At 53.2% G+C, this 68,482-nt stretch overlaps 4 protein-coding genes across 5 annotated transcripts; all 4 read left to right on the plus strand.

The window, feature by feature from the left end:
- Nucleotides 1–12,044: 12,044 nt before the first annotated feature.
- On the plus strand, nt 12,045–25,798 carry YJU2B (YJU2 splicing factor homolog B). Its single transcript, XM_054563580.1, has 10 exons — nt 12,045–12,119; nt 15,135–15,179; nt 17,202–17,255; nt 18,570–18,652; nt 19,965–20,020; nt 21,400–21,460; nt 22,312–22,454; nt 22,549–22,721; nt 24,861–24,999; nt 25,123–25,798. The coding sequence occupies exons 2-10, from the start codon at nt 15,177–15,179 to the stop codon at nt 25,596–25,598; spliced, it is 1,188 nt and encodes a 395-aa protein (XP_054419555.1). The 5' UTR covers nt 12,045–12,119; nt 15,135–15,176; the 3' UTR covers nt 25,599–25,798.
- Nucleotides 25,799–26,808: 1,010 nt separating this feature from the next.
- Nucleotides 26,809–32,710, plus strand: MRI1 (methylthioribose-1-phosphate isomerase 1). 2 transcript variants are annotated; one of them, XM_054563579.1, is made up of 6 exons: nt 26,809–27,014; nt 27,092–27,330; nt 28,123–28,298; nt 29,534–29,710; nt 29,787–30,011; nt 31,664–32,710. In XM_054563579.1, the coding sequence occupies exons 1-6, from the start codon at nt 26,880–26,882 to the stop codon at nt 31,789–31,791; spliced, it is 1,080 nt and encodes a 359-aa protein (XP_054419554.1). In that variant the 5' UTR covers nt 26,809–26,879; the 3' UTR covers nt 31,792–32,710. The 2 variants fall into 2 exon arrangements, with proteins under 2 accessions (XP_054419554.1, XP_054419553.1); XM_054563578.1 differs by having other exon boundaries at nt 26,809–27,330.
- A 343-nt stretch (nt 32,711–33,053) lies between these two features.
- CUNH19orf53 (chromosome unknown C19orf53 homolog) lies at nt 33,054–36,886 on the plus strand. Its single transcript, XM_054563581.1, has 3 exons — nt 33,054–33,195; nt 33,273–33,328; nt 35,470–36,886. Exons 1-3 carry the CDS (start codon nt 33,099–33,101, stop codon nt 35,581–35,583), a joined length of 267 nt encoding a protein of 88 aa, XP_054419556.1. The 5' UTR covers nt 33,054–33,098; the 3' UTR covers nt 35,584–36,886.
- Nucleotides 36,887–41,226: 4,340 nt separating this feature from the next.
- Nucleotides 41,227–57,889, plus strand: ZSWIM4 (zinc finger SWIM-type containing 4). Its single transcript, XM_054563544.1, has 15 exons — nt 41,227–41,330; nt 41,543–41,717; nt 43,702–43,903; nt 45,446–45,802; nt 47,490–47,638; nt 47,730–47,880; nt 48,983–49,161; nt 49,744–50,083; nt 50,706–50,843; nt 51,128–51,382; nt 51,996–52,131; nt 53,173–53,327; nt 54,556–54,719; nt 56,173–56,254; nt 56,665–57,889. Exons 1-15 carry the CDS (start codon nt 41,227–41,229, stop codon nt 57,522–57,524), a joined length of 3,447 nt encoding a protein of 1,148 aa, XP_054419519.1. The 3' UTR covers nt 57,525–57,889.
- Nucleotides 57,890–68,482: the final 10,593 nt, after the last annotated feature.

Here is a 68,482-nt window from a genome sequence, read left to right on the forward strand (position 1 = left end):
ACATTTCAACATTTTTCCACTTTTCCCTTTGGCTGTTTATTTTTGTGCAGCTTCCTGGAATTAGAAGCATATTGTGAAGTAAAAAGTAAGATATTTTTACTATAGCTAAGGGTCAGGAGGGAACCCACAGGTTTTGAGCACTGTGCTAAAAGTTTCACACATATTTCCTCACCACACCTTCTGAAAACTGGGTATGTAAGCCATTTTGCAGTTTAGAAAAACAGACGCTGGTGGCGATACAACTTAGTTGAAGGCCTACAGTCAGTAAGTGTCACAGGCAAGATTGGAAGTCATGCTTCCCCACTATGCAATACTGCTTATCAAATATAACAGGACCTTTCAACCCAAAACGAAACACAGCACTACTATTGTGGGCCCTGAGAAGGAATGTATCTGCCAAGAAGGGTTCCTCATGATTAACTGGGCACCATTTCATAACCAGAGCCTAGCAGCCATTGCCAGGAGGCCTCTCACACGCACCGCATTTTGGGAGAAAGATACACACCGAACCTCCGACCGCCTGCATTATGCTCCTGCTGGCTGAGTCAACCTGCATAAAGGAGTTTCTAATATTGTATTTCAACCAATGGGCTGAAACCTGATCCATTTAACCTAACTGCAAAGCTGTATTATTTGCATTGATGCTGACCAATCAGAGCTGCTCCATAATGACCAATCAGAGTGCACTAAGCTGATTTCCTGCCCCCTCCCCCAAGGCAGTATTATTTGGACCAATCAGATTGTGCAAGTTTGGATTTATTATTTGCATACAAACAGGCCAATCAGGATGCAGAGAGGGGACTTTCTCTATAAAAAGCAGCCTCCTCTTTGTCTCCAGAGAACTTTGAGTTTTGGGAGGGTTTTTTTATGTTTTATTTATTGATTTTTTGAGAGAGGGGAAAGGATGGAGAAAGAAAGGGAAAGAAACATCTGTTGGTTGCCTCTGGCCTCCCCCAACTGGAGACCTGTCCTGCAACCCAAGAACATGCCCTGAGGGGGAATCAAACCAGCAACATTTTGGTTCACAGGTGGGCACTCAATCCACTGAATGACACCAGCCAGGGCTTTTTCTTCTTTTTACACAGAGGCTGTGTTTGCCCATTTTGTAAACTTAATAAAGTTCTCCTTTTACCACACCCGACTGGAAACTCCTGTTGGCATTAAATTTGTAGCAGTGACCATTTGTTTACACCATGTAACTGCTGTGTTTATTCAAAAAAATTCAGTGACCTAGTTCTTACCCTCAAGGAGCTTACACCCTCTAACCATCCCAGAATCCACTCTTCCTTTATTCCTTTTAGTAATGCAACCTCTGAATTTTATTTGGACACATGGCCCCCAGCTAGAAACTACATTTCCCAGGAACGCTGGCGACCAGATAGGACTACGTTTAAGCCAATGGGATTCAAGCAAACATGAGGGCACTTTGGAAGTCTCTTCCTTAAACACAAACCCACTTGCCCTAGCCTTCCTCCATCCCCTTTCTGCTGGCTGGAACTTGAATTTGGAGGCAACCAAGCTCCTACTGTGTATCTGAGGACAACCCATGGAAGAGCAACACGATGGAAGGAATCTAGGTTTCTGGATGACCTAATGGAGCACAAAAAGAGAGGTGATATCCAACCATGACCTTCTTTGCACCATGATTAAATTTAACTAAACACTTGGGTCCATGACACACTGTAAAAGCTCATTGTAAGCGTTCCGTGAAACCCCAAACCAGGCAACTGGTTACTGTAAAACTATGATGGGCAGAAAGGTAGCTGCACAAACAGAAACTTCATGCAAATAGAAAAAGGCACCCACTCTGATAAGATAAGATAGAAGGTGCGCTGTGCTCCAGTTTGGGGAACAGAGCCTACGCTGGATTTCAGCCCCATTCCCATGCCCTCGGCTAGGCACAACCTGCAGTCAGTCCTACACAATGGTTTATATCTAAATGCAAAAAGAAAGTGGGGGGCAAATCTTGTATCTAAATGAATTTTATATAAAGTGAATCGTTTTTGTGGCGCTGAGTAAGTTTTCTATTTAAAGAAATTCCGCTGTGAACTCCTTTGTAGAGTGGATTTAGTCACCACTGAGTCATCTGTGCAAAATTAAGTTCTTAATTTGCCCTAAGAAAGATCTGGCCGGAGACGTCAGATAAATTATAGATACTGTTAATAAATTAAAGGGAAATCAAAAGCAAAAGAGGAAAGGAAAAAATGACGTGGACGTGAACCGAACTGACATCTGGAGATCTTTAAAGCGGTCTCCACCAGCACCTAGTCGTGGCCTGCCGGTGGTAGCATAGCATATGCTCTGAGGGATAAGAAATCAGCTTCTGTCCAATTGACAAGTGAACGAAAGAAAGGACAAACAGAACAACTCTGGATAAGCTTCCGCGAGTCGAGGTGAATAGCTCAAACAAGTGAAGCCGCCGCTACGGGCGCGTCGCCCTGGTAACCGCGCCGGCGTCTGGGTGGTACCTCTGCCGCGCGGCCAGTCTCCCACAGGCCCGTGCGCGCCTTTACGCATGCGTGTCAGTTCTGGCGTCCTGGAGCTGAGTTGTCTGCTACCTTGAGTACTTAGGCACCTATCTTGGAAGCTTCGGGTTGCCGAGCGGGAGAGTGAGATCGGAGGGGCCCAGGAGGGATAAGAAGCTCGTCTGAGCGCCCTTTTGGTGCTGAGCGCTTGTTGGGGAACTTTGGAGAAGTCCCCTGACTTGCAGCCCACTTTTTCAAAGCTGTGAGACTGATCCGGTTCCATGACCTCCCATTCTCAGTACCCCCATTTGTAGAATGAGAGCTCATAGCCCCTACCTCAGAGACCGGAAAAGATTAAGAAAACTGGGAGCAGTGTGGACTCTGTGGTGAGCGCTTAGGAGGCCTTCGTGGTGGGAATGGTGGGGGCCAGGGGACCCCCTCAACAGCCTAAGAGGTGGTTATTATCATCCTCCGCATTTTACAGGAAAGGAAACTAAAGCCCAGAAAAGTGAAGTGACCCACCCAAGGGGCCCGGCTAGTGCCTGGCAGACAAGGAGAGGAAGGTGCCCACCCTGCGTGACCCACACTAGATAATCTGGGCATGGGGTGAGACTTGCACTTTGGCAAGAACGAGTGGGTTGTGTTTAAATGTGGGCGGGGGGGCGGGATAAAATTAAATAAATAAATAAATGTTGGGAGCGGGGAGAAGTAAACGCAAGAAATAACAACCCAGAATGTCCCAACACCATCAGGACTAGAGGCAAACCAAACTATTGCAATGAAGTGAGTCACACGAATTTTTTGATTTCCCAGTGCATATAAAAGTTATGTTTGCATTATTCTGTAGTTTATCAAGTGTGCTATAGCATTATGACTAAAAATGTACCTACCTTAGTTTTAAAATACTTCATTGCTAAAAATGCTAACCATCATCTGAGCCTTCAGTGACTCTTTTGCTGGTGTGGGGAATTGTCTCAATATTGATGGCTGCTGACTAATCACAGGTCACCAAAACAAGTATAATAGTAATGGAAAAGTTTGAAATATTGCAAGAATTACCAAAATGTGACAGACCAAGTGAGCAAACGCTGTTAAAAAATAGCGCCAGTACGCTTACTTACTGCCGAGTGGCCACAGACCTTCAATTTGTGAAAAACTCAGTATCCACAAAGCACAAGAAAGTGAAGCACAATGAAATGTATGCCTATATAAACAGGATGGGGAAAGTTTTTGATTTAGGAGCCCAGAGACTTTGACTTTTTTATCCTCTCTCAGGGACATTTTTTCATTGCTTTTTAGAGAGAGAGGAAGGGTGAGAGAAACATCCATTGGTTGTCTCCCATACGTGACCAGATGGGTTCAAACCCACAACCTAGTTATGTGCCCTGACAAAGAATTGAACCCTCAGCCTTTCGGTTACCAGGTGACATACCAACCAACTGAGCCACATGGACCAAGTGAATTCTTTTTTGAAACAGTTCCTTTGCTGGCAAATTCTTTACCCACTTGGCATTTTCCCCATGGTCAAGACAGCCCGCTGGCTTCCAGTCTGAGCTCCCATTTTGATTTCTGCCTCTGGCGCAGGGTGTCTCAGCCTGGGTGTTACTGGTGTGGGACCAGACCATTCTCTGTGGTATGGGGCTGTCGTGCCCCGTAAGATGTTTATATTTAGCAGCATATCCCACCCCTACTCGCTAGGTGCCAAAAACATCTTCATCCCAGTTGTCACCACTAAAAATGTCTCCAGACATTGCCAAATGTCCCCTAGGGGGCAAGATGTTCCCCCCAACCCCTGCCAAGTGGAGAACCACTGACCTCTGGTCAAAAATTAAAGATAAATAAACCTGTTAGTTTTCACTAAATAGACTTGGAATTCTTTAACTATTGTCCTATGCCAGAAAGTATATACTATATTAATTCTCTGACTGTGGAGATTCTTAAAATAGGCCGATTTTCTGGGAACCAGTTGACCCAGTTGAATTATGCGAAACACAATAGGTGATCGTAATGGACAGATCAACTGAGAGAAAAAAGCATTGGCCAGGAATCAGGAGATCTGGGTTTTGTCCCCAGTTCTGCCATTATGAGCTCTATGGCCTTATCACTTAAGCTCTCTGGACTCATTTTCTCCTCTGTCCAATGAGGATCTTTTGATTTCTTAAGGACCTGGAAATGCTCAGTTCCTGACAAGATCCCTCCAGACCTTTGCCCACCCCCACACCAAAGTTATTTAAGCTGCCCAGGCTCCCTCCCAGTGCCCCTTCCACTTCACCTCCAAGTGTCTTTTGTTACTTCTCTTAGCCTCCCCGCTCATTCCCACATCTTTCAGAATCAGTTCTTCCAGCCTGTGGTTACCACTCAAACAAACTCATTATTATTCCTGATTTTAACAAGTAAATTATGGTGGTGTTTAACACAGCCATGACAGGGGCCTGTTTGTGGGAATTATGGTGTTTAAGCACAAGACATCCTGGTGCTGTCATGAGGAAAAATTAAAAAAAAAAAATTAAACTGGCCTTTTAAAATGCTTCATGATATGGTGCTTAAATTATAGGAGTGTCCCAAGCATCCACATCAATTAGTCTTACCTGGCTAGTGTTCATATCAAAAAACCATAGAGCATCACCCTGGCTGGTGTGGCTCACTAGATTGAGCGCTGGCCTGCAAAACAAAAGGTTGTCGGTTTGATTCCCACTCAAGGCACATGTCTGGGTTGCAGGCCAGGTCAGTGTTTCTCTCCCTTCTTTCCTCTCTCTCTAAAAATAAATAAAATCTTACAACAAAACAAAATATAGAACATCCCTTTAATTAACCACCTTCAGCACCCACCTGCCTTTCCATGTACTTTGCAGTTGTCAGATTAGGGTAATGTCAGAAGATCCCATGTGCTATCAGGAATTTGGATCCTGCTCATAAAAAATGGGCTGCCCAGGATGATCCGACCGGAACCCACTATAATGCAATCTCAGGAGAGCAAAGACTGCCTGTTTTGTTTACTGCTGCATCTCTAGTGTGTACAACAATGCTAGACACCTTATAGCACTCAACCAATAAGTGTGGAATGAGTGAATGAACAAGGGGTACCTGGCATATGTGGGCAAGAAATTAAGTCAATCTAAGTATTTTCCTTGACGTTTAAGATTATACTTCAGTGTTCTAGAAAGTATTGGTGTATTAGATCTTTTCATCTCTTTTCCCACTTTCCCTCATTTTGCACCTAGTTCTGTTGGTTGCCTTCCTCAGTCTTCTCATCTGGGTCCACTCTGAGCGAGCAGCACTTTTCTGGAGGAGTCCTCAAGGACAAGAGGAGGAATTTATTACTTTGGGTCCATGTTCGGGTAGGGGTGGAACAGTTCTGTGGTCCCTAAACCTGATTCCTGTGCACCCTGTCCCCACTATGTTGCATCGCGGCCTTATTCCAGAAGCTTGTTTCACATGCTTGTGGTTTGCTGTTTGGAAAATCACCTTAATACAAGTGAGCCAGAACAGCTGGACGCAATGAGAAATGTCACTTGGTATCGGAACTTCGCGAGTGAACTTCGTGTGAAGCTTTCTGTTCCTGGTGAGTCCCAGTTCTGCTTCTTAGCATCTCCGTGTTTTTATTAGACTCCATCTCAAAAGCAACTAAAGAAGGGACTTTCTCTTCAAAATTGTCTGTAGGCCCTGGCCAGGTGGCCAGTTGGTTGGAGCATCGTCTCATACACCTAAAGTTTGCAGGTTTCATTCCCCATCAGGGCATGTACCTAGGTTGCAAGTTTGATCCCAAGTTAGGGTGCCTAAGGGAGAAAAATAATTGAAGTTTTTCTCTGTCTCTCTCTCTATAAAAAAGTAACAAACATATCCTGGGGTGAGGATTTAAATAAAAAACATTTTAAAAAATTGTCAATAGTATTCATTTCTTTTGGTCAGCACCCTCCTTAAGGAGAAGAACAATCTGTAGTAAAAATCAGTATTTGGTCCAGGGGAACCAAGAGTCAGGGGTTCCTCTCCATTTCTTTCCTATTTCAATTGTCTGTATATAACCCAACTCTGAAACTTTTTAAAAAATATTTTAATTTGCCCGAATCATGATCTTAAGGGTGATACTCTAGATACAATTCTTTTCTTTGGTGTCATTTCTCCGATAAGCAGTGTTTACTAGCATGTGTTGGTGTAGTGACTCATACTTGGTGTCCTATATGCAGTAGACCAAAAGTTAAAAGTTCTGATCTCATTTCAGCTTTGATAAACATCAGTTTATACAGTGGAAAGAAAAAGCTTATTTTCTAAGCTAAAGACTTCTGATTCAACAATCACAGAATCCAGACTAAATACTAGTTATGCTGAGTGTCTTCCCAGTGTTACCCCAGAACTCCTGTGCCACTCTGAGCTTTAAGTGTCATCACCTCCATCTCTGGGTGATGAAACTGAGCCGACAATAGTTAACAACTTGCCCCAGGTCACAAAACTAGGAATTGATGCCCAAATTCAAACCTCTGAATGTGACCTTAAGAACTCTGTTAACAGTCAGTAAGCCAGGGTTCAAACACAGGACCTCCCTGCACCCTGTCCACAGTGCCTTCGCAGCTGCTTTTATTGCAAGGAGTCAGATTTGCAGTTGCTCTAAAATAAAGATTTAATCTTTTCAATCCCTTAGACCAGGGTTCAGCAAACTACCCAGCCAAATGTCTGATTTTATTGGAAATACAGTTCTATCTGCATACAGCCCAATCCATTCATTTACATAATATCTATGCTTTCATTCAATGTCAGAGCTGAGGAGCTATATGGAGCCATCTGGCCCCCAAGCATAAAATATTTAATATCTGGCCGTTTACAGAAAGCTTGCCAACCTTGCCTTAGTCTCCAAGGCTTCAAGCCAGGACCAAAGCATGTGGTAGCCCAAAGTCTGGCCTACCTGCCTATGAGTGACTACAGGACTCTTAAACTCATCGATTTAGCTGGTAGAAGGACATCAGAGAGCCATGAAACAGACCCAGGCATTTTGGGGCATGTAGTGGTAAATAAAGGGTAATTGTAACAGAGCCACCGAGAGAACAGGAAATGCCTTTGTCATGCAGTCTGTGTTGGCACCAGTATGCATTCCTGGCCTCCTCTCAGCCAAAAGCAAAAATGCTTTGAGTTATACTTCAAAAGCTTTTAGAAAACCAGAAATGCTAGGGGTGCCTCTATGTCTCTGGTTCCTTGCTTTTCCCCCAAATCTTAAGAATAGTAGGCTCCAAGAGATCACCAGGTCAGCTGGAATAGCAAGCAGCAGACCAAGAATAGAAGCCAGCTTCTCCCGAGAATCCAGCTTTCCTAAACCCATAAAGGCACAGGCCCCCTTTTAAGAGTCCTTTGAACTTGGTACAATAAAAGGAGTGCCTGAGTTAAGTGTATTATTATTCCTGTTGTTTGGAGGTAATACCCAGATGGCACTGAGCTCTTCAAGGTAAAGACTTGTTCTCTTCCGTGTTCTCTTCCCAGCTACCAAGCACGCTGGGGCCTCAAGGCTTCAAGATGCCCTTCCGTGATTGGGAAGGGAGGCGCCTTTTCTCCTTTAATCCAGCCCATCTTCTTCCTCAGAACTTTGGTTCAGAGACACAGACCAAATAAGTAGCTCTCACTACCCTGCATGGACTCAAAGCCCTTAGCATCACCACCCTCCTCTTGCCACACATGAAATGAGAATTCCTTAACAGATGTTCCTTTTCAAGATTTTGTTTCCCCAAAAGACTTCAATTGCGGGATAAGCCAGGGGCAGCCGTTGATGAGTGGAGGTGTGGCACTGAACTTGCTAGCTTTGCAGTTCCCCTCTCCTCCTCTGGAGCTGCAGGATCATGACGAAGTCCCCACGGCTCCCCGAATGTGCCATGTGCCTGGCCTCTGGAGGGCTGCCCTGGTGCCCTGGCCCTGCCCTCTCTGCCCTCAGGCTTGCACCACAGAGAGGATTTTCTAGAATCCATTGCACATCGGAGAAACCCAAATATTGTCCTGCTCACATTGGGATCTCACAGAGGCAAATACATAGGTCTGTAATTGAGTTTCCTGTATTGCCTGCAGTTGATTTGAAAATACATCAAGCAGATTTCTTTCATTATACGTTGATTTATAGCCTGAGAAACTGTATTAGTTATTTCTTGCTGCATCATACATTATGACAAACTTAGTGACTTAAAACAACCTACATTTATCTCACAGTTTCTGTGGGTCAGGAGTCTGGGTACAGTTTAATTGGGTCCTCTTCATGGCTGTGATCAAGGTTTGGGTCCAGGCTTTGTCTCACCTGAGGTTCCACTGGGGAGGGTGTGCTTCCAAGCTCATGTGGTCATTAGTAGAATTTTCCTTCACTGCAGGCTCTCACACTGAGGGTCTCAGCTCCTCACTGGCTGTTGGCTGTGGGCTGCCCTCACTTCCTTTTCACATGGCAGCTGGCTTCATCAAGCCCAGCGAGGAAGAGTCCCCTAGCAAGATGGACACTACAATCTTATGTATTTATATACATGTAATCATATATATCCCATCACCTGACCATATTTTACTAGTTAGAATAGAGTCACTAGGCCCACACTCAGGGGAGAGGATTACACAGAAGACCAGGAGACAGGGACCTGGGCACCATAGACTCTGCCTCCTGTAGAAACCCTCTCCTCTGGCACACACACACGAAAAAATTAGCGGTTGGATTTCTTTCCTAACATCTCACTGTCCTTGCTTTGCTCTCACAAGGATGAAGAAGAGTTCGGTTTGTCTTGAAATCATCACTCACCTCTCCTCTCCTTTCTTTGCTTTAATACAGCTGTTGATTTAACCAGTTCCCATGATCATAAACAGGACCACTCATAGTCAAGGTTCTTTTGGTTGCAAGATAAAAGAAACTTGTGCAAACTAGTTTAGTTGAAGGAGGAGAGTTTATTATAGGGCTACCTCACGGGACCTAACAACTGAAAGGCCTCACATCTCTCTCTCTCTCTCTCTTACTACTTGGCTGCTTATCTCCGCTTTTCTCTGCACATGGCTAAAGATGGCTTCCCACTAAGTCCGAAGTTCCATGTTCTCAGGTCAGGCCACAGGCAGGTTCCCATGGGTGTCTGGAAGCCAATTCTAACTTCCCAAAAGCAATCCCAATTCACCCAGCTTGGGTTAAATCAACCCCCCTGACCCAGTCAGCTATGATGGAGGATGTGCTGGCTAAAGTACAAAAGCTATCATGTCCTCTTGGAGGTTGGATATTCACACACAATTGGAGGGGTAGCATCCAAAAGAAGTTTTTTTTTTAAGGTTTTATTTATTTTTAGAGAGGGAAAGGGAGGGAGAAAGAGAGGGAGAGGAACACCAATGACAGAAACATCGATCGGTTGCCTCTTACATGTCCCCAACTGGGGACCTGGCCTGCAACCCAGAGATGTGCGCTGACTGGGGATCAAACCAGCAACTTTTTGGTTCACAGGCCAACACTCAATCCACTGAGCCACCCAGCCAGGGCCAAAACAGTTTTGATCACAGCCATAAATCAAACATAAAATGTCTAACCTGTTGCACCTGCTTTCTGAGCTCTGGATGGTGATTGGAGGGGTGAAGCTGAAGTTAGGTTTAAACCAGAGGCTCTCAGAGGTAGGAGGGAGATGAAGGACTGGCATGTGGAAGACCGATAGGCCCTCTGTGGCTCTTGCAGGTAGGAATAGAGGCAGTGGATGTCAATAGCAGAGAAGTGGGTTTCAGCTTTATGTAAAGAAGTTACAGATGCTTAAAAACCGCCTAATCTTCTATCATTCTCTTGTTCCCAAATGCTGGACCATGTTCCTGGAATGCCCTTCCCAGCCCACAGCCTTCTTTTCTTAATCAAATGTTTTACAATTACATTTGTAGGTATTTATTGCATTTGTTCCCATGGGCAGAGCCGAAATATTCCACTTTGCAATTGAGCAAACTTAGGTCAGGATCAAGATGCCCAGAGCTAGAATCCAGGTCCCTTCCTGCCACCCTGCCCAGGCTGGCTAATTGCTCTCCTCTCCCTAAGTCAGTTCCCTTGGCCCCACAGGAACTGGCCTGCATTTGTCATCATTATAGAAAGGCTCTTCATATCTCAGGCTGATATTTTAGTGCCATCATCTGCCTTGTAAGAAGAGTAAGGCTCTACATATCTCTTGAAAGACAAGGGTTCTTACGCCTCCCCTTCGCAAAATATTAGTCACTATCTGTTGAGGTGCAAGATAAGGACTCAAGCAAAATTCAGCAGTTGCAAGCAAGATTACTGGGGCTGAATGCAGGTCCATCTCGTTTTTCAGGATCTGTGAGTGTGCCTCTACCCTGTGCCCCCTTCCTCCACCCTGCTCCTCCTCATCCAGATCAGAGTCACCCCTCATAGGGATCTCACTGGCCCTTACTCCTGCCCACTGCCAAACATCCCTACCCTCGTCAAACATTCCTCTGGGTGCCCATAGACCTGATATTTAATGCATACAATCGCCACAGGTTAAGGGAACAAAGTTGGGCATCAGCAGATGGAAGTCAAATCCTCCGCTCCTCACTAGCTGTGTGACCGTGGGCCAGTTACTTAATCTCTTTGGCTTGTCTCATTTGTAGAATGAGAATGCTAGCATATCCGTCTCATAGGAGCAGCGTTCCCTGAGGTAACACATGTAAGGGAGTATGAAGCTCCGGTGAATGATGCTTGGTGAGTTGTGAGCACTCAGTATGCAGCACCTTACTTTCGCGAGAACTGACTTGCAAGATTTTAGAACAGAGACTGGCACCAAATAGTATAAGTAGTAGTATTACTGTCATCATTTCTCACACTGCCCTTGATAAATTGCGAGTTGCTATGCCTCATCAATGAGAAAAAGGTGTGTCCTTTACTCTCAGTCCCCACGGCCTGGCACATAGCACGCACCTAAAACAGCTGTTCAATGAATAAATGAACAAACAGAATCTGTTAAGTCCTACAGGGCATAAAAGTAAATTCAAAAGCCACTTCCCTGTGCAGACGGCACAGCCAGGCTGGTCTGCCGGCTTTAAGGCAGACACTGGCCCACTTCTTCTGTAAAAAGGCCTGACTGTAAATTTTTTAGGCTCTGGGACCATACATTCTCCGTTGCAAACATTCAGCTCTGCCACGGTAGCAGCAAAATGGCCATAGGCACCAGGTAAATAAACAGACTTAGCTGTATTCCAATAAAAGTTCATTTACGGACACTAAAGTTTAAACTTCATATTATTTCCACGTCATAAAATGCCACTCTTTTGATCCCCCCCCCCACCCGATTACAAATGGAAAAACAGTCCTTAGCTCGCTAACCGTTCAAAAGCACGGGGCTGCTCTGCTTGACCTGCGTGCCCTGGACTTCCATTCTCGCTCTAAAGTTTCAACGGGCGAGATTGCGCTCCCGGGAGGGTGCCGTTAGAGACGGAAGCCTCGGACTGGGCCAAGTAGGGTGGACGAGACTGAAGGCGGGCTTCGTGACGCGAACGCGGTGGGAAGGGGCCGGCCTGGATTGGCCCACTCCAGTAGGCCAAGAGGGTGCGGCGTATTCATCACTCAGCCAATCAGCGCGGCGTTGCCGCCTAGCCCCGCCTCGCGCAGGCGGCTGCGTCACGCGGGGAGTGCTCTACGCCCCTTGCGCGTCGAGCACTCACTTCCGGACAGAGGCAAGGTGTGACGTCAGGAGGGGGCAGGTAAGTCCTGGCAGGCGGAGGGGCGGGCAGGCCGGGTAGGGCCGGGGGTCAAGCTGCTATCTCACGCGGTCTCGGAGCCACCCTACGGGGACTGTCACGTCCGGGGCCGCGGGGCTCTGCGATCGCGGGTCCGATGTCTGGAGCTGGCCCAGGGCCCAGTCGCGGCCCACGACCCAAATCCCCAACTACAGCCGTGACCCCAGGCTCAGCCCTGGCCCACGTTATGCCTGAAGGGCCCCTCGGTTTATTACATCTGGGAAGTGGAACCAGCAGCCTTCTACCGTGCTGGGCTCTGATGAAGATTTTGTAAAATGATGCTTGTAAAACGGTGGACGTGAAAATAATCAAAACTACCAATGTTTAATTTGGCATCAGGAGCTGTTCTGAGAACTTTATTTAATTCACTGAGTCTTAACATTAAACTTATCAGGCTGAGATACTTTTGTAAACTCTATTTTACAGACAAGGAAACTGAGGCCCAGAGAGAGTGAGCAACTTGCCCAAAGTCAAGCCGCTAGCAAGCAGCAGAGTCTGTATCCCAGTCCAAGCAGTAGTACTGGGCAAATGCAGTCTAGGATTAGTCTTGACAGCAAGGATCAGAGATTTCTGTATTCAGCCTATAGCCTCAGCAGTACCATTCACTGAGGAGGTAAAACCATGTTAAGACTCTCAGCTCCTGTAAATGGAGTACTTCGTGCCAGCATTTCCCAGTGCGTTACTTCATCTGCAACAACCCCAGAAAGTCAGTCCTGTTGCCCTCATCTGCTCTTTACAGATGAGGAATTATAAATTCAGGAAAATTCAGACACTGACCAAGGTCACCCAGTGAGTAAGGAGTAAAGCTGAGATTCAAGGCCAAGGAACTCTCACCTCAAAGCCTGGGTGGGCACTTAGCTATTTTGTTAGCAAAAGCATTTTTAGATTAGAAAGACCTTAGGAAAAAAACTGGTCCAGGGGCACACGTTACAGATGGAGAACACAAAATGGAGAGAGGTTCAGGACAAGATGGGACAGTTTACAGCACTTTGTGCCCCAGCTCTACCTCCCCATCAGCTTCTGACCAAGTTACTGGTTTGGCCAAAAAGTTCATTTCATTTAGTTTTTTTCTGTAGGTTGATGCTAGTAGTAGTTAGTTGTCTTTAACTTCATTAGGAACAATTTTGTTAGATTGTATTGTGACAGCTGTCATATCAGCATGCATTTTTTAAAAAACTTATCAAAACTGGTGAATTTTTGTGCACCCATTTTAATATGGAAGATGGAAGGATATGCGCAACATTTTTGGCATATTATGTTTTACTACTTCACAGAAGGTTAAAAATGTAACTGAAATGCAAAAAAAAGTTTTGTGCAGTGTATGGAGAAGGTGATGTGACTGATCATGTCAAACGTGGTTTGCAAAGTTTCTTGGTACTATTGACATTTTGGCCAAATAATTCTTTGCTGTGGGGCTGTCTTGTGCATTGGATGATGTTTGGCAGCACCCCTGGCTTCTACCCACTTGGAGCGAATGGCAGGAGATAGCTGATACTCTCAAAATATCCAAATCAATAAAGTTATTGGTGAAAATAAAAAAAAATGTGTCTTTTATTTTACGGAAAAAACTAAACAGACTTTTTGGCCAAACCAATACTTAATCCCTCTTGTCAATTGGAGATAATAGTAACATAATACAAAGTAAATGAGGCAATGATGTCAGACACAGCACAGCACCTGGCACACAGTAACCGTTAGAGCGTGCATGGCTAAATTGGCAGAAACAATTAGACCGACCTTCCTGACTCTAGCACAGGGAGCTGGCAGATTATGCCCACAGACCAAAACCAACCTGATTTTGTACAACCTGCCAGCTAAGAGTGGTATTAACTTCTTAAATGATTAGGGGAAGATCGAAAGGAGAATAATATTCTGTGACAAGTGACAATCACATGAAATGCAAACTTCAATATCCCTAAATAAAGTTTTATTGGAGTACAGACACACCCATTCATTTACCTATTGTCCACAGCTGCTTTCTGGCTGTGATGGGCAGAGTTTAGTTGTTGGGACAGAGACAGTATGGTCCAGAAAGCCAGCGGTGTTTACTGTGTGCTCCTTAATAGAAATTTTGCCAATCCCCATTCTAGACCTCAAAGTCTCTCCTCCAAACATGCAGGGTGTAGGGGATGCCTCACCCCCAGTTATAGGGGCCCCTGCATTTGATATCTGTGTTGCCTGCACTGATTCTCAGGGAACCTTAATTAGTGGTTCTTCATGAGAATTTATCAAGGGCCAGACACTGTCCTTGGTGCTAGAAGTACAGCAAGGTGCGACCTTGCGGAGGAGAGAGCTATAGACAAGTAAGGAGGCACAGGGTGATGTGAGAAGAGCTCCGGGAGAGAGGTGACTCCAGTGGGGCGTCCGACAAAAGTGATGTTTGAGCTGACACCTGTGACAAAAAACAAACAGCTCCAGGAGGAGAATTCAAGGCAATTGGCCTGCACCTGCTTAGCCTCTGAAGGCAGCCAGAAAGCCCGTGTGACTGGAACAGAATGTGCACGAGGGAGAGGGGTCCGCAGCAGGCCTGGAGGGGCAGGCCACAGGGAGGAGTCTGACATGGTTCTCAAAGCAATGGGAATCACAGCGGGGATGGGAGCAGAGGAGTGATATTTCAGATTTATTTTTTAAGAGATCCTCCTGACCTCTGTGAAGAGAACAGATTGTGGGAGTTGAGGGCAGAGCCAGGACACCAGAGAGAGGTGACTGCAGTGGTCCAGAAGAGCAATGACAGGGGCCTGGAGGGGTGAGAAGTATTAGCTGTGAATATATGTTGCATGGAGAGTGGACAGGACACTCTCTTTCCAAACCAACAAACACCGCTCTTTGGGCACCCCCTACTCCTGGGGGGAGGCTCTTGTGAGTTGCCACCACCATACCCAGCCCACAGTATCTTCTCAGGGGCACTGCGCCCCAGGAGGGCGGAACTGGGCAGACAGTCAACATAGCTCAGTGGGTGTCAGTGTCTTTTCTTTGCAGATTGGCTGTGTTGAGGGTGAGGACCCGTAGGCGGCTGCCAAGATGGTGAGTAGACTGGCTTGTGCTCCTTGGGGTTCTTTTCTAGCCTTCATCAAACCCCCAAGGTAGTCCCTTCCTCGTGCCTGAGCTCTAAGATAGTATTTTCAAATTCTGGATTCATGATCTTTTGGTGCAGTGGTTCTCAAACTTGGCTGCCCACTAAAATCACCCAGAAGCTGTTTTCTTTTCTTTTTTTTTTTTTAAAGAGGTAAAATTCACGTGACAAAATTAACCATTTTAAAATGCACCATCCTGCCCTGGCTAGTGTGGCTCAATGGATTGAGTGCTGGCCTGCAAACCAAAAGGTCGCCAATTCAATTCCCAGTGTAGGGCACATGCCTGGGTTGCAGGCCAGGTCCCCAGCAGGGGGTGCACAAAATGCAACCACACATTGATGTTTTTCTCCCTCTCTTTCTCCCTCCCTTCTCCTCTCTAAATATAAATAAATAAAATCTTTTAAATAAAATAAAATAAAATAAAATAAAATGCAAAATCCCGCCCTGAGGGGTATGGCTCAGTGAGTTGGGCATCACCCCACAAACTGAAAGGTTGCCAGTTCTGTTCCTGGTCAGGGCACATGTCTGGGTCGTGGGTTTGGTCCCCAGTCAGGGGTGCCTACGAGAGGCAACCAATCAATGTTTCTCTCTCACATCAGTGTTACTCTCCCTCTTTTTCTCCCTCCCTTTCCCTTGAAACCAAAAGTCAACTGCATCTGGAGGTTGCACTCCCTGTCCATTCAGCCACAAAGCAGAGACAGGGATTGGATTACAATTGCATTTTTATTAATATCAGAGGCTAGCAGTCTAAGAAGGTGGTGCGCTGAACATCCCTGACATCCACCTTACCTTGAGCTCTTAGAAGCAAGTTCATATAGGGGAACATGGGAATTTGCGAGGGGGAAATTCCTAGAGAGAGCGCACACATGCAGACATGCTGTTTCTCTTGGGAGGGGGAGGTGACAGGGGAGTCCCACAGCTTCTCTGGTCCGATGTTACCTCTCCGTTTGCATTAGCACCCTCTCTCTATAAGTAAATAAAATCTTTTTAAAAATAAAGAAAGTGTATGATCCCGGGGCAATTAATACATTTCATAATGTTGTGCAGCCATCACCTCTATCGTGTTCTAAATCATATCCATCACCCAAAAGTAAACCCCATCCCATTGGCAGTCACTCCACTTTCCCCCTCCTCCAGCCCCTGGCGACCACGAATCTGCTTCATCTCTCTACGGATTTACCTGTTCAGGACATTTCATGTACATGGAATCACACACCACGTGGCCTCTTATACCTGGCTTCTTTCACTTAACATCATGTCTTCAGGGTTCATCAGTGTTACAGCACGTATGAGACCTTCATTTGCTTTTATGACTGAATAATATTTCCGTGTGGATGGACCACATTCAGTTTACCCATTTGTCCATTGACGGGCATTTGAGTTGTTTCCACCTTATGGCTGTTGTGAATAATGCTTCTATGAACGAGCATATACAAGCATTTGTTTAAACACGTTTTCCAGGTTGCTTCTTAAAGGCGCAGTGTTCAGGCACCACTCCTCAGCAGGTTCTCTGTCAGGGGTGGATCCCAATTAGCAGTATTTTAGAAACTCCTTAGGTGGTTGTAATGTGCAGTCAAGTTTGAGACCCACTGCTTTAGTGGGTTGTTCAGTCAACACAGCACGTGGCTGCCAGCATTTGAAAAGAGACTCCCCAGCCAGGGTAAGTGTTCTCTCATGAAGCCTGAGCCTCAGCTGTATAATGGGTGTGTCTGCACAGCTGCCATGTTAAATACATCTCACTGTAAGTCGCGGTCCCCAAAATACTGAAAGCCACTGCTCTAGGGGAGTTGAACACTTGTGGGATTTTCCGTGGCAACAACAGTGGGTTCTTCTCCTAGGTCACCAGTCCTCGATCTGACATGGAGCCCAGGGCCACCCTCAGTCTCCTTCATTCAGGTTCCGCCCCTCAAGGCTGCACCACTACGTCTCCTGCAGGACCCTCTCTGAGTAACGTATCTCTTCTGCTTTCCAGGGTGAAAGGAAAGGAGTAAACAAGTACTACCCTCCAGATTTCAATCCTGAAAAGGTAAGGGGCAGGCTTCCTTCTCCGTATCTGTGATAGCAGAGACTCCAGAGGGCAGGGGCCAGTAGGAACCTCAACCCTTCCTGAGTCAGAGCCACAGCTGCCAAAGTGCGGGTGACCCTGTGATCTTTCTGCCTTGTGCTTGTGACAAGGGTGTCAGGGCAGCCTTCACTCCAGTGGTAAACGCGGCTCTCCTCAGCACCCTGTACCCTGTGCTCAGCTTGGCGTGTTTCCGGCAGAGCTCGGGCTGAGGTCCGGCACTCAGGCTCTGGGATCAGAGCCCCTCTCCTGGCGTCAGCACCTCTGGTCATACCGCCTACTGGTCCCTCTGTCTGGAACCTCTTCCTCCTTTTGACCATAAAACTCTTTCCCTTCTTTTAGGTCTCTCCTCACAGAGGGGAGCCCTGACCCCCATCTTGTTCTCTATCCCATCACCTAGTGCTTTATTTCTCTTCACCGCCCTTAAAACTCTCTGGTGCCTTGGCCCTGTATTTGGGTATTGTCTGTCTCCCCCTCTAGAATATTGGCTCCCCTGGGGCAGAGACAGTTCCGTCTTGTTCACAGCTGTGTCCCCATACTATAGACGCTCAGTAAGGCCTCCTGAATGAATCAGTGCCGTCTGCCTGTGTGGTCCCAGGCCCTTACCTCAGCCTCGCTATACCCGTGTCCCCAGGTCAAAAAGCAAATAAGCCCTGACCAGTGTGGCTCGGTTGGGCATCATTCCACAAAGCGAAAGGTGCCGGTTTGACTCCGGGTTGGGGCACATGCCTGGGTTGCAGGTTCGCTCCCAGGTTGGGGAGCATTCAAAAGGCAGCCCATCAATGGATGTTCTTTCTCACATTGATGTTTCTCTCATTCTCTTTCTCCCTCCCTTCCCCTCTCTCTCAAAATAAATAAGTAAATAAAATCCTAATTAAAAATAGTGCTAAAAAAGGAAATAAAACAACTTGTCCTCAGAGAATGGTTGAGGTATTAAAATGAGAAAACGCATGTAAAGTACCCAGTAAACGTTTGCCGGTATGGTCATCTCGCCTAATTTCCCCCTCAATGCCTGGAGGTAATTATGGGAAACCGAGGCTCCGGACGGCAAAAGGTGAGGTTACTACCCAGGGTCACACAGCTCTTTCAGCTCTTAAATGGGAGAGGAAAGATTCAAACTCATGTATTCCTGAGTCCAACCCACTGGCCTCGCCAGGGCCTCTGTGCCCTCCATTTTGCTGTAGGTCATAAGAAAGAGGCCCCTCTCAGCCTCTGCAAGAGAGCAGGAGCCTGCCCTGCGCAGCAGTGCTAACCTGCGCCCTCCTCCTCTCCGCACAGCATGGCTCCCTCAACCGGTACCACAACAGCCACCCGCTGCGGGAGCGGGCTCGGAAGCTGTCCCAGGGCATCCTCGTCATCAGGTAAGACCGGAGGACCCCTGCCCCTTGTGCCACCAGGCCTCAATCTCAAGGAGAATTCGGCGCTCCATTTTGCCCAGTGCTGCAGGGTCTTAATTCTGTTAAGCAGAGAGTCACTGTACGGGTCAGCTGTTGCCACATAACTAAACAATAAGCACATATTATTGCTCACAAGTCTGCAGCCCAGCTGAATGCCTCTGCTGGCCTGGACTGGGCCTGGCCGACCTGGGCCAGGCTCTTTCACAGCTGGGGGCCAGCCGGCTGGGGACCGGTTCCCCAGCATGGCCGCGGGCGGCACGATTGGGCTCTGCTCCGTGGGTCTCACCCCCCACCCCCAGCCATCTGGCCTGGGCTTGTTTATACAACAGCTACAGGTTCTGAAAGAGAGCGAGCAAAGGTGCACAAGGCCTCCCGAGGCCAGTACTCAAAACTGGCCCATTATCACCTCTGTGCCATCGACTTTTTGAAATGAGTCGTGACGCAGTTCACCTCCTGACAGGAACTGCTGCAGAGTCTCAATGCAAAGGGCACGGATACGGGGAGGATGAAGAGTCGGAGCTGTTACCGCAGTCGAGCCGGGACAAGGCCCTTCCCATGGGATCCTCCTGTGTCTGGCCAGCCCTCCTTGGCAGGAAGCCAGATGTGCCCCCAGAAGGGCAAACCCTTCACTCCTTCCTTCTCTGCCTCATGAACTCTAACCTCTGTCTGAGGCCTACCCTGGGCCTGAGCAGGTGATCCAGTGACAAAACCATCAGAGGAGGGAACGTCTGCGGAAAAGGAGTCGAGACACAAGTTCCCAAGAGTGAGCTCAGGAGGCACAGGGTGCAAGGTCGCGTCAAAACCCCCTCCGTTTCCATGCCCCAGAGCCAGCCACCGCTGTTCACTCTGGTAGCTGAGCCCTCACCTCCTCATTGTTCATTACTTAACATTTTATTTTAAAAGGGAAGCTCTGTCACTGCTGTTCATAGAAAACCAGAATTGCATGTTGCACATAGAACCACATGTGAAGGACTCAGTGACAGTACATACACTTGACTAACTCAAATGACACCAGCGCCCCTACCACCTCCCCCCACTCCTGCTGTTCAGCGCCGTGAGGCAGGGAAACACCAGCACCCACGGAGACTCGCCCCCTGGGCCAGCGGGCCAGGGAGCAGCGGGCTGCACTGGCCTCGCTGTGGGAACATCCGCGAACCAGTCTTTGTGCCCGCTGTTGCGTGCCCTTTGCAGTGCAGCTGCGCCCAGAGTCGCAGGGGTGGAGACCAAGGGCGAGCCCTGTGAACAGGAGCAAAGAAGCTGTTTTCTGTTTGTGTAGATTCGAGATGCCTTATAACATCTGGTGTGACGGCTGCAAGAACCACATCGGCATGGGTGAGTTTGCGCTCATCCCCCGCTCGCACCAAGCCCGCCCCTCAGTCCCGCAGACATTGAAGCCCATTAACCGCCACTGTCCTCTCCGCCAGAGGCTCCCACTCAGGAGTCAGGGAGGAGATGGCGCCCAAGTGACTGGCCGGCTGCAGACACCTCATCGCAGAGTGGTGAGGAGGCCAGGCTCTGGGTTTGCCTCCTAGTTGGGTGACCCTGGGCAACTGACGGAGCCTCTGTGTGCCTCAGTTTACCAAGCTGTAAAATCCAGGTGGTATGAGTGTCCACCTGTGTGGCATACAAAGTGCCTGGTGCACAGCACATGGCACAGTGCGAGGACTCACAGGTTCAGTCCGCTGTTGTCACTGTCCTTTAGTGTTCCGCTCGCTCTCGGACCTCTGGCTGTGCCACAGGTACACAGATGGACAGATCTGCACTGTCCAAGGCTGTGCTCAGCAGTGGTGAGACCTGGGTCAGGGGACTCAGCTCCCCTGACCTCGTTTCCCATTCTGGGGTCCTCGTGGTGCCTCCCTCAGCCCCTCACACAGCACCGGGGCAGGGGAGCAGCTCGCTCTGTAAGCAGGAGCTGGTGGCTCTCAGTGACAGGGCCCAGACGTCCTCACAGAGGCTGGAAATGCAGAAGGGCGTGGGGGTGGGGGTTGTGCTGAGCCACCCCCCTGCTGAGGAGAACAAGTGAGCCGCTATCGTATCTCCTTGATCAGACCCAGTCAGGGGAATCTGCCCCAAAGGCCACCTGCTGCTCAGAGGACAAAGAGTGGGGCTTGGCCTGACACCACACATGGGTCACCCTCAGAGCCATGAATGGAAGTGGCCACCCAGGAAAGGAGAACCCAGCCAAGCCATGCCGCCCGCCAGCCTAAGCTCCATTTTTCTAGTTTAAGCTTTTTTCCACTGATAAGCAAGGTCATACAGAGTGAAGAATATATATCTTCTAACCAGCAAAATAAGAAAAAACCTGAAAATTCTCTAAAAAAGTCATAAGCCCAGCCCTTCTGGAACACTTGCTGAGCCAGGCCCTGTTCTAAGCAACTGTGTGTTATTAGCTCCTGCAGGTTTCACAGTAGCCCTGTACAGGAGGTGTTACAGTCACCCCTGTTGCATAGATGGGGAAACTGAGGCCCAGAGAGAACACAGCTGATAGCTGGTAGAATCAGCATTCAAACCTAGGCCCTTTGGCTCCTGCCCACCCTTCACTGTGGCTTGAGCACCTATCATACAACCTGAGCACGGCTCTTTTCTGCCTTGAAGTTTAGTGCCCTCCTGAGGTGCCTTCCCTGCAGGGGGGCAGAATCTGCCCCCCCACGCAGGGAAAAGACACTGGGGTGGCCTGAGCCTGGGCCTTCACTCTCTCCCTCTCCTTCCAGGTGTTCGTTACAACGCAGAAAAGAAGAAGGTTGGCAATTACTACACGACCCCAATCTACAGGTAGAGGCAGCCTAGCAGGTGTCTCAGGGACACATGGGCGGCCTCAGGGAGAATGGGCTCTAAAGGACTCTGAGTGGGAAGGGCGCTCCTACCCTCTTCCTGATGGCCATTCCCTGCTGTCCTGTCCTGGAAACTCTTGGTGTGTCAATCTGCACGTCCCTCTGCTTAGAATCCTCCGTGGCTCCCGCCTTCCTGCAAGTAAAAATCCTCCCCATGGCCCACAAGACCCCAGACACTCTGCTCTGTCCCCTCCCTGCCCTTACCTCCTTCCACTCTCCCCCCCTCACTCTGCATCAGCCACATGGCCTCCCCGCTGTCCCTCTCTCTCACTCCAGAGAGGCTCCCACCTCCGTGCCCTCTGTCTGCAATGCTCAGCCTTCCCCAGACATCTGCAAGGCTCCTTCCCTCACTTCAGGTTTCCACCCCAACACCGCCTCTCAGAGAGGCCTTTTCTGAAGTGGTGAGCACCACCCCGCAGTGCAGTTGCTCGTGCCTTTGCAGGCAGCATCGCCCCTGCTGGAATGTTAGTCCCTCCAAGCAGGTTGGCTTGTTTGACTGCTGTGTTCCTGGCAGCTGGTGCCAAGCCTAACAAGAGCAGCCTAGCTCAGAAGGGTTCGTTGAGTAAGTGAATGAGTGAACCAACAAACTCCAGACAGAAGGTTAGTTCTGGAGTGGCAGGACTGTGTCTGTCTCACCTGTCGCTCTACCCCAGGTATGGAGCGTGGCATGTAGCCTACAGTGGGTGCTTAGTGAACACTTGTTGAATGATGTGCATAGGTGGAAGGAAGCAGGCAGGGGACACATGGTAGCCTGGGGTGGCCACAGTGTCCTGATTCCTGCTCACCACCCAGGTTCCGGATGAAATGCCACCTCTGCATCAACTACATCGAGATGCAGACGGACCCGGCCAATTGTGACTATGTGATCGTGAGCGGCGCCCAGCGCAAAGAGGAGCGCTGGGACATGGCGGACAACGAGCAGGTGCTGACGACAGGTGAGCTCCATGGACAGCCCCAAAGCCATCCCTGACCCCGACCCCGAGCCTGAGCCAGGTCCCGGAAGGCTCAGCCATACTCTCCCCCTTGCAGAGCATGAGAAGAAGCAGAAGCTGGAGACAGATGCCATGTTCCGCCTGGAGCACGGTGAGGCTGACCGAAGCACACTCAAGAAGGCCCTCCCCACCCTGAGCCACATCCAGGAGGCACAGAGCGCCTGGAAGGACGACTTCGCCCTCAACAGCATGCTGCGGAAAAGGTTCCGGGTGAGTGGGCTGCAGCCCCGGGCTGGGACCACAGGCGGGCGGGGGGCACCTGGCTTCGCCAGCCTGGCAGGTCAAGACCCATGTCCAGCCCGAGCCTCACCGCATCCTAGCTATAGGCGTGTCACCTCACCCGCTGAGCCCAGGTTTCTCCATCTGCATCATGGGGATCTCAGCGCCCATGGGAGGCACCTAGCCCAACGGCTATTATTAAGCACGTAGCACCTTCCTTTGGGAGGGGTCCAGGCTTCACCTTCCTAAGATCTCAAAGGGAAAATGGGCTTCAAGCCAGGACGTGGGTGAAGCCCGAGTGCGTCGGCCCGAGGCCCAGCAGGGCACTGACCCCCTGGTCAATTCCTGACACGCATTTCATGGGCCCACTCAGCTGTCCCAAAATGAAATCTGTAGATTATCAGCCTGCCCCCAAATAATTTACAAAATCATCCCTGCCATGCCGTCTGTGATAGAAAAAAGAGAAAATAATTGATAACAAGATAGTGAGGATTTCAGTGTGGGCACGCTTGGGCAAGACATCTGTGCCTGCGTGGAGAGTCACTGAGGGCACAGGTACAAATGCCAGCTCTTACCCCCTGCCAGTCGGTCCTGGCTTGAGGACACCCCGGGGGCATGGCTGGCAGTGACCACAACGGCTGAAGTTGTGCCAAAAACACTTGGTGGAGCTCTGTCACAGGGAGGCGGGGCTCAGGCGAGTGTGATGGAAATGGGGTTTCACCCTCGCGGTGTCCGGCGGGGCACTGGGAGGACCTCCTCCCCTTTCCCTCCTGGGGGGACTGCGGCCCTGGACGCTGCAGGTGGAGCCCGGCAGGAGTGTTCAGGCAGACCCCGCAGGCCACTAGTTCCCTCGCCATCCTAGAGCTCCCATCTCTTCCTGTCCCCTTTCTGATCATTGTGTGGTCAGTATTATTAGGAGTAAAATTACTAGTTTTCTTACTAATTATTTGTTACTGAAAGTGTATCCCTTGAGCCAGGCCTGTGCCTTGAGCTATGTGTTGCCTGCCTTCTGGGCTTCTACATGGTGGGAGGAGAGGGTTAAGGACCCTCAAACATAATATCCCAATGAGCGCACGTCATACCTCAGTCCCTAACCTGCCCTGCCCACTTCCTCCCTTCTCTGTAAAGAAGGCATCTGCCCTAGGCACTGAGTCCCTGGAGCCTAGAGTTGCTCTTGACACCCCCTCCCCACCTCCAGTTAGCAATTCTGTCAGCCTGTACCTTCCAATAACATCCAGTCTCTGGCTACTTCCACCGCCCCCATTGTCTCCTACCTGGACCAGCAGTCCTGCCCCCGTCTCCAGGCTCCCGCCCTCCCACCCCCAACAGTCCGTTCCCCAACCCCCCACAGCCACCAGGGGACACTTACAAACACCTGAGTCAGTCACTCCCTCCTGTGTTCAGAACGCTCCATGGCTCCCACTTAAAGTAGAAGCCGAGGTCCTCCTGTGGCCTACCAGGGCTGAATGATCTGCCTCTTCTTCTCCCAACCCATCTCCACCTTCCCCGCCCATGCTGCTCCGCCCACATTCGCCTCACTCTTCCTCAGCGGCTCCACGCATACTTCTGTCTCGCTCAGGGCCTTTGCACAGGCTGTTCCCTCCACCTTGGAACAGTCTTCCACCAGGTAGATACGCACCCGGCTTCCTCACTCAGAGGATGTCTTTCTCAAACATGATCTTCTCAGGGAGACAGTCCCTGACCCTCGCTGTCTCCCCTTATCACATTTACAGTTGAACCCCCTGCCCGCTGCCTGTGCCCCTCGCGGCATTCTTCTCCCCCCCACCACTGCTGTCTCTCTCACCCACTAGAATGTCAGTTCCACAAGGGCAAGGGTTTTTGTCTGCTCTCTGCTCTGTCCCCAGTGTCCAGAGTAAGGCCTGAGACAAGACAGGCATTCTATAAATATTTGCGGAATGAATGAATGGAAGACTGAAAGGTACATGTATTAATGACAATCGCACCTCTCATTTGTTAAGTGGCTTTTATGCCCCAGCCATAGTGTGAGGCTTTCTCCTGCTCCGAGCTCAAGGAGGAGGAAGCTGAGACCCAGAGATCTGGAGCGATGCCCCCGAGTCAGCAGGCACTGAAGATGCAGGACTTTCACACCCACATCCCTTCTCCCAACAGGAAAAGAAGAAAGCCCTGCAGGAAGAGGAAGAGAGGGACCAGGCACTGCAGGCTAAGGCGAGCCTGGCCATCCCACTGGTGCCTGAGACGGAGGACGACCGCAGGCTGGCCGCCTTGCTCAAGTTCCATACCCTGGACTGTGCGTGGGGGCCAGAGGGCACAGGGGTTGGGGTGGGGAGAGATGGGGGTCTCGGCTGTGAGTGGGCCATGGCAGACCCAGGCAGAGGGTGGCTCTAGACCCCCTTCTCTCCCTCCCCCCCAGCGTATGAGGACAAGCAGAAACTCAAGCGGACAGAGATCATCAGCCGCTCCTGGTTTCCATCGGCCTCAGGACCCGGCGGCAGCAGCAAAGCTGGTGGCGTCCTGAAGAAGCTGGCTCAGAACCGCAGATCTGTACCCGCCGGATCTCCCATCACCGTGGGGGACCTGGGTATTGTGCGAAGGCAGCCCCGGGAGATCTCAGAGAGCCCCCAGCACCTGGCTGAGACCTCCAGGTTTGGGGAGCCGCCGGTGTCAGCGGGCACCACCCAGGACAGGCTCGTATCCCCCCAAGACTGCTCCCAGGAGACAGTTAAGACCCCCAGTACAAGGGGGCCTCAGGGGCAGGATGGGAGCTGTCAGGACAGGCCCAGGTCCTCCTCAGGCTCCTCCCAGGAGGCACCCATCCCCCAGGACATGCCACACCCCTGCCTCAGCTCCTCCCTTGTGGCTGACTACTCAGACTCAGAGAGTGAGTGATTCTGGGGACTGGACCGCCAGAGGCCAAGGAAAACCCAGGAAGCCCCTCACAGGCTGCAGCCCCTCTGGACCACAAGCCCTCCAAGAGCTCACATGTCACCCCCTCCCCAGACCGCGCCTCCCCACAGTGATGGAATTGTTATTTATTTGGTCCTGGAGAGGGTGTGTGTGCCTTGTGGGACAACCCCCCCGCCCCGCTCCCCCGACATTAAAGCTCTGCTTCTTTGCCCCTGCTGTGGGTTACTAGTTGGGCCTGGGAGCTGCCTCTCCCCCACCCTGCCATCCAACCAAGCTTGACAGGCCTCACAGCAGTGGTGAACTACAGCTGTGCCCACAGCCATGGTCTCACCAAGCATAATGAGGGTTTCATGGTAGTGGCTCAGGTTGGCCTACAATCAGGACAGACATTCCCGTGGAAATGACACAGGCTGAGTGTGAAGGGTGGGAAGGGGACCAGGCAGGAGGAACCGTGCCGGGAGGCCAGGGCTGGGAGGCGCATAGTGTACCCACGCAGGTGTGAGCTGTTCATTGTTCCCAGCTCATGGGACACTTTTACAAGGGTCACTAAAAAGGCCCCAGCATGCTACTGCCTTTTGAAGGAAACTGCTAAAACTGAGCAAAAAATAGCTCAAAACAGCTGCACATACACCAGGTGACTCATGGCCTGCCACCTTCCCCTTAAGCCTTGGAAGGTCATTTCACAAATACTGGTGGTGGAGTACCAGCAATGTGCCAGGCACTGTTTGTTCTAGCCACAGGGAATACAGCGGTGAACAAAACAAACCCTTTGGGGCTGAGGTTCTGGCTGAATTCGTAATCGGGACATGGTGGTCCCTGCAGCCCACCAGCCCTGCTCCACAAGGGGGTGGTAAAGTGTCAGGGCAGCAGTACAAGCTAGTCAGTTCCTGGAATCTTCAATCAGGACCAGCCTTTACCTGAAGCCACCGTCAGCACTCGCCCTGGCTGGAGAAGTCAGGCACCTGGGATGCGGGGGTCATGGTATGAACCCCTTAACTGATCAGCGGGGAGCTAAACAGGGCCTGGCATCCAGGAGGTGCCCGGTAAATGGTGACACCTTTGTGCTTCCGAGGGGGAGGCTACCTGGCGCAGCTTGGCTGAGAATGCGGGGTGGAATTGGTGTAGTGGGCCGTGAGTCCCGGGAACCTGCTATGTTAGTGTGCGCGTGCGCGTCGTGGGGCGGGGCGGGGCTGGGGGAGGTTCCGCCCCACGTGCGCGCGGCCCGCCGAGACTAGGAGCCGTGGGGAGTGCGCTGGCTGCACCATGCCTCCTTTGGAGGCTATCCGGTACACCCGGGGTTCTCTGCAGATCCTCGACCAGCTGCTGCTGCCCCAGCAATGCCACTACGAGGGGGTGGCCTCGGTGCGCCAGGCCTGGGAGGCCATCCACGCCATGAAGGTGGGGCGCCGCGGCAGGGCTGGGAGTGGAGTTTGCCCGCGCCTAGCGCCCCTGACGCCCGCCTCACTCTCCTCCAGGTGCGCGGCGCTCCCGCAATTGCCCTCGTGGGCTGCCTCAGCCTGGCAGTGGAGCTGCAGGCCGGCGCCGGGGGTCCGGGACTCGCCGCGCTCGTGGCCTTCGTGCGCGACGCGCTGAGCTTTTTGGTCACCGCCCGACCCACTGCCGTCAACATGGCCCGCGCTGCCCGCGACCTGGCCGACGTCGCTGCCCAGGAAGCGGAGCAGGAGGGTGCCACAGAGGAGGCAGTCCGGGAGAGGTAGGAGGAATTGTGCCAGATACTGTCCTGAGCAGAAACTAACCCATTTTCCAGATGGGAAACAGACACAGCGCGCTTAGTACAAAACCACTCAGGCAGGCCTGGGAGTTAATCCCAGGCAGCCTGGCCCGGAGGTCCTTAATTCTTTTTCCACAGACTGTGCCTCCCCCGACTTGCCCAGCTCCCCCGTCCTTGGAGATCCTTTACTGCGCCACCTCCTTCTCCTGGTTTTTGCCTTTAAGCAATTTTGCTTTTTGTACTGATCCCCCGCCCCTGCTCTCTTTTTTCCCTTACTCTCCCCCTCCACTTCAGTTAAAACATTCTCTTGATGTTCCCTGAGCCTGCCAGGCTTGCTTCTGCCCCAGGGCCTTTGCACAGACCACTCCTGCAGGTCAAGTGTCTACAGAGCAGATACCCACCTTCAGGTTTAAGGTGTCTGCCTTTCCCCACCTTCCAAATGTTACAGTGTATTCCACCCCACCCTACCCCCTTCCCACCCATCCCGCCCCCACTCTGTGCCTTTTCCTTCACTCACTGTATTATCAATATTTACTCATCGTTTGCCTCTCCCACTCCACTGTCAGCTCCATACGAGCACAGATATTTGTCTTGGTCACTGCTGTGCCCCACAGGAGATGCTTGGTTAACAAGTGTTATGAGCAAATGGAGTGACAGGTGGCAAAGGCAGAAGGGCCCAGGCCTCACAGCTGTGAGAGGCTTTCAGCAAGAGAGTTGGGCAGGAAGGAGGGGTCAGCTCAGGCCCTGAGGCTGAGAGCCCCCTGTTGGCCCCAGAGTGATCTGCTATGCTGAGGACATGCTGGAGAAGGACCTCAGGGACAATCGGAGAATTGGGGACCTGGGAGCTCACCACCTCCTGGAGCGGGCAGCCCCAGAGGGCAGCAAGGTGACCGTGCTGACCCACTGTAACACCGGTGCATTGGCCACTGCTGGCTACGGCACAGCCCTGGGTGAGTGAGAGGGTGTCCGTGGGGATGGGAGAGGGCCTCTTTTGGATGCAAGAGAGAGAAACCCAAACCACTTTTCCCACCCCCCCAAAATGGAGATTGATTAGTTCTTACACAGAAATGCTCAGGAGGTTGGCTTTAAGTATGGCTGGATCCCGGGGTTCAGACAGTAGCATCAGGACCCATCTACTCCTGTCCCTAAGCTCTGCACTCCTGCTCACGCTCCGAGGGTCAGCAGACAGCCTGCCAATGTTCAGATCAGGCAGAAGGCCTTGATGCCAACAGTGCCAGAAAAGTCTCCTTCTCTCTCAGGGGTTCTGATGGGGTCACCTGCCTATCCAAGATCAACCACTTGACATACCTGGCCTGTGTGGGCAGGATGTGGATTTCAAGAGAACTGAGGGGAAGGGTGTGGCCCACAAGGAAAGATTGGGGTAGCTGTGACCTGAAGCAGGGAAACTGGATCCTGGGGTTCAAGGCAGCAGATTCCCTAATTTCTCCATATTTCCCTACTTGCCTGGGTCCCGTTCTAGAAACTTGGGACTGAGGCCCTCATGGCAAGATATCATTCATTAATCTGCTTAACAAATATTGGCACCTAATGTGTGCCCTACCATTCATGCATGAATGCTTCCTTCATTCACTCAGCATTTATTAAGCAACTAATGTGTGCGCCACCATTCATGCATGCATTCCTTCATTTACTTACCATTTATTAAGCACCTACTGTGTGCCCCATCATTCGTTCATGCATGCGTTCTTTCATTCACTTATTAAACATCTGCTGTGTGCCCCATCGGTCATGTATGCATGCACGCCTTCATTCACTCAACAGACATTTATTAAGCACCTGCTGTTTGGCAGGCACAGTTGTAGGTGCCGGGGAGCCAGCCGTGAACAAAGTAAACAAAATTGCGGCCATCAGGACAGGAAAGTAGGAGGAACAGACAGAAGCAAGTTAATAAATATGTATGATGTGTTCAAAGGTGATAAGAGCTGAGGAAGAAAATCAGGAAAAGAGGTCAGAGGTGCAGGGGTCGCTACATGAGATAGAGGGATCAGAGAGGGACTCACTGAGAATGTTCTCTAAGCACACGTTTACCCAACAGAGGGAACACCTACTACAAGGGCGTGGAGAAGGGGAGCCTTTGGAGACTGGTGTCCCCAAATAATGGGCCACTCTGCCCGTATGTCCCTTTCTGTCTCATCCTGGCTTTCTGGTGGGTCAATCCCTGCAGGTGTGATTCGCTCGCTGCACAACCTTGGCCGCCTGAAACATGTTTTCTGCACAGAGACTCGGCCCTACAACCAGGGGGCCCGGCTGACAGCCTTCGAGCTGGTCTATGAGCAGATTCCTGCCACCCTCATCGCTGACAGCATGGCAGCAGCCGCCATGGCCCACCGAGACGTGTCAGGTCAGCAGGCGGGGTGCCAGCTGGCTGGGTTCCAGGCGTCCAGGGCTAGGTGATAACCCTAACATCTTGCTTTCAGCTGTCATCGTGGGAGCTGACCGTGTGGTTGCCAACGGTGACACAGCCAACAAGGTGGGCACCTATCAACTGGCCATCGCTGCCAAGCACCATGGCATCCCCTTCTATGTAGCTGCCCCCAGCTCCTCATGCGACCTTGGTCTGGAGACAGGCCAGCAGATTGTCATTGAGGAGCGCGCAGGCCGGGAGCTGACCGATGTCAACGGGGTCAGGATTGCAGCACCAGGTAAGCCATCATTTGGGGGTGCGTCATAGAATCTGGGCTCCTCCGGTTATGTACCCCAGCGCCTTCACAGGAGGCAGGTGGCATTTGGGGTGTCACCAACCTTCTAGGGCACAGGCAATTTCAAATTCAAGCCAATATTTGGAACAAAAACATCTTGGAAGTTAAATCCAAGGTGAGATTGTCCAACTCACGAGTTGAGAAACCTTGAGTAGGTTGTCTTGCCATTCTCCACTTCGGTTTTCTCACCTGAAGGACAAGTAAGGACAAGTTCAACCAAGTGCCTCTGAAGGGACACAGATATTTCTCAGCTTCCCCATGCTTCCTGGCTATGCAGCTGTGGGCAGTTTGCCCAAGCTCTCATCCCGAAGAGCCTCGGTGTTTCTATCTGTAAAATGAGTTGTTGTTATGACCGACCTCGTAAACCCCAGGGCCGTCAGGGAATTGACCCAAGTGACATGGAGAATAGGCCCAGCCCTTCATTAGTGCTCATTAAGTATCAACAATTATGATTGAAACCCTTTTATAAAAAGGACCAGTTAAAACCCCTAAACATTATAAATATGGGAACACCACTAAATATGGAGTTAGGATAAAAATAACACTATACAACTAAGCAGAGAGAAGTCCTAATATTCTCTTATTTTCTGCTGCACGTCCCTATAGTTTTCTAAAAGCAGGTACATTGATTGTGATTTTTTCCATCTTTATTATTTATTTTTTTAGTGCTTCTGCTTTCCTAGAGGTGTACTTAGCACTGATCATAACCCATAAGACCATGGAAGGCAGAGGCGACAACCCACACCCACTAAAATTAAACAGGGGCAGCAAGACATGAGTGACATGAGCCAGGTGCTGTCTGTAGGCCCTGGTGCTCTGCTCCCACCAGTGATCACCGGAATGCAGACCCAGAGGACTGGGTCTTCTAATATTTCCAAAAGAAGCTTTACATTTTTTATATATGAAATCTCCCACCTTTTGAAAGCTGGCCTTAAAAACTGTGAGCCTAAGAAAAAAGTTAACAGGCCACCAATTTGCAGCCTCTTGTATAGCAAGTTGTGATCTATATTAACTAATTCAATTCAGCAAATGTTTTTGAGTGCCTCGCTAATGCTGAGCGCTGGGATATAGGAGTGAAAAAAGACACAAAAGTCACTGCCCTCTGAGAGCTGACAGTTTGGTCAGGGAGACAAACAATGAACACAAACAGGAGGTAAGGGCTGAGGAGAAATAAACAAGGCAAGTAAGTGTCTGTACAGGGCCTTTAGACAGGATGATCAGAGGCGTCCTCGCTGATCATTTGAGCAAAGACCTGAAGGAAATGAAACATTGGGTCATTTAGGCAGAGGGCAGAGCCCATACAAAGGCCCTACAGTGGATTCTTGGAGGTTCTTAAAGGGATCCAGGCAAAAGTGGGGTGGTTGTATATAAGCTTTGGAAACCTTGTTCTTGGACAGTGACCATTCAGGAATAGTTTCGTGAGGCATATAAACTTGTTACTGGGTGGGAAAGCCCATGCCTTCATGTGCTTTTGGGGTGCTATCCCCAGATTTTCGAGGATTACCTAACTCCAAGAACCACCATGGGGCAAAAAGCTTGAGAACTTCCACAGAGCCAAATACCTGCCTTCTTGTCTCCCCACTCTCTCCTTGTAGGAATTGAGGTTTGGAATCCTGCCTTCGATGTCACCCCCCATGACCTCATCACTGGCGGCATCATTACAGAGCTGGGCGTCTTTGCCCCCAGAGAGCTCCGGACAGCCCTAAGCACCACCATCTCCTGAGGGTGGAGAACCTAGATGAACCCCAGAAGTAACCAACCTGGATCTCCATGCCCATAAAACTCCCTGATGGCCTGCCCCAAAGCTGACCGTCTTCCCCTAACCACAGTTTTTGCTAGAGCAGGGATAGTGGACAGGGCCTTGGCTTGGCTCTTAAAAGCCCAGCAGCTGGAGCTAGGGTATCCAAGTTCATATCCCATCTCTGCCACTTTTTCTGCTGTGGATCTTGGCCAAATCATTTCACCCCTCCCTGCTCTGGTTTCCTCGTTTATAATGTGGATAATACTAGTACCGCCCTCTTAGGTTGCTCTCAGGACTGGAACTACAGTGGCACCTCAGGTGCAAAATTTTAAAGGAGATACCAAAAGGCTCAGTAACCAAGATAGAGAATAGTTTCATGCAGTATTATTAAAAATCAAAATTAGTGCAAAAACAAATCCATGAAGAACAAAATACCAAGATGAATGAGAGAATGGAACCCTGTATTTGCATACCTTGACCTTACCTCACTTCTGATACGAGTCCTTGTTCCAATTAAACTTCATTTACAACATCAGGATACCAGTGTACAGGCAGCAGTTTCACAACTTTTTTTAAAATAGTAATTTTTTTCCTTTTTATTGAATTTTTGGGGGTGACTATAAAATTATACAGGTTTCAGGTGCTTGATTCCACAACACATCATCTGTATACTGTACTGTGTGTTCACCACGCCAAGTCTCCTTCCATTACCACTTATCCCCCCAAAACCACCTTCACCTCCCCCCGCTAATATATTATTTTTAAATGTTGAGCCCAGGTCGGGTAGCCCTGTTGGTTGGACTAGGGTTGCAAGTTCAATCCCTGGTCAGGGCACATACAAAACTCAACCAGTAAGTGCATCAGTGATCAAGCAAGAAAAATCGATGTTTCTCTCTTTCTCTCTCATCAATAAATAAAAATGTAAAAAGTAAATGTTGGAAACTATCTTGATTACTTGATTACAAGGGAACTTTAGGCACCCTTAGGTTTTGCACCAGTAAGTACCTAACTCGCCTCATTTTTGTCCTAGATTGAATTTTATATATAAAGAGCATAAAAGCATACGTTTTACAAAGGAAAGGAATGCCTAGTAAATGCTAGCTTATCGGTAGCTTAACATTTTTGCCAAACGCCATCTATAATGGACCACCTTCGCTCGGACCTCTGTTTAAAAACTGCCACGTTGTTTCCTGGGAGCTCCTGAGCCCCACCGGCCCTGCGGTATCCCATCATGCCCTGCGTCTTGGGTTACATTACTCAGCCCCACCTCTTCCGGCGCACGCTCGATCATGGCGCAGGGGCAACGTAAGTTCCAGGCGCAGAAGCCGGCCAAGAGCAAGGCGGTGGCGGCGGCCTCACAGCGGAACCGAGGCCCGAGGAAGGGAGGTGAGGAGCCATCCGGGGGCTGCTAGGCGAGAGGGGCCCGGGGCTTCCTGGCCTCACGCGAGCGCCTCTTTCCCCAGGTCGTGTTATCGCTCCCAAGAAGGCGCGCATTGTACAGCAGCAAAAGGTCAAGAAGGTGAGTGGGGCATGCGAGGCTCGAGGGATGGAGCTTGGAGACCAGCGCGGAGGATCAGATAGGGAGTTTGACGCCAGCGGGGAACCGGGGATTGAGCCTGGAACCGGCGGAGGCGCCAGGAATGAGCCTGGAGGAGGCCCGGGGGCGAGGGGTAGAGCCTAGAGAGGTCTGTAGAGGGGTCCAGGGATGCAGTCTGGAACCAGGGAGGGCCGGGTACCAGAACATCACCTACTGTTCAGCAGGCGTCCTAGAAGCAAGGCCTGGCTTGCAAAAAGGATTGTACACGTGTTAGCTGCCTTGGTTGTTACTGTTCTCTTTAATAGAACGCGGGGGCGGCGGGTGGCATTGGAAAGGAGTTGAAGCTCCAGCTTTGCAAGAAGGCAGTGGTGGGTGCAAATCACAGCTCCATGGATGACTGGTATTTGTTCACCCTGAGCCTCTTACCTGTGAAACATAGTGATAGCACCTTTCTCCTAGAGTTGTAAAGATTCGATGTCATGGGGCCCCTGTAAAGCGCCAAGAACAGCACAGGCACAAATAAACGTTAGTTTCGTTGGTTATTGTCATCTTTGTGGTTGTCTTTAAGTGCAGCTTTTTTACATAGGTGGGTAGGGTTGATCTTATGAATAAGTTACAGAAAATTAAAACGTTTTCGTGGAGTCACAGCTGAGTTCCAATTGTATTCCACAGTAACTAGTGTGTAATCTTGAGCAAATTGTTTAGTTTCCCTGCAACCGCAGTTTCTGAGACCTGGGTACGCAGCAGCCTGCTTAGATCCATCTCGTGGCAGGAGGGGGGCTGTCTAATGAGCATCCACACTCAGCATGACCAAAACCAAGCTCCAGATCCTCCCCTCTCCCTCCCTGAGAAGATCGTGCCACTCTTCATTCAGGAAAATTCTGACCTTCCAAATTTCCAAATATTCAGGGTCTTCTTGGAACTCCCTCACCCCTACCCCCATTCTCACATCCAGGTCAGATTCCATCTTTTTTGCCTTTAAGATTAATCCAGAATCCACCTATTTCCCACCTCCCTGATCCCCCTCCCCTGGTCCCCCCTGTTTTCTTCCGCCTGGACCAGTACAGTCACTCCTCCCAGATCTGCCTCCCCGGTGCCATAGTAGCCAGAGGGCACCTGTGAGCACTTAAAGTCGGATCTTGGGCCTTCTCTGCTCAGAACCGGCTGGCTTCCACTGTACTCAGGAAAAATCAAGCCCTGTGCACTCTGCCCCGGTCACCTCCCACTCTCCCCCTTGCTCCCTCCACTCTCCCTGGCCCCTTAACTGCTTCTTGTTCCACATCAACTTAGCACTGGCTGGTTCCCCGCACCAATTAGAAATCCACATGGGCTCCCTTCCTCCGAGTCGCCTGACTGCAGGTGTTGCTTCGGAGGGGCCTGTCCCAGATGGCAGCTCCAGAGCCCCGCCCCTCACTCACTAGCCCTTGTTTTCTTTTCTCCATGATGCTGCTTACCATTTACTGTCATTTAACAGTTTAACATAATGTATTATTGTCATTTATATTGTCCCCACACATGCAGTGAATGTCAGCTCCATGAGGGCAGAGATTCTTCTGTGTTTTGTTTGCCATTGTGTCCCCTGTGCCCAAGCACGTGGTGATAGTTGTGGTGGTCATGGCCATCGGAGCTCATATAGACAGAGCAAGAGTGTGGTTTGGGGAATATGATTAAGCTACCAGTTTTGGACCCAGACACGCTTGGTTTCTAATTCCTGTGCTTTTAGATGCTCATATCCCTTTTTCAGAGCCCCAGTTCACCATGTACAAAGCAGAGATGACATGGGACAGGAGGAACCACCCACCTGGGGGTTTAGATGAGAGGCTCTGGGCATGCCAGGATCCAATCTCCTCTCACTCTCATGGTTTGCAAACCCTGGGCAACTGCCTTCTCACTCCAGGAGCCTCAGTTTCCCCACCTGTGCAATGGGGTGAGCAGAAGTTTAGAAGCTGAGGTCCAGAGATACGGGATTTTTTTGTGTGTAACATGCCAGAGTGGGAGACAAAAACAGGACTTAAACCACAGTCACCAGACTCTCAGGTACTATTGCAGGAAGGAGGGAGGCTTATGATCCAGGCCTTCCCTCACTCCTGCTCAGTCTGACTGCCCCTCGGCTGCCCCCTCAGGGCCTGGAGGTGGCGATCCGGAAGAAGATTGAACATGATGTGGTGATGAAAGCCAGCACCAGCCTGCCCAAGAAGCTGGCAGTGCTGAAGGCCCCCCCTACCAAGAAGAAGTAGGCAGCCTCTTCCTCCTCCACTGAGACAAGACACCTTCCTAAGGACACCTGCCTCCGTGCCCCAGCCTCTGCAGTTGACTCCCTGGGCAGTACTGTGGACAGATGGAGCCCTGCTCCCCGGAGCCTTGGGTTGCCGCTCAAACTTTGGACGGGGGTTGGGGGCGGGGGTTGGCCTGGCCTGTGACCAGGTGGTAGCACCGTGGTGCATGGGCAGCTTCCCAGGATGCCGAGAATTCAGCGATGGTCCTAAGGACATGTTCACCAACTTTCTGTGTCCCCCTCCCCCTTCAAATTCTGTGTCCACTGGTTTAACCCAGAACAATAAACTTGGCTTTGTCATTCCTCCCACGGTCACATGTTCCTGTGAACAGGCCCGTGCTGGGACCGTGGACCAGGTACACTGGCCCAGTCAACCCCAGCAATTTCTGCAGCCCAGCCAAATGCTCAGGGAAGGGTGACTGGGCTTCTTCATGTCCATCCTAGTAGCTGATGGAGAGTCTTTACCTCCCTCCAACCCCAGATGGCTCACACCAACCTCCTTACTCACGTGCACACCCTCCCCAGACATGCCCGGTCACCCTGCCCCAACCTGGCACAAGCCAGGAGGCGTAGGGAGCTCTTTTTCCATCTGTAGAATGGTGTTGACACCATCTGGTAGGGTCACAGTCCCAATTCAACCAGAATATACTTACAGCTGCTCAAAGCCACCTCGATCCATAAAAAAGTCAAAATGTCTATTATGCCTATGGTGAAGGCATTGTGCTAGTGCTTCCTGTACATCATTTCATCCCAGAGTGGGTCATGTTACATTCTCGAGACAGTATGGGAACCCACCACTGGCTGAGTCCCAGTGTGTACTGTCAGCGGACCACCTGTTGCCTCTGCAGACCAACATCGTTGCCTGTTCCATCTGGGGTGTCCCCTTCCCCGAGTCTTCACTTGATTGAGGCTGCCAGACTGGACATGCCTGTGGAGTCCGCTGGGAGCTCTGACTTGGTGACTGCCCTTCCCTCCCGCTGTTGGAGGTGAGAGCTCACTGCGGGGTGACGAGGCTGGGCTCAGGGAAACTTCAAAATGGAAGGTCTTTCCATGAGGTTCCAGCTCTGCTGCCACAGCCACTGGTTTTTGAGAGGTAGATTAGGGTTTTTATGCATGAAATTGTTCTTCCTGCTTTTTTATGTGTATGTGTTTAAAACTCACCTATACAATTGACATTTAAAAATAGACAATTCAGAAAAGGGCTCACGGATGTGGACGACAATGTGGTAATAGCTGAGGGGAGAGGAGTAAACAGTAATGGAAAAAATAAAAGGAAGAGTAAATTTTTAAAAAAAAAATACAATTCAGTGGTGTGTTTAGTATATTTGGAATGTTTTTGCTACTACCTGAAACCACCCAAAAGATGACCTGTCCCCACTAGCTGCCACTCCCCATCCCCCCTCCCCACCCCCTACAGTCCCTGGCAACCACTGGTCTGTTTTCTGTCTCTAGGAGTTTATTGAATGAAGGAAGGAATTGTTTCTGCAAAGGAAATTTTGTGTTTCAGTGACTCAATTACCATCACACACCCTCCCGGGCTGTCTGATTCATAGCATTAGTATTTCCTTTGAAAGATTTTACAGCTCTGAGAATTGTAAGCAGCTGATAGCAATACCAAACCACTTTTATCTGTAGACTTGCAGATTCCGGTCCCTCCAACAGAGGTTCCACTGACGACCTTCCTCACCGGTGGCTGGTGGTAAAACCAATTTGCTTCCATATGTACAACATGTAACATCTGCCTGGATCCCACATGAGTTCCAAAAAAAATTGTAACTCTTGTTAATATTTTCTGAGAGAGGAGATTTCATCCTCTTGAAAATTATCTTTTAACTAGTCTCTGGAATCTCCAAAGGGCAGTGGCTGGAACAGGGTGGGCTCCTCTGCTGCCAGGAGGTTCCTCAGGCCCCAGGCTCCAGCCAACCCCACCACCGGGCTCTAGCAGACCAAGGACTCCAGTGAACCGCTTCCTTTGCCCCTCTAAAGCCTAGCCCTTTGAGGAGGGACCCAGGGGCAAGAAAGTTCATTCGTGACGGGTATGGGGTCTGGAATGTCAACCCACTTGTTCCCCTGTTACCCCACCCCCTCAGGTTCCCCAAACAGCCACATTTTCCGTTAAGGTGATTCGGTCCTTTGAGCTGTATACAAACCCCCTATTAATGCTGGAGCCAAGAGCCCCAGACTTCGGAAAACCCCACGCCTTTCATTCTATGCTAGTTTCTGCCACTTTCCTTGTCTGACCTTCAAGTCCCTTCACCTCTGAGCCCGAATTTCCCGTCTATTAGATGGGATCCTAACACTCCCTCAGAATGGAGAACTCTCAGGAGCCTTGAGGCCATGGGGCTTGCAGGGGTAATTACGAGCTGCCCTTGTGTCCCAGGAGGCGGAGCATAGCCCAAATTCCACCTCTAGGTCTGTTCCTCTGGGCCTCTCCCCCAGGGACAAGGGCAGCCCTTAAATGTGGCTTTTCAGGCATAATTACACTTCCCCAAGCCTTGTCCTCTCCTGCCTCTACCTTCCCCCTCTGCCTGAATGCCCATTCTTCCTGGCAGGGCCCTGACACTTTGCCCATGAACTTGTGTTCCAAAAAAAAGTAAAAAAGAATGTAAGAAGCAAATCTTGCCAGCTGGGCAGGCCACAGGGGCTGTGGGGACCAGGAAGTGAAACTGCCCCTGCTGGTTTCCTGCCTGCGTCAACAGGGATGGGGGTGCAGCAGGGGACTGGCGGAGGAAGGGATCCTTCCTCGGAAAATCAGGGTGGGGGTGGCCACAGGGGCGGCGGGGGGGCAGCCAGCGTGTTCCTCCTCAATCTGAGCCCCCAGGGTTGGCCCATTTCCCATGGGTCTCGAAGATATGTGGGTTTGGGGTCAGGAGCTGTGGATGCCTAGACAGTGAGCTCACGGCTGGCTGGTGAGATAAAAGTGACTTCTTTTTCACCGAAGCCCCAGCTCACTAGCTGCATTGGGAAAGGGGGCTACGAGGGTAGTTGGAACCCCCACTTCCCACTTCTTTCCTAAAAGTGTTTCTAGGAAGAGAGCAGACTAGAAATAGGCCTAGTGACTTCCTCCTGGGGGCACCTCCATCTTCCCAAGGGCCTTTGATCTCACGGATTCTCCAAGGATCACTGTGTGGCCTTGAGCAACGTTTTTTAGTCTTTTTTTTTTTAATTGATAGATTTTAGAGAAAGAGAAACACTGATCTGTTGTTCCATTTATATATGCATTCACTGCTTGATTCTTGTACGTGCCCTGCCTGGGAATCAAACCCAAAACCTTGGCTTATCAGTACACAACTCTAACCAACTGAGCTACCCAGCCAGGGTGAGCAACTTTCTGACCTCATTCTCATTTCTGAGCAACATTCTGGGCCTCATTCCCCTTTGTAAAACCAAGGGATCAGAACAGAATCTTGGTGCATGACACACTCTGTGCACTTGATCCCCAGCCAAAGTGACAGGACCAGCCCGCCCATCCAGGCTTGAATCCTGGCCCTGCCCTTTTAGTCTATGGACCTTGGGCAAGTCACCTGACCTCTCTGTGCCTCAGTTTTCTCATCCAGGAGATGGGGATGATGACAATATTATCTATTGTTAGAGAATAAAATAAAACATCTTTTCCCTGTGATAACAGATTCTCAGTTCCTTCTTAACATCCTCTCTTCCACTGGCAGGGAATGACTTCTCTGATTCAGCATCTTGGGACGCCCACTGAAGCATCCTCAAGAATAGGGACTTGGGCTTAGCTGACACAATGACATACCAGATGCTGAAGGGGTGGCCAGGAAGAGCTGGCCCCTGGGTCCTGTTTGCGAGGGGAGCACCTAAAACACGTGATTTGTGGAATTCCTCCTGCCTCTCCCCCACTTCAGTTACTCCTTCCCCATGGGTCTCTCTCTCTCTCTCTCTCTCTCTCTCTCTCTCTCTCTCTCTCTCTCTCAAATCCTTTACGAGAAAGGGATGCTCCAGTAGGTCTAGGGCTTCCCAGTCTGGGTGAGCTCAGGCAAGGACACCCTTTCTCCAAGCCTCAGTTTCTTCACCTGAGAAATGGAAACAACCATCCACTTTGCAGCTCTGTTGGGAGGCTTAAATATCCTACTGTAGCTGAACAGCTGGAGCATTCCCCTATTATTACTGTTTCTGCTGTCATTGTGGCAGGCTCTGGTTTCTCAAGACCACAGCGTTCTAACAGAAATTATAATGCTAGTTGCACGTGTAACTTTAAATGTCCTGATACCACATAGAATGGAACAGAATAGCATAGCACAGAATAGAATGGAATGGAATAGCATAGAATAATAAAATATGAAACAATTTTAATAATGTATTTTACTTAACCCAAATTTATCTAAAATATTATTTCAACATCTCATCAATATAAAAAAATTCTTCATGAGAAATTTCCTTTTTTCCCCTACTAAATCTTTGAAACGCACTGTGTTTTCCAGCACAGCCCAACTCCCACCAGCCCCATTTCAAGGATTCAAAGGCCACTTGTGGCCAGTGGTGACCACACAGGACAGTGCAGGTTAGAGGGAGTTTACTGAATTGCGGGTTGGGGACTGGCCAGGAAATGCTGCTGTGAAACTAAATTCCTGGAAGGTAAAAGCCGGCGTTTCCATATGAAGAGAGGCAGCAATTAGGCCACTTCGGGGCCAGCCTGGGTTTTTCCTGTTTTGTAGATCCGGTCAACAGAATGGGAGCAAGGCATGAGTGGTTCCCTCCACAAGTTAGAGATGGAGCGACTGCTGTGCAGCAGTGCATCAATTAGCCTCTTGGGGCTCATGGTAGAGGAGAGACAGAAATTAAACAATTGCTGAAATAAAGAAATGTAATGATCATGGAGACTGGTGTGGCAAAGGGAAAACAGGATTTTCTAAGGACAAGGGACCGGGGAATGGATAAAGACCATGGCCTATTTTCAGGCCAAAGATGTGGCCTGGAAAAGCTGGGTCAGGACAAATAACCGAAGGTGGTCGTATTTGACATGCATTATGTCGAAACCACGTCGAAACCTTATGAAACTGTCTCTTTAATAGGTAATGGTCGAAAATCAGCAATTTCATATGACTCAACGACATGTTTAGGGCATAGAATGGGTTGGGACTTCCTAGCTTAGGGTCCAAGGATGGGCTTGAATTCGGTTCTATTTCCAGAGAGGAGGTCCGCAGCCGCTAAGAGGACTACCAATGGGCCAGTGACCCTCCCAAAGCACCAAAACGACCCGGCACCCACTGAGGCTGAGAGGAGCTCGCATCACACAGCTCAGAGGAAAGAGGTGCTGAGCTGCTGCCCGGGGATTCTGCCGCTCTGTCTCGCTCCCTGGCCGAGCCGTGTTGATTGTCCCCTTGCCGCGCCCGGAAGCGACCCTCAGTAAACAAAGCCGTGTGTGGGCGCAGCTCCAGCTGCCCCGGACGCCCTGTCCAACCCGAGGGAGGCGGGGGAGGAATGTTGTGAATGAACTTAAGGCCCGCCCCGAAACTCCGCATAAGGCTTGAGCTGCTGGGGGTCCTCCCACTCTGATTGGCTTTCGGCGCCCACTGATTGACAGCGCCGCTCGCTGAACGTTCTCATTGGGCCTCTCTAGAAAGACAGGCTACGCATTTAACGAATGAGCAGCGACGACTTGAAGACGGTCCGACAGTGCCGCCAATGGCAGAAGAGGGCCTCGGAGGCCGACGTTGGGGGGGCCAATAGGGACGGGCAGCGGGGGAGGTACGAGGCGGAGGATAAAGCGGCGGCCGAAGCAGCTTCATTGTTGTGAAGAGTCTTAAAGGGGCCGCATCACCCGGCTGGCCCGACTCAGGGCCGGGGTGGGAGCGGCGGGGGTCCGGGGACGGCCCACTGTGGAGAAAGGACGGGAAGGCGGGTAGGCGTCGCGGGAGCCGGCGAAGCCGAGCGGACATCGGACCGACCCCCCCCAACAGGCCCCGCCCCGGCCCCAGCCGGATGGACCCCCCCGCGGCCAAGCGGAGCCGGGGCTGCCCCGCGGGACCGGAGGAGCGCGATGCCGGGGCCGGGGCCGTGCGCGGCCGGGGACGGCCCGAGGCGCTACTGGACCTCAGCGCCAAGCGAGTAGCCGAGAGTTGGGCCTTCGAGCAGGTGACCGAATGGGGGAGGGGGAGGGACGCACCCCCAGCCCCTTTCCCGGTAGGCCTTCTCGTCCCCCTTGCCCATCCCCCAGCCTCTGGACAGCCCTCATCCGAGAGGAATCTCCAAGATCCTTAACCCTGCCCCGAGGCACCCTCTTATCCTCCCATTTCACTCCTTCAAACCTCATAACCCACCCTCATCCCTTCCCCGCCAACCCTGCCCTCCTGCCCACAAGACCCAGAGCTGCCCCCAGTGTCCTACATTCCATCTCTTGGCACTTCCTTCTGCTCCTCCCCATGGTCCTCTCACAACTGGGTACCCCTCTCATCCCATCTCACCCTCATCCCTCATTAGGGCACCCCATTCAGTCCTCACTCCTCTAACTCCTACAAGCTGCCCCCGTTGGAGTCACCCCAAAGCAGAGCTCCTAGAATACTCCCGGTTGAGGACTCCCCATTTCTGCAGATCTCAGCCTAAGAAATCCCTTTATGCTCCCCAGCCTCTGGAGCACATGTCCCATAGGGAGCCCTCCTTTCCTCCATATCCTTCCCTCAGGTCCTGTCCCCCACTGCCACCCCTGGTACTTCTGGGACCACCTCTCACCCAGGGCTGCCCAGACTCTCCTGATGAGCTGTAGGGATTTCTCCAGTTTCAGATTCCCTCCCCGAGTTCCCCACTTATCACCCTTCTTTCTGCCCCACCCCATGCATCCTAGTTCTTCCAGAAGTGGGCAGCAGGGTCGGGGTCTGTGTTGTGCTGGCACCTGAACAGGTGCACCTGGAACCCCGCCTCTGTGGCTTCTGAGGGTTCTGACATGATGCCCCGGGGTTGGAGCCCTGGATGTCCCCTTTTCCAGCCTCGTGTGAGTGCCCCAGGAGCTGGAGATGTGGCCCAGACCTGACCAAACCTATAAGCTCCCGCAGACTGTGCTCGGCCTGTGGGGGCATTGTTTGCCTGGCCTCTCCAGAGTTGGGAAGCCTGCCGGGACTCGTGGGTCTGGGCCAAGTGTGGATGGAGAAGGCTCTGATTCATGGCCTGGAAAATCCCTCCTTAGTCATCTGCCAACTGTTCCCAAGGCCAGGGTCAGTCGCTGGCCCTCCCACTTCCCGCCGAAACCCAGATTTGGGGGTGCTGGAGGGTCCCTGCCCCTTCACTGTGTGTGAGATGCCTAGAATAACTCTAAAAACATCTCCAAGACTCTGATGTACCTGCCTTGGCCAAGCTGGGCACTAGGAAATTCTTGCCCCATAGAAGCTCATAGACTCTTCTGCAACCCTTTGGGAGTTGTGGTTTTCCTTCCCACTCTGAGGAAACTGGGGCACAGAGAGGTTGAGAAACTTGCCCAAGGTCACCCAGCCAGTGAATAGCAAGCCTCATTGGAACGCAGGCTCAACCAGCTCAGTTCATTGCTCAGAACCCATTGGGGTGGCTATGACACCCCTCCCTTCCTGGGGGCCCTTGGAAGCTGGGAACAGAGTCTGTGGTGGGAATTGGAGCTCACCAGCTCTGGGACACTGAACAACTGAATTCGTGCCATGTCTGAGCCTAAAATTCCCCAGGCTATAAAATGTGATTAGTATCATTGAGATTTTGCTATGAAAATTAAGGAAAATATCATATGTGAAGCATTTATCATAGTATAAGCTGAAAAAATGCAAGCTTGGTCACTATTCTTGCCACTTTTATCTTCCTTTCTTCCTTCCCCCTCAAACCCTGGGAGGCAGGACTCCCCTGGAACCTGACACCCAGGAGGAAAGCTGCAGAAAGTTCTAGAACACTAACTGTGGGCCCAATGTTATTATAAGCAATTTATGTAGATTAATGCATATTTAATCCTCACAATACGCAGGAAGCTCTTGCTATTAACATCTTCATCACACCGGAGAATACTGAAGCTCAGAGAGGCACCGGGACTTGCCCAAGGTCATACAGCTTCTATGTGGGTGAGCCAGGACTCAAGCTGGGGTTTCTAACCTACCGGCCCTTCCTTCAGGTCGAGGAGCGGTTCTCCCGGGTCCCGGAGCCGGTCCAAAAGCGCATTGTATTCTGGTCATTTCCACGCAGCGAACGGGAGATATGTATGTACTCATCGCTGGGCTACCAGCCTCCGGAGGGCGAGCACGATGCCCGGGTGCCCTTCACCCGAGGGCTGCACCTGCTGCAGAGCGGGGCCGTAGACCGTGTGCTCCAAGTAGGTGAGTACCCCGGCCACGGAGGCCAGGAGGCCCAGAGAAGGCCTGAAGGAGGGAGAATTGGAGGGAAACCTGGGTCAGGGAGGTTCCAGATCTCTGAGGAAGGTTAGACAAGATATTGTGAACCGAGGAGCAGGAATCTGCCTAGACCTCAGGCAGCAGGCTTAGATGAAAAGGGTCGGGGGAAGGATGTCGTGCCAGCTCAGACAACTTAGTTGGAGGGCGAGGAAGACGTGGTGAGAGTGGGAGGAGGGCAGGACTGAGGCAGCATCGAGAAGAATTTGTAAAATGGAAATGGGAGGAGGTTCCATAGCTCAGGTGGAGAGACCCAGTGCACTGGGACTGAGGTTTAGAGCCAGAGGCAAGAACGATACTAGACTTTAGACAGAGAGACTCAGGTGGAGGCTGGGATCAGACAAGGCTTAGGTGGGAGTCTAGGGTAGAAGCATAGGATCAGCTGTCTGTGAGCAGGGTGGTCTTATATCTCAGGTACTAGGGTTCAGGGGAGGGGAGGGAAGGGGCAGAGGTTTAGAGCTAGAGGTGAAAGATGGTTCTAGACCTCAGGCATGAGGGCTCAGAAGGGAACCAGTATAGGTTGAGCCAGAAAACAGGTGAGCCCTGGAACACCACACCTCCATGGGGGCAGGTCATATCTCCCAGCTGGAGGCAGGGGCTTGGCCAAGATGACCATCCCTGAACCTGTCAGCCTGGGGGCCCCCTTGCCTGGACATGGCCCAGCTGGCCACGGGCTCGGCCACCTCCAGCCGGTATGAGGAAGCTACCATCTCCCTGCATGACGCAGCCAGGGCCAGCTGGGGCCTGAGCTGCCCAACCAGTCTGATGAGCCTGGCATCTGCTCCCCAGGGTCCAGGGAGGGGCAGGGGGTGATGGGGTGACCTGGCCTGCCACATCCGCCCCTCTACCCCAAGTGCCACAGGCCTTTGGCACTTTTTTATTTGTAAGTAAACTTTTCTTTCTAAAAAATATTATGTGTTGATTTTAGAGAGATAGGAAGGGAAAGAAGGGGAGAGAGATAAACATTGATTCGTTGTTCCATTTACTTATGCCTTCTTTGGTTGATTCTTGTATGTGCCCTGACGGGACTGAATCGGCAACCTTGGCGTATTGGGATGACACTCTAACCTACGGAGCTACCCGGCCAGGGCGGTCTTTGGCATCTTCCCAGGAAGTTATAGGGCATCTGGCCCCCAGACTGTATCCATAATAACCCAAGAACTGATAAAGCCATCTTTAACATCATTACTATAGTAATATTTATACTTGCGTTTATTTAGGACTTACAGTATGCCAACAATGTTCTGAGCCTTTGCCAACTGTTAACTCATTTAATCCATGTTATGAATATATGGAAGAGGATGTTACTGTTTATACTACTTGACAGATGAGGAAACAGGCACAGAGAGGTGAAGTGACTTGCTCTAGGTTACTCAGCTGGCATTTGCACCTAGGTCTTGCTGTGCATCATGGATGAGCGTCCCCTGTCCGTGGAGTGGCCCAGTGGTGATGGTTTGGTTTTTGTCTTAGGGTTCCACCTGAGCGGTAACATCCGGGAGCCTGGGGGCCCTGGGGAGCCAGAGCGCCTCTACCACGTCTCCATCAGCTTTGACCGCTGCAAGATCACGTCCGTGAGCTGTGGCTGTGACAATCGCGACCTCTTCTACTGTGCGCACGTGGTGGCCCTGTCACTGTACCGAATTCGGCACGCACGCCAGGTGGAGCTGAGGCTGCCCATCTCCGAGACGCTCTCCCAGATGAACCGAGACCAGCTGCAGAAATTCGTGCAGTATCTCATCAGCGCCCACCACACCGAGGTGCTGCCCACCGCCCAGCGTTTGGCTGACGAGATCCTCCTGCTGGGCTCTGAGATCAACCTGGTGCACGGTAAGGCCACCTTGGGGTCTAATGGGGGCGGTGAGGCCTCAGCTCGCAGCCATCTCGCTTGCTTTGTGGCAGGCATTTGTCACAGAATCCTCAGGTCCTCTTGAGCCGTGAGTAGGGGTGGAGGGAGTACCATTGCCTGAGGTCAAGGTCACACACTTGCTAGGTGGCAGATTCTGGATTTGATGTGGCGCTGCTCGATGAATGGTGGAAAGCAGCCTATGGGGAGATTGAGAGGTGAGGGAACAAATGGATGGTTGGGCCCTAGGGTGTGGCTGTCCCAAGATCACAGGAGCAGGCCTGAATGTGGGTGGGTGAAGGCCATGTAGGGTATTGTGGGTGTCAGGTGCGGAGTGTTTGTGGGAGATAGACCAGGAGGTGTTATGAGCAAGCACTGGGAGTGTTTGGAGCTTCAAGGGGCTGTGTTATAACGGGGGGGAGAATGGAGCAGGAGGCAGGGTAGACAGACAGATGATAAAGGAGGTGGAGAGATGGATGGATAATTGAGGGTCAGGGTGGGCAGATGCCGAAGGTGTTCCTGACGAGTAGTTGGGATGAACTGATAGTGTGGAAAACCACATGGGGCAGGTGAGGGGGTGAATGGCTAAGATGGTGGGTAAATGGGGAATTGGTGTAATGGAGATGGTGTTGGGTGGGATGGTCTTTGACTGAGGGGCTGAGGTACACTGATGGTGGTGGACGGGGAGGTCGGTGGAAAATTGGAAGGACCAGTGGGTGTCTGGATTGGGCGTGAGTTGATAGGTGCATGGAATGTTCGTACGTGTGGACTGACATGGTGGATGAATCAAGTGGGGGTAGGACAGATGGGTGGACTAATCGGGGGTGGGTGTTTGGGGAGATACATTTGAATGGATGATTTGATGAGAGGATAGATAGAAAGTTGGGGTTCCCTGGATGGATGAACAGTGCAGTTGTTTGGGTCAACGGATGAATAAGTCAGTGGATATTTTGAGTGGCTGATACAGATGAGTTGGAAAGACAGACAGGGGAAGGCAGCTGGATATATGGACCAATGAGATGGACATAGATGGGTGAGCAGGTAGAAGTTACGAGTGGAGTGGATGATGGACAAATGGGGTAGGTCCATATGCTGAGGGTTATGGATACGTGGGTGGATAGATGCGTGGCCTGACATGAGGGAGCGGATAGACAGCTGAGTGGTTTGGACGGATGGGTGATGTTCTGGGTGGCATGGATGGGTGAGTAGAAGGGTAGGTGACGTTTCAGATGGTATGCACCATCGTGCCCCCCGAATGGATGAATGGGTGGGGGGAATAGGTGAGTGTTGTTTTGCGTAAGCTGGATAGATCAGTAAATGGATGGGTGGGCCCTGGTGTTTTAAGCAAGATGGATGGATAGATGAACAGGTAGGTAGCATTTTAGGTGAGATGGGTGGATGGATGAGTGGATGGGCGGGCAGATTGGTAGATGGTGTTTCAGGTAAGATGGGTGAATAAGTAAATGAATGAATGAGCGAATGATGTTTTAGGTAGGGTGGATGGATGGATGGATGGATGGCTGGATGGATGGATGGAAGGAAGGAAGGATGGCTGGATGGATGACAGATGGCACTTTGGGATGGGTTGGGTGGTTTGGAGGACTTAATGATAGCAGGGGCAGACGTTCCCTCTCCCCAACCCCAGGCTCAGCTTTCCTTCTCATCCTGCAGGTGCCCCAGACCCCACGGCAGGTGCAGGCATTGAGGATGCCAACTGCTGGCACCTAGATGAGGAGCAGATCCAGGAGCAGGTGAAGCAGTTGCTCTCCAACGGTGGCTACTATGGCGCCAGCCAGCAGCTGCGCTCCATGTTCTGCAAGGTGCTGTGTGGGCACAGTGTGGGCTGCGGTGGGGCTGGAAGACACTGGTGCCAGTGCCCCACCCCTTCCTCACCAGCCTGTCCCCTTGCAGGTACGGGAGATGCTGCGAATGCGGGACTCCAACGGGGCACGCATGCTGATCCTAATGACTGAGCAGTTTCTGCAGGACCCACGCCTGGCGCTATGGCGGCAGCAGGGAGCCGGCATGACAGACAAGTGCCGGCAGCTGTGGGACGAGCTGGGTAAGGCCCAGACCTGGAGAGGGGCAGGCACCGGGGCTTTGGCATTAGGTCTTGCCCCGCCCTGAGAGTGGGGTCTGGCCCGAGTCCTTCCTCCATTCATTAGCACCTCCAATGTACGAGGCACTCACCGTACTGATTGCTGGAATTATAGCAAGAAACGTTAAATACCTGCCCTCATGAAGCTGACAATCTGGTAGGGAAGACAGATGAGAAAATACTACAAACGCATTAGACCAGGGGTCGACACCCCTTTGCCATAAGGACCAGCTAGTCAATAGTTTGGTCTCTGTCGTGACTCCTCAGTTGTTTTTTTGTTTGTTTGTTTGTTTGTTTTTAGATTTATTCATTTTGTAGAGAGAGGGGAAGGGAGGAAGAAAGAGAAGGAGAGAAATATCAATTGGCTGCTTCTCACATGCCCCTAAACGGGAGATCTGGCCTGCAACCCAGGCATGCGCCCTGACCAGGAATCGAACCATTGACCCTTTGGTTCACAGGCCTGTGCTCAATCCACTGAGCCACACCAGCCAAGGCATGACTCCTCGGTTTTGACTGTTGTAGCAGAAAAGCAGCTACAAATATATGTAACTCAATGGATGTGGCAGGATTCCCATAAAACTGTATTTACAGACACTATTTATTTATTTGAATTTCATGTAATTTTCACAAGTCATAAAATATTCTTTTGATTTTTCCCGCCCACCATTTAAAAACATAAGAATAAATCTTATTTCGCAGGCTGTTGAAAAACAGGTGGCAGGTTGGATTTTCTTCAGGGACGGCAGTCCGCTGACCCCTGTCAAAAATGGTGATAAACACTATAGGCGGGAAAAAAACAGTGAGAGCAGTCTGGAGGCCTGGGTGTGAATCCTCTTTTCAGCTTCCAAGCTGTGTAACCTTGAGCCAGTGACTTTGCCTCTCTGTGCCTCAGTTTTCTTACCTGTAAAGAGAAGAGACCATTAGTTGCAACCTTGGAGGCTGGAGGTGAGCGTGAGGCAGAGAGTAGTGCACAGCACTACAGTAGGAGCTTCATAAATGTGTGCTGCTGCTGCTGGTGTGAATGTTGACCCCCCCCACGCCCACGTTCACTGCCCTGCCTCCCCAGGAGCCCTGTGGGTCTGTGTGGTCCTGAGCCCCCACTGTAAGCCAGAGGAGCGCGCGAGCTGGCTCCAGCTGCTTGGCAAGTGGGACAAGCTGGACGTTTGCCCGCTGGAAGAAGGCAACTACTCTTTCAATGGACCAAGCCTGCAGCCCACCATGGGCCTCGGCCCAGGTAGGAGGGGGGTCCCTGCCATTACCTCAAAACCATTACCTCTGCCAGTGGCCCGACCTCCCCATCAGGGGGCTCCAAGGGATAGGAAAGGGGCCCCCATTTCCCGTCTTCCCCACCGGGAGGGAGGGAGTGCTCAGGGTAGGGAAGTGGGCAGCCCAAGGACTGTGAAAAGAAATGCCTCAGATACTTGTAGTTTTGGGTTGGTCTCCCAACTTAGTCTCCTCCTGGTCATGGAGGCAGGAATTGGGGGGAACAGAGGCAAAAGGAAAGGAAGCTATTGAGAAGAGAGAGGCAGAGATGGAGGTAAAGAGACAGAGGAAGAGAGAGAGAGAAGTAATAGGGATGGAGAGAGATAGAAAGAGGAATGGAATGCGGGGGAGAGAAGGATGGACAGAGATCGTTGTTCGGCCTCGGTGTCCAACACACACAGGCACACACTCACACATGCGCCTTCAAAAGGCTGCTGTAAGGACTGGGATGACATGTGTCCATCGATGCACCCAGAGGCTAGTCCCAGGCGAGCACTCAGTGCAGGAAGCTGGCCGCGGCCCGGCTGCTCGGCCACGTTGGACTCCTCTCTCACAGGCCCAGAGGAGGAGCCGGTGGTGGCTGCAGGTTCCCGCCGCACCGTGTTTGGCCGCGCCTTGCAGGCGGGGTCACTGCACTGGAGGGACGCCCACCTGCAGAGGATCCTGGCCAGCGACTGCTATGGTCCCAGCCTCACAGGCCACATGAGCAGCGACAAGCCAACCTTTGACCCCCAGGGCCGCCCCCTCTGGCTGGGGGAGCCATTCCCCACCGCTTGCGCTCGTGTGGACACTCTGCGTGCCCATGGATACCCCCGCCAGGCCCTGCGGCTGGCAGGAGCCATAGTCAACACACTGCGGCTACAGCGGCGACATCAGCTTGAGAGCTACAAGCAGCAGAAGAAAGGTGGGCACCAATGTTATCACCAGGTTCTGGGGCTGCCGGCACAGATGCCAGCTACTGGGGGCTGTGGCAACCCATGGGGTCTCTGGCAACCCAGCGGGTCTGTGGGTACCACTTAGGGTCCCACCAGGAAAACCAAGGTGTCTTGAGCATGAAGAAGTTTAATACAGGAGATTGAGGGCTCACAAAACCACTGGAAGGGCTGCGGGGTTGAAAGTCAGGGAAACTGCTGTTTGAGTTCAAGAACTTGAACTTCAGAAGCAGAATAAGCCCAGCAGCCTGCAGCCTGCGGGTAAGGGCAGTTCCCAAGAGGACACCCAGAAGCTGCTGGTGGGGCTTGAGAGAGATGGGTAGGATTGTGGGTTATGAGGAGGGAATGACACCGGTTGGAGGTTTTAGAACGCACCCAGTTCCCACCCGGTGTCCTGCCAGGCCTGGAGGTGGCTGCGGGGTAGGAGACCAGTGGGCCGTAAGGGAGAGAGCTGCTGCGGAGGGGCAGCGGTGACCGCTGGGCGGGCAGATGGTGGGCGCGCGCTGGGAGGCTAGGCTGAAGGTTCAGGGAGAGGAAGGCCCCTCAGGGGCGTAGGAGGATGGGCGGGTAATGAGTACCACTTCTGGCCTGCAGAGCTGCTACAGAAGGGCTCCACCTGCATCACCAACACGGAAGGATGGGTGGGCCACCCCCTGGACCCCATTGGCTGCCTTTGCAGGGCGCTCCTGGAGGCCTGTCGCCTGGAGGAAGAGACCCTTGCTCTTTACCCAGGTACCCACACTGGGGACCCCTGGAGGGTCCCCCTAGAAACCCCTCTGGCTCAGTATCCCTAGAAAGTAAGGTTACACCTCTACCCTTACCCGCCCTGCCCACCTTTCCCCAGTGCTAGGAGCCCATCTGCTGCTTAAAGATGGCTCCCACTCCTTGATCAGTGCTGGGAGCAGCTGGACTCCCCCTACACCTCATACCCCCAGTCTCCATGCCTGGGGTCAGAGATCATTGGGGTTCCAGAGAAGGGGGTCCGCCTCCAGCATGTCGATGCTGCTTTCCCACAGACTCAGGCCCTGAGAAGCGGAAGGTGGCCTACCAGCATGTGCAGGTGCCCGGGAGCTCTGGGGAGTCCTACTTGGCACTGGCGCTGGAGGTGGCACTGCTGGGCCTGGGACAGCAGCGGGCCCTGCCCGAGGGGCTGTACGCCCAGGACAAGGTGGTGCGCAATGAGGAGCAGCTGCTGGCTTTGCTGGAAGAGGTGGAGCTGGACGAGCGGCTGGTTCAAGTGCTGCGCAAGCAGGCTGGGCTGCTCCTGGATGGTGAGGCCCCGCCCCTAGGCCTGGCTGTTTCCTAAGTTAGGGTCCTGCCCCCTGCCTGAGCTGGTCAGGTCGCTCTGTTGGATTGGGAGGCTCTGTCCCTAGCCTAGTCCTCGGGTCCTGAACATTTCCTAAAAGATGAGATGCAGCCCTGTGGTCTTGCGCCCTAGCACATTCTGGCAGCGGGTAACTGCTGCGATTGGTGAGGCCCGCCCACTGCCCACCTTGGCGCCAAGAAACAGAGTCGCTGATGCCCAGTTGGACTTTACTGGCTCTGCCCATTGTCCTGCCTTATGAGCCCGTGCCCCCTAGTGCAGTGAGGCGCTAGCTTGGCCCTGCCCCTGGTCAGGTGCAGCTCCACCCCCACCCTCTGCCCTCCAGCTACATTTGAGTCCTGCCCCCCTACCCAGGGTTGTCCAAGGTTTCCTCTTCAGATTATCCAGGGCTCTTCTGTCTCCTCCCTGTGCCCCCATGCCCGGGACCTCTCCAGCCCCTAGTCCCAGCCACTCTATCATGGGGTCTGCCCATCCCCTACTCAGTCTGGGGAGGTCTGAGGAGGGGCAGAGGTGCGGAAGTGAGCCCACACCTGGGAGCTGAGCTCAGGCTGCCTCTGCAGGGGGTCCCTTCAGTGGCTTCGGAGAGGTGCTGTTTCGGGAGAGTGTGCCAATGCATACCTGTGCTCGCTACCTGTTCACCGCACTGCTACCCCATGACCCTGACTTGGCCTACCGCCTCGCACTGCGAGCCATGAGGTAAGGACAGGCAGGTAGCTAGGGACTCTGCCCAGAGGCCCAGGCAGGATTGGGGGATGGGAGATGCACTCAAAGCCCCATCCCTCAGCCCATACAGACTCATTATTTCAGTCTCCCTCACACTGGCTTTCCAGGCTGCCCTGTGCTTTTGACTATTAAGTATAAATATATAACATCTTAACCTTGAGAGACATTCACACGGCACAGAAGTCGGAGTACTTTTCTAGGCCAGCGTGTTCCAACATACCTAAATCTCTCTGGAGGCAAGCAGTGTTCCCACTTTCTAATCAGGAGTCAAGATTTCTGCAAATCTGTAACCTGGAAATTGAAAGCTGGTCCTCCACTTACACCAGTGATACGTTCTGTACCTATTCTTTGCCTCTTGTTTTCATTGAACATTGTATCTTGGTGTATCACACAGCACATGAGCCATTGTAAGGATGCATCATAAAAGAACCAATCTGGCCCTAGCTGGGTAGCTCAGTTGGTTAGAGTGTCATCCTGATACTCCAAGGTTGTGAGTTCGATCCCTGGTCAGGACACGCACAAGAATCAACCAGTGAATGCATAAATAAGTGGATCAACAAATTGATGTTTCTCTCTTCCTTCCTCTGTCCAAAAAATCAATAAGTAAAAATTTTAAAAAAGAAGAAAAAGAAACAATCTGGAACTGATAGACATTTCTGTTATGTTGAAAGAAATTAACATCATTAATTACCTTATCATTTCACACGTGCACCAGTGGATCACAGAAGCAGAATTTTTTAAGGTCTTCTCAGGACACATATAATCCCGTCATATCAGCCACATGGCCTTTGGCATGTAAATAAAGCATTGTTTGTTTAATCAGCCCCCAAGTGATAGACATAAACAACACTGCAGCGACCATCTGACCATCTTGCACACACATCTCCCATCTTACCGGGTGTTCAGGGCTCTGTCCCCCAAGAGGGGAGGCTTCAGCCGAGGCAAGAGGACTCTCTTGTAGAAAGGATGAAGACTCAATTCTGTCCTCACCGCGGGCTTGTTTCGTCATCCCAGGCTCCCTGTACTAGAGACAGCACTTCCAGCCGGGGATCCTCACCCCAACCAACTGGACTCCGTCATGAATAACCGCTTCCCCCGCTGGTTCATCCTGGGCCACCTGGAGACTCGCCAGTGCGAGCTGGCCTCCGCCATGCTGACCGCTGCCAAGGGTGAGATGACGCCGCCCTTACCCCCCGTCCTGCGCCTCCTTCCTCCTCTCCTTTGTTTCTTTCCCCATCGTTTTCGTCTTTTTATCAAATTCCACCAGCTTTCCTGGAGCACCGTCTAGGTGGACCAGGCACTGTGTCGGGTCCACCTGACACCGTAAACAAAATTGTCCCAAATCCCGTGCCCCGTGGTGTTTCATTCTAGTGGGGACAGACGGACAATAAACAAGGTAAAGAAGATAGTTATGCAGTAAAGGTAGCAAGTACAGCAGGGGGGATAAAGCAGGTTGACATTTAAGCTGAGGCACAAACGTGCAGAGCCATGCCAGTAGCTGGTGGTGCAGCTTGGGCTGCCATCACGAAGTGCTGGACTGAGTGGCTTGAACAACAGAAATGTATTTCCTCACAGTTCTGGAGGCTGGGAGTCCAGGGGTGTCAGTGTGGTCAGTTCCTGGTGAGGACTCTCTCCGGGCATGCAGACAGCCACCTTCTCACTGTGTCTTCACACCAGAAAAAGAGCTCTGGCCTCTCCTCTTCTCACAGGAGCACTAATTCCATCGGGGGGCGGGGGGACCTCACCCTCACAACCTCTCTAAACCTAACTGCCTCCCAAAGGCCCCACCTCCAGATCCCATCGTGCTGGGAGTTAGGGCTTTAACATGTTGAATCTGAGGGGAGGCAGTTCAGTCTGTAGCATCTAAGAAAGAACATCCCAAGGCAGAGGGAAGCGCCAGCGCAAAGGGCCAGAGGCTGGACTGTGCTGAATGGGTTTGAAGAACAGAGGACGCTGGTGGGGCTGGAGGAGAGTGATGGAGAATTGTAGGATCTAGGTCAATGGTGATATAGTGATAAAAACTAACATTTGTGTAGCTTTTGCCATGTTAAAGCCTTCACTAGTGTGGGCTCTCAGTGGCCCCTGGGGGCAGGTACCATTACAGTAATACTACTCATTGCTCAGCTGGGGAAGCCAAGGCACAGAGAGGTGAAGTGATTTACAGAGGGTCACACAGCCAAGCAGGGATTTGAACCACGCTCTTGACCGTTAGACATCAGCAGGTTCCTTAGTGGCTTCCTTCTGCTGGACGTGGAGGAGGGCAGAGGAGGAAAGGTGGGTGGGAGTGCAGACAGGGTTATGGATCTTCACAGAATTATCGCCAGGTGCGTGACCCTCCATGCTCACGCCTGTGGGCCTGGTGTTCTAGCTGTGCCTCTGCCCCTCCCCTCACCCCAGGAGACCCCAAGTGGCTGCACACAGTACTAGGCTCCATCCAGCAAAATATCCACTCTCCAGCCCTGCTCTTCAAGCTGGCACAGGACGCCTGTAAGACAGCCACCCCGGCTAACGCACCACCAGACACCACTCTGCTGGGCATTGCCCTGGAGCTGGGCTTGCAGGTGAGGGCCCCCAGGAGGATGGGGGAGGGGAATGCTCTCTGTGGGTGGGGCCTGAATGTGAGTGGCACCTGTGAGGCTTGGCTACAGACAGGCAGACTCTTAGGTCCTGGGAGCAGGGGAAATAAGGTTATCTGAGGGTGTGAACCTGTGAGCAAGGGACTTGGTGGCAAGAGTCTGAAGGTGAGAATCCACCTCTGGGGGCGTGGTTGAGGAGGAGGAGGTCCTAGAGCCTGCTGGTGAGAGGGTAGGCCGCTGAGGGAGCAGAGCCTAGGGGTTCTGGGGATGGGGCCTGCGGCTGATGTGCTTCTGGTTAAGGACTATGGGTGGGTGGGGCTGAAGCTGATGAGAGGGGATAAAGCCTGCCAGTGAGGAGCTTTCTTGGAGGTAGGCCCTTTAGGGCAACACAGCCTAGAAGGAGGGGTCGCCATCGAGGGACTGGGTTTGGAGGAGGATTTTGAAGGTGAGGCACTGTCCCTGGGGGGTGAGGTCTGTGGTTGAAAGTCATGGGGCCTGTGGGTAAGTGCTCCAGCCACCCCCGGGGCCAGGCCATCTTGCTAGGGCAAGGATGAAGCCAGGATGCGTGGGTGCAGCCTGTAGGTGAGGAGCCACATGCAGGGTGTGTGATGTAGAGGGGGACAGGGCCAACGGGGCGGGTGGCCTAGTAAAATAAGAAAATAAGGAACAGCCTGCGGCAGGCTTGCAAGGGTGGTGTGGGACTTTGCAGGTAGAACTAGCAAGTAAGGGGCCCTCAGGGACAGAATTAGCCAAAAACAACTTCCTGTGGGGGCTGGAGCCGTTGGGGGGATGTGGAGGGGGAGTAGGACAAAGGCAGAGCTCCAGAGAGGACACCCTCTACTTAGGAGCATCCAGAAGGCAGGGTCCACCAGATAGCACTGAGAACAGGGCCTGGGGGGAGAGGCAAGCAAGTAAAGTGCTTATCGGGGTGGGAGCTAAAGAAGATGGGGCTTGGTGGGGGCCACAAGGAGAATCTGGGAACACGAAGCATGGAACTTTCTGGAGAGAAGAGACGGGTTGGCTTGTTGTCCAGAGTAGGATGCATGAGGCCTCAGAACAACAGCAACCAAGAAAAATAAAAAAAATTTTTAAGAACAAAAATTTTAAAGGAATTTAAAAGAATAACACCAACAATAGCAGTAAATGTAATGGCAGATGTTGACCAAGCATCTTGAGGCAACAGGCACTGTGTAAAGAACTTTACTACATAATTTTGTTTAATTCTCACAACTCTGTGAAGTGGATATGAGTTTTATCCCATTTTACAGATGAGGAAACTGAGACCCAGAAAGGTGAAGCCATTTGTCCAGATTGTATGGCTCACTGTCTCAGCCCCTAACTTCTAAGTCTCCCTGGGCTGCTAAGGATCCTGACCTCCCTCCGACAGATAGCCCAAGGTTTCGGGTGACCCCTTTCTGTGCCCCCTCCCACCCTGCAGGTGATGCGGATGACTCTGAGCACCATGACCTGGCGGCGAAGGGAGATGGTGCGCTGGCTGGTCAGCTGTGCCACGGAGATCGGTGAGATTCCCCAAGGGGGCCTGCCACCCATCTCTCCATAGAACCAGGAGGGCACAAGAGAAATGTAGAGACTTTTCTCTCAATCTAGCCTCTGCTCAGCAGGGAACACTGGGCATAGGGAGCCAACAGGGAACACTGGGCATAGGGACCATGCTGGACTAGAGCCTGGAGGCTGGCCAGCCTCAAGTGGCTTGCAGAGGGCCAGTGGCACCAAAGCTTAGGGCCCCCCCCCCCCCCCCCCCCACACACACACACACTGTTCCCAACCAGTCCTGCTGCCCTTGCTCCTTTGGGAGAGTACATGCCCCAGCCCTGGCTGCTTGGGATGGAGGTATTAGGGTAAACTCATGGACACACATCCACGTTCCTGCCCCTCTTTCTGACCAGTTTTGCCCTCTCACCTTCCCCAGGTCTGCAAGCCCTGATGAACATCATGCAAAACTGGTATTCCTTATTCACACCGGTGGAGGCGGCCACCATTGTGGCAGTGACAGGCACCACTCATGCCACTCTGTTGCGGCTGCAGCTGGACGCACCCCAGCGGGAGGAGCTCTGGGCGTGCGCCCGCACCCTGGCCCTGCAGTGTGCCATGAAAGACCCTCAGAACTGCGCCTTGCCTGCTCTCACCCTGTGTGAGAAAAACCACGCAGCCTTCGAGGCAGCCTACCAGATTGTGCTGGACGCAGCCGCCAGTGGCCTGGGCCACGCCCACCTCTTCACCATAGCCCGCTACATGGAGCACCGAGGCCTGCCATTGCGGGCCTACAAGCTGGCCACACTGGCCCTGGCACAGCTGAGCATCGCCTTTAACCAGGATAGCCACCCCGCAGTCAACGACGTCCTCTGGGCCTGCTCCCTTAGCCACTCCCTGGGCCGGCACGAGCTTTCAGCCATTGTCCCGCTCATCATCCGGAGTATCCACTGTGCCCCCATGCTCTCTGACATCTTGCGCCGCTGGACCCTCTCAGCACCCGGACTGGGGCCCTTGGGAGCCCGCCGGGCAGCCAAGCCACTGGGCACCGACCGGGCACCACTGTGCCAGCTCCTGGATGCTGCGGTGGCAGCCTACATCAACACCAGCCACTCCCGCCTCACGCACATCAGCCCGCGGCATTATGGTGACTTCATTGAGTTCCTGGGCAAGGCCCGGGAGACCTTCCTGCTGGCACCCGACGGGCATCTTCAGTTCGCCCAGTTCTTAGAGAACCTCAAACAGACTTATAAGGGCAAGAAGAAGCTTATGCTGTTGGTGCGGGAGCGCTTTGGCTGAGGGGCGCCTGGCAGGTGGTAGGCAGGGTCTCCCTTTGCTCCTGCCTCTGTGGCACCCGCTCTCCCTCAGAGGTCTGGACTGGAGGTCCTGTGGCATCTCAGTGTTAAGTCAGGGAAAGATTCCAGCTGGAGCTAGGTGGTCTTGCCTGCCATCCCCCAAGCCTGGCTGGACGTGGGAATAGGGGGTGGCATCCTGCCACATGCGTGCCTAAGAGTGTGCAAGCAAGCGTGCGAGAGTCAAGGATCAGAAGCCATACCACCACCCAGAGGCCTAGAAGAGGGTGTGTCCTTGGGTAGCTGGTATGACCCCACCTTGGGCACCCCAAAAGCAATAGGCAACCTCCCCTCCCCAAACTCACAGGACTGGCTTGGACTTCGGGGGTGGAGGGGGGGGGCAGCGGCTGGGAGGCAGGACTTTCCAGAAACCGGTTCTCAATGTCAATGTAGCAGACCCTCCCCATGCCCCACTCTCAGTGGCCAGGGGACTTGTGTTAGGGCATCTAACCCTTTCGTACTCTTTTCCTCACTGCCTCAGGGGCCCCCCTAGGCTGTCCGGCCAGGACCAATGGCTCACCTCCACTGAAGGATTTAAAGAGGCCTCGGGCCTCAGCCACATACCTCAACCCCTATCCGGCCAGGACTCCTATTCCTGTGGGTCCCAGGGTGGCCTGGGGGGTAATTGCTGTCTCCCCCCCTCCTGGCTAGTCACTGGACATACAACTCAGGAACTGAGCCACGCTCACACTGTCCTCCAAACCTGGTGTCATCCAAATCTGGAGACAAGCCCAGGCGAGCCATGGACCACCCCCCATCCCAAATTTGGAAAGGAAAGGCTGGCGTCTGGGCATTTTCTGGCTCTGTCTCTCCCTTTCTCCTCCTGTCTCCTGCTCTGCCCCGTCACCCTACTCTCCCTTTCCATGGTTCTCTCCATTTAGCCTTTCTATTTGTGTCTCTAAGTCCCAGCTGCTGTCTTTTTGGTCTCCCCACCCACCCCCATCTTCCTCCCTCTTGTAATTAAGGACAAAAGATTACATCATTTTATAACTTTTTTTTCTATTTATTGAACCGTATATTGTATTTCCTTTTTCCTTTTTGTTTTTTAAAAGATTGAACACAGATTCTTCTTCTTTATTTCGAGATTGAGCTGTGTGTCCCCCTCCCCCTCCCCCCAAACAGGGGCCCTCCATAGAAAATCTCCAGCCTTGTCTGTGGGCACAGCTTCAAGTGAGGGGCAAACTGACCCTGACTGCTGGTTTCATCCCGTGGTGATAGGGTGAACGATGACAGGCAAGGTGGGGAAGTCACCATGAGCAAGCCCTGGGCTGAGTACTTCACACCTGTCACAACAGCTCTAAGGAGTCGAGACATTTCCATTTTACAAAAGAAGACTAGGGCTCCAAAGTTTAAGGAAAGGGCACCCATTTTAGGAAGAGACGAAGTATGACTTGGTGCCTTGCTGGAGCCACTAACAGCCCACCCCTGGCTGCATGACCCTTGAGCTGCTGGGACTAGCCACTAGGGGGCGCCCTGGCTTCAAACACTCGCTATTACGGGTCCTTCTCTCCAATTTGCGGAGCTGAGCTGCAAGGGGGGCGGGTGTTGCTGGCTGCAACTGAGTGGGGAAGGCACTTCCCTCCCCACGAAATGTGGGAACACTGCACTTAAGCTGGGCCTAGATGGGTAAAGCTGTAGCCGAAACTAAAGAGGGAGGTGGGCGTGGTCAATGGGGGCACTGCCTGGGCCGTGTCTGAGCTGTACGGTGGATGCTGCTTACAGTATCCATATAGAGTGAGGGGTCTAAGGCAGTGGTCCCCAATCTTTTTGGCATTACGGATGTTTCGTGGAAGATGGGGTGCGGAGGCGGAGCTCAGGTGAGATTCACTCTCCTGCTCTATATGGGGTGGGCTGTCATTGGAGGAGGAGCTCAGGCGAGCTTTGCTTGCGGCCCGGTTCCTGACAGGCTACGAACTGATACTGGTCCGCGCACCGGGGATTGGGGGCTCCTGGTCTAAGGGACAGGGACAAGGCCCTCGGTTACCTTCCTTCACTGGCTCCCGGAGAAGCAGGAACTCTCGGTGTCCTCCTACCTTTAGAGACTGACAGATGAGCTGTCTGGGTCACTGACAGAGCCGGGGCAGGCGAGGACAGGCTTCTCAGAGAAGCTGGGTGGGGTTGCCGCTAAAAGAGCACTGTGATTGGTTCGTGGCACCGCCCAAATGGTTCGAGGGAGCCAATTGGGGGCGTCCCCACCTCCTGCTCCGCCTCGCGTGTTCCCGCAGGTATGTGAGGGCGGACCCGGGGTCGGCTCACCCCTCAGCGCCGCCTGGAGGCCTGGGAAGGTAGAGGTGGCCGTTGTGGTCCCAGCAGCCTCCAAATGTCCTCAGACCGGGGGCTGCCCCAGTTAAGACTGTGCCCCCAAAGTTCTCAAAGTCATTCACAAATGTTACCCTTAAGTCACGCACACACCTCAAGCCCAAATTCCCCACCAGTATCTCGGATACCAGGCATCCAGATCCTTACTCCAGGCTGAGTTATCCCTTATGTCTCAGTCACCCCCAAATATCACTAGCTCAAAACCCTTAGATCCATTATCTCTGAATGCCCAGCCTCTCCCTCGGTCAGCCCTCACTACCACCACTGGAGGTTGGAGTCCATCGTCCATAGGTCCCTCCCAGAACAGCTTTCCCTGTCACCACATAAGCCCCAAAACTGAGTCCCTCCAGTCTAGGGTTTCTCACCCCACCAACTCCAGGAAACCCCTCAAGGTCACCTTTCCATGCACCGGATACCCTCTCTGCCCTTGCAACTAAATTGCCAGCTTCCTCCAAATAGGTACAGAGGGGAATGGGGATTTTGTGAGGTTAGGAATTTATGGGACCAGGACAGTAAATTTGTGTGGTTCAACTTCCTCACCCAAAAAGCTGGAACTCCAGGCATGAAAGGCGGGAGTGAATCACAAACCACCAGACCTTCAGGAATGAGGCAGGGCAGATTTTATTTGGTTGGATACTAAACACCACACATAGCACAGACTGCCCCAAGCCTCTCTCTGCCTGCCCCTGGCTGAGGTGGGGAAGGGGTGCACTGAGCTGGCCCGGCAGCCTTGGGGCTCCACTCTGCTCTTCCGTGCTTCGGGACCACGCCAGGACTGAGCAGACCTGTTTGTGTCCTTTCGGGGCCCACAGGGGCCTCATTTCCCACCCTGTGTGCCAGTGGAGTGTCATGGCTCCTCCCCCAACTTAGCAAGTTTCAGAACCCAGGTTGAAGGGGCCAGGCACATTCAGGTCAAGCCAGCCTGGTTCCGGAAGCCTGGAATTGGCATTTAACGGTCTGAGGGCCCAAGGCAGTTTCCTCTTGGGTAACTGGCTGCTGGGAAGGTACAGCCCAGCCCGTGCCCCCACCAGGCTTGGGGCCAAGTCTCCAAGCCCAGAGGGTCACCCAGGCGGGGACACATCTGGCTTCCCTTTTTCATGGAAGGACCACCCACTGTCCTCCTTGGGAATACATCCCAGTTAAAGATAGGACTGTGGGGGTCTCCAAGTGCTAAGTTGGGGGAGGGGGCCTGCAGCAGACAGCTGGGTCCACCCACCCCATCCCCAACCCTCCCCAAGTCCCTCCTCCAGACACAGCTGTAGGTCTTGTCTAGGTCCTCCTCTCTTCACCCAGGCATCTGTCTCTTCCCCCAGGCATCAGCCCATCCAGAGAAGGCAGGGGCCACAGGCTCCTAGGAGGCTTGACTCCTGTTCCTGCTGAACTGAGCCAGTCTGTACAAATCAACTGTGTTTCAGCTCAGTAGGCACGGGAGGCAGAGCCCAGGGAGGTCAGGCAGCAGGACAGGCGGGGAGAGGCGGCAGAGCTGGAGGATGTGAGGGCCCGGGGGGGCGGAACTTAGCCACTGTGAACACGACTTGGTGCCGACCCTGCTCACAAGCAGCTAAGCCCTGCTCCCCAGGCCAGATGCAGGCGGCAGGGGGCCTCTCTGCCACCCCGTCCCTGGCAGCGTCCTCAGTGGCAGTGGCAGTGGCGGCGGTGGTGATGGCCCCAGAGGCAGGGCTCAGGGTCGGTTGGAAATCCCTGGCAATGTGATTTGTGACAGGCAGCAAATCCCATCCCCAGGAACCCCAGCCGGCCATGGCACAGGGGTAGGGGGGCACTGGGCGGGGCCATCAGCTGGCACCTGGGGGAGAAAGAGAGCAAAGGAGGTAATGAGATTTGAGGCCATTGCCCTCCAAGTCCTGACTGCTGCTGTCCTCTGGGGCCTTTCAGGGACACCCTCTCCCCACATGCACCAGCAGCTGAGGGGAGAGCTGGACGACCAGGCTGGAACCCCTACCCCAGCCATGCCCTCTGTCCCATGCCCAGAGAGGAAGAAATGCCAGGAGAATCCCTCTGCGCCAGAGAGGCTACAGGGACTCCTAGCCAGGACTCCACCCCTCCACTGGCCCATTCCGCGCCCCCCCCACCCCCCGCCACCAGTCACCACCACTGAGCCCTGGGCAGGCTAAATGGGGCCATGGGGAGAGGAAGCCGAGGGGGTGGCGGGCAGGCAGTTGAGGAAGTGATCTCACCCCAGCTGGCGCCACTTCCTAGAAGTATGAAGGGCAGGAGGAAACCACCAGGGCCTCCCCCCGTGGTCCCGTCTCCTTGGCAGCCAGGCCTCAGCCTGCGCCCCACCAGAGCGGATGCCGGCAGCAGGCGCCCAGCAGTCCGTGCTGGGCACGCACAACCCGGAGCACCAGACCCAGGCCTGAGGTGCACAGCTGCACTCAGCTGTTTCCCAAATGGCCACCAAGCCTCAGTTTCCCCATCTGTACAATGGAGGCAAGGACTTCTGTCTACCTTGCAGCACAAGGTGTGTGTCCTTGGCACCACAACCGCCTGCAGATTTTGTGGGGCGCAGTGCAACATGAAAACGCAGGGCCCCTCATTCAGAAATTAAGAATTTCAAGACATTGACAATAGAGCATTTAAACCAAGCTCCAGGTTCTTTGTGGCGGAGGGGATGGAGGGATGCGGGTAAAACCAGCCCTGTGTTCAGTACATGGGGCTCCGTGCCTAGGAGACCGCAACTCTGGAGCCAGGCTGGCCAGAGGTGACCCCTGGCTCTGCAGATTCCTAGCTGAGTGACTCTGGGTTAGTCACGCAACCTCTCTGGGCCTTTGTTTCCCCATCTGCAAAGAAGGGATACTCTGGCGGTAAGGATCCCGTGAACACTCTGTGTAATTCGGACAGGGCTACGCTGCCATCACAAATCAGGCAGAAAAATGAAGATGGAAACGAGGACGCCGCACATGGGTAAGGCCCCAGCACCCAGGCCTGGTGGTGTCTCCCACTGGGAAGCAGGTGGAGAGTGATGACCTGCTCTGTCCCCGCAGGACGCGCGCGCACGCGCGCGCGCGCACACACACACACACACACACACACACACTGACCACCTGCTTTCCCGTCGGGCCCAGTCGAACCCTGTCCCCTCAGGCCCTGCGGGCACCAACCAGGAGCAGATGAAGCCCCGGAGGGTGGCCGGCCTCTCTGGTCCTCCTCCGGAAGTGAGACAGCACAATCCTGTCCCAGGGACGAGAACGGGAAGGGCGGCCATTTGGCCAGGCCTGTTTCCTGTGGGGTTTCCCCTGTACAGAGCCCCGGGACGGGGCCAAGGCCACTCCCCATCCTCAGAGGCACAAAAGGCCTGGGACTCTCGTGGAGGGGGCACTACAAGGTGGGTGCCCAGGAGCCAGGGCCCCTGTTCCCTGTGGCTTCACCTCTCAGGCTCCTGGGAGAGAGTGTCCAGGGAGGGCTTGGCAGCTGAAGGCCTGAGGGGAGGGCGGGCGCGGGGCCAGGGGAGCAAAGCAGGCCCAGGCCTCACAGATGGACGCACGTGTGCCTGAGAATATACTGCAGACAGGGCATGGAGGCATGAGACACACAGGCAAGCATCTTGTCGCCCCCCCCCCCCCCCCCCACGTTCCAAGAATGAATATGGGCCGCTTCCGCCGGGGCGCCACCACCACCACCGCCGCCTCCCCCAAGCCTGGTCCCCAAATACTTTCCACCCTCTCTCTCAGAGCAGCTGGGATCGGAAAATACCAAGGGCTACAGGCCCCGCCCTGTCTGCCGACACCGCCTGCCCTCCCAGCCTGTCACTAACGCTTTGCCTAATGGGCCCAGACTCTCAGCAGAGGCTCTCTGGCGAGGGCCCCAGAGCCAGCCACCAACCTGGGCAGCCCAGCCAAGGGCCGCTGACCACCGGCCCCCTGCCCCCGATCCCCATCCCAACACTGAGGCCGCAACAACCCTCACACACGGGCAGCCCTCAGAGGCTGGCACCAGGGTGGAGGAAGGCAGGGCAGTCAAATGGGTGGGTCCTGCTGCCCACCCAGGGATGGGGGAAGGGGGCGGGCTCAGGAAGGGGTGAGTAAGTGAGGACTGAATCACTTGTTATAAATAGGGGAACCATGCAAGTCACATCCCAGCCCCCATTGCGCCAGACACACCACACCACCCTGCAACCCCTGCCTTAAACTTTAATCTCCCTCAGTCCAGTCACGGAATTCCCGGAGGCACCCTAATATCCACGCTTTGAGCCCTCAGCGGAGGGCTATACCCCACCACCATGTCCACCTCTGCCTTATCCTCAGATAGGTCCATGTCCCAGTCCTGGCCGGCCTTTTTGAGGTTGCTGGCTTCAAGGGTAGTCACTGGCTTCCAGGCCCCGTCCTCCTCCCTCAGCTCCCCGATTATTGCCAGACCCAGGACTTAGGGTCCCCAGGTTCACCAAGGCACTCTCAGAACGGTGGTGACAACACTCTGGGATTGTGACACCAGACCGAGGCCAGGGGGTAGCCGAGGGGCTTAGCATCTCAGAATTCAGGTCCCTGGCCCCTCACCACCCAGGCCCTCCCATCCCAGACCACCAGGCCTGCTCTGCCCAGGGCCACAGCTCAGTGACCACACCCAGGGTGGCGCCAGCTCCAGCACCCTAGGGCAAGGCGCCGCTGGAGCATGACTCAGCCATGCCCAGCATGGCTGCGTCCTTGTCTGCCCAAGGATTCTCACACACCCACGCCTACTGCCCTCTATGTACGTCCTTCCCAGGTGACCAGCCTTCTCCAGACACACCTCTGTGTCCAGCCAGGATACACGATGACAAGAGAGAAGGTGGCCAGAGTACTCCCCAAGGGTTAGCACTTGGACAGAGACGGCACATGCTTCTCCCTGCTCGTTTTCCCAATGATCCTCTTTTACAGATAGAGAAACTGAGGCCCAGAGGGATCCAAAGCCAAGTCCAAGGTCACACGGTATGTCTAAGGAAACACTAGGCCTGATCCTGGCATAGAGTGCATCCAAAGTGGGAAAGAGCCAGACGGAGAGGAACATGAAGGAGTTTTTCTTAAGAAGGCCCAGGATTCCTGGCATTGTTGTTTATTTCGAATAGACTCTCCCCCACCCAGCCTCCAAGGTGAAGGACAAACTCTGAAAAATACGTCACGATATATCGAAGCGCCACCCGGGTCCATGGTGACCTGATCATTCTCCTACACCCACGAGGCCAGTTACCTCGGGGCCTAGGATGGGATGGGGGTCTGCCCCACAGCTGCAGCCTGCACACATCTGGCCTCCACTGGCAACAGGCAGGGGTTGGTACAGGGGTCCCTGGGAGGACCTGTGGGGCATCCGCCTCTGTGGGTTTTTTTCAGCGAACAAGGGTCTGCAGGGACTTGGAGGCTGGGCCAGCACTGACAGGCCCAACCCTTCTGGACACACCCTGTCACGCATGTGCTCCGCGTGCCAGCCCCAGGCCAGGCCAGCAGCTATGTTAGGCCCCCACTAGGCCCACGGACAAGGCCTGCCAGTTGGGGTCTTAAGAGAGCTCTCTCCTCAGAGAGCTCTTGCAAGGGCGGAGGGCAGCGGGTGCCCCTCTGGGCACTCAGAGCTGGCACCAGGCCCCAGGACAGCAGCATGTGAACACATGCACACGGGCTGGCCCAGGCACGGTGTGTGGGCGAGCAGACTGGGTGTGCCCCACATCACCTCGCCTCTAAGCCCGGGCACCTGTCGGGTACTGCCCTCCCGCTCAGGATGGCACAGGCCTGGCTGCCAGAGGACACTCCTTATACCAGGAGTCCCATACCCACCAGCCTCACCCTCATACACCACCCATCGCCGCTGAGCAGTTGATTGGGGCCGCAGCAGAGAGGGCAGGTGACAGGGAGCCAACTGCACCTCCATGGCATTCAGGAGCTACTGGGCCTGGGCCTGTCTGGGCTGCACGGAAAAGTCAGTGTAGGCTTTGGTGGCAGTCCAGTCCAGTGCTGGGGTCAGAGGTCAGTCTGGGGCTAGGGTAAAGGGGCCTGGGTTCCGTCTGGGCCTGTCACCCTCCACCTGCCACTCAAGGGCACAGGGACCCCGAAATGCACAGGGCTGGGGCATCAGCTCTCCAGAAATCTCCCAAACCTGGCCCCCTTCCTATGCAATCTTCAATGAGCTCTTCTCTTCTGGGCCAGGAGGAGCCAGGAGAGAGGAGAGCTGTCCCCCAAGCCCTCCCAAGCCCTCCCAAGCCCAGGTTGCACTGCTGGGCCTCTGCCCGTCCTCCTTAATGCAAGGCCTTTCCCCCCATTCACTGACTGACATGTCAAGAACTTGAACCACTGTCCTGCACCCTTATTTACATAATTGTAGAAGGCCCCTTCCCTGTCTTCCAGCCTCATTCCCACCAAGCCCAGGAACACCAGCCAGGAGCCCAGGCACCGGTAGATCCATCTCCCCCAACCCGAAGGCCAGCACATGCCCTCCCATCCCGCTGCCAACCCCCTCCCTGCCCACCTTGACCTGCCCCAGTCGCCTTGGGACCCGTCATCCCCACCAGCTCTCCTGGGTCTCCTAGGGCGGGGTAATGGTGGGGGGGTCCCCAGCGGGCCCCTGGCGAGCGGGTGAAGGCTGGGCCGCCCTTCTCCCGCTCCGTAGGGGGCGCCCCAGGACTCCGCCGCGGCCGCCAGATGCGCCGTCTCCGCTGTCCCCGCAGGCTCCCGCGGCAGGACGCCCTCCCGCTCTCAAAGGGCTGGGGGACCTGCCGGGCGCACCCCAACTCCGCCCACGAGTCCGGCGCGGAAAAGTTGCGGCCGCCGCGGCGGCGCCACCACCTCCCTCCAGCGTCCCTCCCGACTCACCGGGGGGAGGGGAGCGGCCCTCAGGGCTCGGCCGCCGCCCGGGCCGAGCCGGCGGGCGGGCGACGGGTCCGGGCCGGGGCGGGGGCGGTCGCCGGGCGCGCTCCTTCCCACTCACTGGCCGACCAGCCGCTGGGCCGAATCGCTTTTAAAACCTCCCCGTCTCCTCCCCCGGGCCGGGCAGGGGGCGGGCGCGGGGCGGGGCGGGGCGGGCGCGCCGTCATGTGCCCCCGGAGCCGGTCCGCCCCCACTTTCTCCCTCCAGTACCCCAACTCGGTCCCGTCCCCAACTCAGCCTCAACTTTCTCCCTCCTTGTCCCGACTCGGCCTGTGCCCCAAGCCCAGTCCATCTTCGTCGTCTGGGTCCCGGACTCCGGGCACAGCGCGTTTTTCAGCGACGGCCCTCCCAGGCGGGTGGGGGCAGAGCAGGCACCCTAGTCCCCATGGCACTCCCAAACCCCTCTTGGCCTAAGTCCTATCCCTGCGCAGGAAGAAAAGCCCAGGAGGAGGAGGAAGGGAGATGGGGCAGTTAGGGGGCAAGGTGCCAGGCCCAGGCACACTGCTGCTGAGTATTCTCGGACCGTACCGAACATTAACCCTCACTTCTTCCTGTCCCACAGTGCTTTCTTCAGCTCCGGGAAGTCCCACCTTTTATTCCACCCAACTCTCTCCTGCTGCCATTGGAGACTTTCTGATCCATCTAGGTGGTCCCGGCGCGAGGTGCCCTCCCCTGTCTGCGTTCCCGGCATCCCCGCCCCCCACCCACCCAGACCTCTGGGAAACTCCCGGCTCCCGCGCTATCTCTGGGAGAGAGGCCTCCCTGGATCTCTCTCTCCTGCACTGCTTGCGTGTCTGTCCCACCTCATCCTCCGCCGACCTCCTCTCCACCGGGAGGAACACGGGGGCATTGTTCCCCAGTATGGGGCCCTGCCTTGGGGCCTGGCCCTGGGCCCAGTGGGGGGCCGGGAACAAAACGCAGTAAAGGAGGGGCGGGTGCTCGCTGCTGCCAAGCCTGCCTCCTTGGGCATGCCCAGCCACCACTTTGCCCTCTTCAAGGTGGGACAGGGGCAGGTAGGCTCCAGATCACCGCCATCATGCCGCGGCAGGGTTCTGGAGCCAGAGGACCCTTCCCAGACCTGTATAGGCATTGCTTTGGGGGACAGCTTTCCTCCCACCCACCGCCAACATTCCCGCAGCCATATAACTGGGGCTGGGGTCAGATTTTTCACCACCCACCTCATGGGCAATAAGAGTCATTCTGGGAAGCAGGGGAATCCAGCAGCAGGCCCAGGCAGGGGACCAAAGGAGCTGGTTGGCAGCCTCTGGGTCACCTTGCACCCCAGAATTCCTCCAGCATCCCCCATTTCCTCAGTGCAGCTCAGCTGGCTCGGCCTGGATTTCGGTGGGATTAGGGAGAGGAGGGTGGGCGGAAGCCACACCTAGCTACCATCCCATGAGGCCCAGCCCTTGGGGGCTCCTCATCTTTCTTCTCTGTGGAGCCCAAGGGGAAGGCTGGCCCCATCTGCAGGATCTGGCAGGTTGGGGCAGGAGGGTGCAGATCCGCCCGCCCTTGGGGCCCAGAGGGGAAGATTTGGGGTGGCATAGAATTCCCCGACTCAGGGCGGGGCCCCTAGGGGTGTGGGGCACTCGCCACATGGTCTCCTGAGTAACTACAAACCAGGGAATAAAGTTCCCAGGGTCTGGTGTCTCTCTGTGGGGACATGGACACACACACACACACACACACACACACACACACAGGCTCATCATTCCAAAAGTAGAAAGTGACCCTATTACAA

Source organism: Pteronotus mesoamericanus, unplaced genomic scaffold, assembly GCF_021234165.1.
Source record: "Pteronotus mesoamericanus isolate MK-2021 breed Mesoamerican mustached bat unplaced genomic scaffold, CSHL_Meso_final scaffold_827, whole genome shotgun sequence".
NCBI lineage: Eukaryota > Metazoa > Chordata > Mammalia > Chiroptera > Mormoopidae > Pteronotus > Pteronotus mesoamericanus.

What these genes read in the sequence shown, in the direction of transcription:
- ZSWIM4 (XM_054563544.1), top strand. Translation starts at nt 41,227, where the DNA reads ATGAGCAGCGACGACTTGAAGACGGTCCGACAGTGCCGCCAATGGCAG. An exon ending in GACCCTTGCTCTTTACCCAG is followed by an intron (nt 50,844 to 51,127) that starts GTACCCACACTG and finishes GCTTTCCCACAG; the next exon opens with ACTCAGGCCCTGAGAAGCGG. An exon ending in CAGCTGTGCCACGGAGATCG is followed by an intron (nt 56,255 to 56,664) that starts GTGAGATTCCCC and finishes CACCTTCCCCAG; the next exon opens with GTCTGCAAGCCCTGATGAAC.
- MRI1 (XM_054563578.1), top strand. Translation starts at nt 26,954, where the DNA reads ATGCCACTACGAGGGGGTGGCCTCGGTGCGCCAGGCCTGGGAGGCCAT. An exon ending in GGCCCACCGAGACGTGTCAG is followed by an intron (nt 29,711 to 29,786) that starts GTCAGCAGGCGG and finishes TCTTGCTTTCAG; the next exon opens with CTGTCATCGTGGGAGCTGAC. An exon ending in GGTCAGGATTGCAGCACCAG is followed by an intron (nt 30,012 to 31,663) that starts GTAAGCCATCAT and finishes CTCTCCTTGTAG; the next exon opens with GAATTGAGGTTTGGAATCCT.
- CUNH19orf53 (XM_054563581.1), top strand. Translation starts at nt 33,099, where the DNA reads ATGGCGCAGGGGCAACGTAAGTTCCAGGCGCAGAAGCCGGCCAAGAGC. An exon ending in CCGAGGCCCGAGGAAGGGAG is followed by an intron (nt 33,196 to 33,272) that starts GTGAGGAGCCAT and finishes CTCTTTCCCCAG; the next exon opens with GTCGTGTTATCGCTCCCAAG. An exon ending in AGCAGCAAAAGGTCAAGAAG is followed by an intron (nt 33,329 to 35,469) that starts GTGAGTGGGGCA and finishes CTGCCCCCTCAG; the next exon opens with GGCCTGGAGGTGGCGATCCG.
- YJU2B (XM_054563580.1), top strand. An exon ending in CAGGGCATCCTCGTCATCAG is followed by an intron (nt 18,653 to 19,964) that starts GTAAGACCGGAG and finishes CTGTTTGTGTAG; the next exon opens with ATTCGAGATGCCTTATAACA. An exon ending in CAAGAACCACATCGGCATGG is followed by an intron (nt 20,021 to 21,399) that starts GTGAGTTTGCGC and finishes CTCTCCTTCCAG; the next exon opens with GTGTTCGTTACAACGCAGAA.